This window comes from Phocoena phocoena, chromosome 7, assembly GCF_963924675.1.
Source record: "Phocoena phocoena chromosome 7, mPhoPho1.1, whole genome shotgun sequence".
NCBI classification, from domain to species: domain Eukaryota; kingdom Metazoa; phylum Chordata; class Mammalia; order Artiodactyla; family Phocoenidae; genus Phocoena; species Phocoena phocoena.
In genome coordinates this window covers 70,394,755-70,466,843 of record NC_089225.1, presented here as the reverse complement: position 1 = coordinate 70,466,843, position 72,089 = coordinate 70,394,755, and the positions used below count along the sequence as shown (strand labels likewise).

Sequence of the window (72,089 nt, the reverse complement as noted above, 5' to 3'; positions counted from 1 at the left end):
GTCCCAGGTATGCAAGACTGGTTCAACATTTGAAAATCAACTAATATAATCCATCACATCAAGAGGCTAAAAGAGAACAATCTAGTGATCATAACAATAGATGGAAAACTATACTCATTCATGATAAAATCCAATATTCATTCATGATAAAAACACTCAGTAAACTATGAATAGGGAGACATTCCCCAACTTGATAAAGAATATCTACCAAACAAGAACAACAACAAAACTACAGCTAACATCATACTTCATGGTGAGAAACTTGATGCTTTACCACTAAGATCAGATACAAGGTAAGGCTGTCCCTTCTCATCACTCCTTTTCAGCATCATACTGGAAGTTCTAGTGGATGCAACAAGATAAGAAAAAGAAATAAAAGATATACACATTGGGAAGGAAGAAATAAAACTGTGTTTGTTCACAGATGACATAATCATCTATGTAGCAAATCTGAGAGAATGAACAAAAACTCTTGAAACTAATAAGTTATTATAGCAAGGTTGCAGGATCCAAGGTTAATATACAAAAGTCAGTCATTTTCCTATATACTATCAATGAACAAGTGAAATTTGAAAGTTTCAAATGTACATAATATCATTTATATTAATATCAGGAAAAATACTTGGGTATAACGTAACAAAATATGTGCAAGACCCCTATGAAGAAAACTACAAAATCTGATGAACAAAATCAAAGAACTAAATAAATGGAGAGATATTCCATGTTCAGGGATAGGAAGACTCAATATTGTGATGATGTCAATTCTTCCCAACTTGATATTAGATTCAATGCAATGCCAATCAAAATCCCAGTAAGTTATTTTGTGGATATTGGCATACACTTTCTAAAGTTTGTATGGAGATGCAAAAGACCCAGAATAGCCAACACAACATTGAAGGAGAGCAATGTTAGAGGACAGGCTCTACCTGACTTCAAGACTTACATAAAGCTACAATAATCAAGACAGTGTACTGGCAAAACAACAGACAAATAGATCAGTGGAACAGAATAGAAAGCCAAGAAATAGACCTATGTAAATATAGTCAACTGATCTTTGACAAAAGAGCAAAGGCAATACAATGGCACAAAGATAGTCTTTTCAACTAATGATTTTGGGACAACTGAATACCCATGCAAAAAATTGAATCCAAACATAGACCTAACACCCTTCACATAAATTAACTGAAAATGGATCACAGACCTAAATGTAAAGTGCAAAACTACAAAACTCCTAAAAGATAATATGGAAGAAAATATAGGTGACCTTGGGTATAGCAATAACTTTTTAGATACAACACCAAAGGCATGGGACTACCCTGGCAGTCCAGTGGTTAAGACTCCGCACTTCCACTGCAGGGGGCACGGGTTCAATCCCTGGTCAGGGAACTAAGATCCTGCATGCCACACATGTGGCATGGCCAGGAAAAATAAAATAAAATTAAAAAAAAAAACAAAAAAACACCAAAGGCACAACCAATGAAAGAAAGAATTGATAAATTGTACATCATTAAAATTAAAAACTCCTCTGGGAAAGACAGTGTTAAGAGAATGAGAAGACAACCACAGGCTGGGAAAGAATATTTATAAAAGACATCTGATAAAGAAGGGTTAACCAAAATGTAAAAGAACTCTTAAAACTCAACAATAAGAAAATACTTTGACTGAAAAATGAGCCAAAGACCTTAACAGACACCTCACTGAGATCTACAGATGGCAAGTAAGCATATGAAAAGATGCTTCACACCGTAAGTCAGCAAGGAAATGTGATTAAAACAATGAGATAGGGCTTCCCTAGTGGCACAGTGGTTGAGAGTCCGCCTGCCGATGCAGGGGACACGGGTTCGTGCCCCGGTCCGGGAAGATCCCACATGCCGCGGAGCGGCTGGGTCCGTGAGCCATGGTCGTTGAGCCCGCGCGTCCGGAGCCTGTGCTCTGCAACGGGAGAGGCCACAACAGTGAGAGGCCCGCGTATAGCAAAAAACAAAAACAAAACAATGAGATATCACTACACTCCTATTAGAATGGCCAAAATCCAGAATACTGACAGCTTTAAATGTTGACAAGGATGTGGAATTTACTGGTGGGAATGCAAAATGGTACAGACACTTTGGAAGTCAGTTTGGTGGTTTCTTACAGAACTAAAACATACTCTTACAATATAATCCAGCAATCACACTCCTTGGTATTTACCCACAAAAGCTGAAAACTCACACAGAAACCTGCACAGATGTTTACAGCAGCTTTATTCATAATTGCCAAATCTGGAAGCAACCAAGATGCCTTTAGTAGGTGAATGGATAAATAAACTGTGGTATATCAAGACATTATTAGCATATTATTATTAGTAATAATATTAGTAATTAGTAATAATAGCATATTATTATTAGTAGCATATTATTCAGTGCTAAAAAGGAATGAGCTATCAAGCTATGAAAATGCATGGAGGAATCTTAAATGCGTATTACTAGGTGGAAGAAGACAGTCAGAAAAGGCTATATACTGTGTGATTCCAACTCTGTGACATTCTGGAAAAGTCAAAACTACGTAGACAGTAAAAAGATCAGTGGTTGCCAGAAATTGCTGGTGGTGCGGGGAGAGGGATTAAAAACAAAGTGATGTCATCTTAGATTATCACATACTCTATTAGCACACTTACTGCTGCCATTTCCCAGTATTTGATTTATGCTGTATGGTAACAAGTAGGACTTCAATGCATTCTTATACAGTTTCTTAAACTGGTCTCGTTTAAGAATTTTTAACATTTTCATGTCCTCAGAACTTGAATGAGATATACAGCAACTATTGCAATAATTAACATTATAATATTATAAATATTGAGTGCTTACATAGAATTATATAGAATTCACTTAGTGAAAAGGATTCAGGTTTTGTAATCAAAGATCTGAATCAGAATTTGAATTCTACTGTTTATTTATCATATGACTTTGGGCAAGTCACTTCTGGGCTATACTAATCACTCTTCTAATTTTTATGGAGATCAATTCTATGGGTGTTGCATTTTGTGAACTGCAGAGGGGTCTGGATAAGTAAGTTTCTGTTAATAGTACACATCTTCAGGACAGCTGTGTGCAGTGACAGTGAGGCAGCAATTTTCATGTGGTTGATCTGAGGCAAAACATCTGGTTAGAATCTTTTGCTATTTAACAGTAAGCCTGCCTATATTGTGATGTTGGTGGGTCTGCTCTGAAACTGTGTAAGCAGTAGTTTCAAGTCCCATTGGCCTATAACAAATTGACCACATGCACCATTGCAACTTAGGGACAGGAACTACATCTTACTCACCTTTTCACAAAGTATATATTCAAAAACTTAATGAATAAAGTCAATTTTCTGGACACCAGAAATTTCTAGGCATCCCTTGGTTTTAGAACACTGTGGGTGTTTACAGGGAAATAAAAGTTCCTTGGACTTCCTCGTGCTCTGGTAAAAACCCCAAACCTCCCAACACTTTTTACATACCATGAGAATTAGATCTGTATCCACTTGTCGGGGTAATTGCTTTGATCTGAAGTGACAATACAATTTCTCTCATGTCCCTGAAAGAGCCAAATGGTTACAACACAAACTAGGTCCCTAGGTTAAGCCCCAGGGTACCAGGATGACCAATGGCAGTGCTATCTCCTTTGGTATGAAGCCCAGACCTTGGAGACATCTCTAGGTCATAAAAACTGAGGTACATGGGGTTATCTGGCTCCTGGAGTTATTTTATACACATAAGGAAAAAGGACTCAGAGATATTTCTAAGGAGACTATTTCAGGAAGGGAGGGGGCAGCTGCTTCCCTTCCTCCTTATAAGCAGAGAAAAATCACTTTTTGTCATCACTCACCTGTGGAGTATCCAGCTACTTGTGTAAGACACTTGACCTGGCTCTCGTTGCAGTACCCTAGGGGGGCCAGTGTGCTTCTTATTTACTGTAACGTAATGAACACAAAATCTGTTTATGATCCAGAATACCTCATGTGCATATTTAGGATAAAATTAATAAAGATAAATATAAAAATCTTCAATGGTTTTGCCATGATTGTAAACTTATCTGCCAAGTTTTAACCAAGGCCACTGATGGTCAAGATGCCCCCTGAACTGTAGATGCCTCTCCCAATTCTTCCTCTTTAAACACACACACACACACATACACATACACACACACACACATATATACAGTTACTCATTTTGCTTAGGGAAAAACTTATGAGTACGGGGCAGGGCATAAGCAGAAACTTACAGTGAGTAAGAAGTGAAAGGGTAGAGGGACTAAAGCATAGCCGGGACTTGGGGAGGGCCGGAAGTCCCCAGTCCCAGAGGGCACATTGTGACAGATTGAAGGGGACACAGGAACCAGAGGTCAGAAGTCTTGGAGGTGAGGCTTCTTTGGTAACTTATCTGCTGAAGTTCTAGGAGTTATCCTAAGTGGGGGTGGGGTGTTCCAGAGGTTGAGAGGAAAGCGGGTGTGTGTCCCTTCAGGTCCAGGGAGGCTCCTCCCCCAACAGCAGCAGGTCCACTCAGAGAGAGACTGTTTTGTCAGGAAGAGCCAGGACAGAAAGCAGCCTTTTATGGTAGGTCCACATCTCCAGCTTTACCTCCAAGGTGGGGATGTGACCAGGAGCTCCATTTCCAGGCCTTGGAGGAGGGATGATGATCCAGAAGCTTCAAAGCATCATTTCTGACTCCATCATCCAAAGGTGAGAACACCAGCAACAGAGTCCAGGGTAGGAGTCTGAGTCATTTTCTTGGTTCAATCATTCAATGGATTAAAAAAAGAAAAAACCAGAAAAAACAAAACCCACCAAAAAGCAAGAAAATAAATATAAAACCAACCCCAAAGCTGACAGGCATCACTTCGATGACTCCAGTTTAAGAGGGGAAGTCTCCATTGTTAAAAGAGCCTTCACTCTCCCATTCTCCTCAGAGGTAATTCTTAGTGGGGATACTCAGAGGCTCCCAAAGAGTACCAGATGAGGCAGAGGCAGAGCAAAGTACCATGTAAGGGCTGGAGCCCTGGATCCCTCAGAGCTGCACTTAGAGCACATCAGCCTCCCTTTATTCAGCCAGAGGCTGAGGCAGCCCATCCTAGGTGCTTGTCAGTGTCGGGGATGATGCTGCAGGCTGTCCAGCTGATGCGGATTAGAGTCAGGACTGGGAAGAAAAAGATAATCCCAGAGCTGAGTACCAGGAGGACCGTGGGCTCCTTGTCTTCTACAGAGGTGTTATACCCGGCCCCAGTAATGTAGACAAGCAGGTTCAGCAGAGCTACAAGGAAGATGGTGATGCAGAGGGATGTGGGCAGCCTTGTACTGCCTCTGACTCCTGCTCTGGACCACACAGGACATCCACAGCCCCTTTCACACCAGTTGGGTTGGCAATGATCCTGTTGCTGAGGCAGGTGGCCACTTTCTACAGGGGCAGGGTCCAGGCATTCACCCAGCTGAGCAACATTAGGACGATTGATGCCCAGGGTTTGCCAATCAGCTGAGGCTATGGTGAGGAGATCGAAGAGCCTCCAGTGGATGGGGCTGGGGGTAGAAGTGGGGATCACTAGACTGCCACACAGTCAGGAGGGCAGAGACCTCAGCTCCAACCCAGACTCATGGGAGGGAAGACACTCCAGCCCTGGGGTTATGGTGAGGAAACTGCTCGCTGGCTTTGGGAACTGTAGTGGCTAAGGGAGCAGGTCCTAGAGCCAAATGGGCTTGAATATCCACTCTGCCACTTAACTAGTGCTGTGACCTTGGGCAATTCACCTCACCTTCCTGGATTTTAGTGTCCTACTCTGACAATTAGAGATAATAAGACTGCATTTTAACATGTAACTACATCCTAAGGTGTGGATTAAATGGAGCATGGTGAGCCCTAAATAAGTGTTGGGCATTCCTGTTATTATTACATCTCTGGGGTCCCTAAGAGAGGTGGAATTATCTACGTGATAAGATGCTTTATGGTTGATTCTCCCTCTGCCATTCTGCATCCTGCCCCTCCCAACTCTGCCAACACACACATACACACACATCTGGACTAGAGCCCTGGGAGGGCAGGACCAGGGCCGATGTCTCTCTGGCTTGTATGGAGGTGTATTTGTTGACTCATGACTCCTTTTAATTGTATAGAGAATTCTGCACACTATTAGTCCATTGGTATATTCAGCAATGGATTATTGCTATCAAAGCATTACCATCTTAATTGCAAAAGATATTGTGTAGCACTCTTGCAATCAGGGAGTCTCAGGGCTAGAAGGTACCTCAGAGATGACAGCCTCCTCCTGCCTCACTGATGAGGAAACATGTTCGTGGAAATTTAAGTGATTTTTTACCTGTCACTGCAAATTGTTTATTAAACACAAAGCCATGGACGGTAAAAAACATCCTTATTTTTTAAGTTTTTGGTGGGAATAGGATGGAGGCATTGAAGGTATAGGGACAGACGGAGACAGCAGAGCCACTGTGACTGAACTGAGGGTTGAGCTACACTTTCTTTGCCCTCAAAGAGCTACTTGGGGGAAGATTCTATAACATCTTGAATGGGAAATACAGGTCTAGAGTGATGGGCATACAGCTTACTCCTGATAAGAGACGTTTCAAAAGATGCAGGGATATTCAGGGTGGCTGAATTTCCCGTTAAAAGTTGGAAGTGTTAGAGGACAAAGGCAAAATGTCAAATAGCAATTTATTGTCCTTGGTTCAAGATATTCCCAATTATTAGACATACCAATAAAGATGTGCTCCCTGGGTAGTTTAGTTTCAACAGCCAATCATATCCCCATGCTCTTTTATTTAAGTGATGTGAACAAATCAATATATTTTGTAGTGTTCAATATTTCCTTTAGGTTGGCTTATATAGTCAATAGGATATTTTCTATCAAGGTTATGAATTGAGGGGACGAGAGGAGTGTTACACAGTTTGGATACATCAGAGGGATAGAGTGGAATGGACTTAGGCATATTCAGTTAGCAGCAGGAGTTCCAAAGAAGTTATGGGACTGAAGATAGGGCAGAAATGCAGGACAGATTAAGTCTCATAAGGAGAACAATTTGAGCAGGAGTGCTTAGTGCCCTTAATGCAGGAAAAATGGAAATGGTAAAGATCTCAAAACTCAACTTGGAGGATGACAACTGGTCCTAAGGCAATAGAAGAGGAGAGCAAGATAAATGCAAAGGAGGCCAAAGGAGCAGAGAGTAAGGTGAATAAGCAAACAGTGGTGTTATCACAGCTGATGCTAGATAAATTGCTTAAGAGGAAATGGTGGGAAAGTTGAGGGCAGTAAAACTCCAGGAGGAAAGAATGAACTCACAAGGAGACTTATCAAATGAAGAATCTGAGTAGTTCTGGAGACAAGCTAAAGATAGCCGGACAGGGTTGCAAAGATTTGGTCCTGCAACATAGAAATAGCAGACGTAGAATTTTTATATAATTTTTTGATTTTTTTGTATTTTCATTTTGAAATCTTTCAACCTATGGAAACTTGGCAAGAAGAGTACATCGAGTATACATATATTCTTTACCTAGATTTGCCTCTATCTACCTATCACATACACACTTTTTTTTCCCCCTGAACTGCTTAATATTATCTGTGAATTTTAAATGTTTTACATCACACTTCACGCCTAAATATTTCATCATCTATTTCCCAAGAACAAGGGCATGGCTACATGACTACAATTCACTTACCACTTTCAGGAAATGTAACACTGATATAATTCTATATCTAAAATTTGTGTATATTCAAATTTCCCCGGGTGTCCCCAAAATGTCCTTTATAGCCTTTTTTCCAATTCAGGATTCAACCAAGGAGCACACATTGCATTTATTTATGTCTCTTTTAGTCTCCTTTAATCTGTAGTAGTTCCCTAGCTTATTTTCTTTAAAAGGCTGCTATTTTTGAGTCCTGGGTTCAGTTGTTCTGCAGAATCTCTCTCAATGTGGACTTGTCTGTTTTCTCATGATAGGATTTAGGTTAAACGATTTCTTGTAGGAGTACCACATAAGTGGCACTGTAGACAATAAGCTTTTCAGTAAGTCATAATGCACTGAAGTCCTATAAGCCTGCTGTGATTCTGCTTTGCATCTTGAATATGTTTTATAACGAATGAATGGGATGGTTACTCAGTGAACTGGGGATGTGCTGACAGTTGAGCTATACGTCCACGACATAAATTGGATTCATCTCAAAATTCTACCTTACTCTGTACTACATGTAGTTCAGTAATCAGAGGGCTGGTTTCTGTTACTGAGATCTTGGAACCCACAATGCTTTTTGTAGAACTAGGGACAGTCTTAAAACAAAAATCTCACTTTTATTTGTTGTTCTAATTGCATGTTACCTAAGACATTCATTTGCTCATTGAGTTCTCACTTTCATTTGGAACTGACTTTGCTAGATACAGGATGAAAGGCTGGCTATGATACCTGTTAGATCATATGAATATGAATATTTGCATGCCCTTAGATTCAGGCGTGTTTCCAGAAGGATTTAAAGTAGCTTATAGAGATACATGTGATTTAACAACAACAAAAGGAGGTAAATGCAAAAATGCCAAGTGGGGTGAAAGAAAGATAATGCCAACATTGAGATTCATAATACAACGCAAAGCATAAGCTGTGTGATTTTAAGAGTTGACAATACCAAGTGTCAGCATGTTCCTACGTCAAGCAGAAAGGGGAAAGTGAAAATTAAAGATAGACGAGTTGGAGGGGATGATTGCTGGAGCAGGTCCCAAGCAGACCAGAAAAAAATGGGATAAAAACCATGAGGGTGGGAATAAGAAACTCAAAGACATACTCCTACACAAGGATGAAACAGCATCCTTGTGAAGTCAGTGTGGAACAGAAAGCCGACCTCGTCCTATCCTGGTGCTGAGGGACGTGGGAAGTGGAGAATGCCTCAAATATCCTGTGAAGTGCTATATCCTAAGACTGGGACATTCAATGTTCTTATGCTACTCTACCTCCTGACTAAAATTCATGGGCTGTGCTGTGCATGTTGCAGAATATCTAACTCCTCAGTGGTTTCTGGGAGTACTTTGAGCCTGGGAAATAGATTTGATTAAATAGGGCATCTTGGGCTCTTTATTTCACCTTGACTTTGAATTTAAGTAAAAACCTGTAAGTGTAAACCTATTTCCTCTTACCTTCTTTATGGTTTCATTCAACAAATGTGCCTCTTGTGTGTCACACAGCCTGCTTGTTCCTTCATTCCATTTTTTTTTTTTTTTTTGGCTTTTGTTTGTATTTTCTGGGGAAGGTACTGATGAGGAGCTCTGTTTCTAATCTGTTCTCTTGGGTAAAGTCTGCAGATTTAGACCAAGGGCATCTTGAGAATAAGTAGGAGCAGATCTCTTATTCAGAGATGAAATCTTTTTTTTCTATAATTATTTATTTTTAGCAGCGTTGGGTCTTCACTGCTGGGCGCAGGCTTTCTCTAGTTGTGGCGAGTGGGGTCTACTCTTCGTTGTAGTGGGCGGGCTTCTCATTGTGGTGGCTTCTCTTGTTGCAGAGCATGGGCTCTAGGTGTGCGGGCTTCAGTAGTTGCGGTGCACAGGCTCAGTAGTTGTGGCTTGTGGGCTCTAGAGCGCAGGCTCAGTAGCTGTGGCACACGGGCTTAGTTGCTCCGCAGCATGTGGGATCTTCCCGGACCAGGGCTCGAACCCGTGTCCCCTGCATTGGCAGGCGGATTCTTAACCACTGCACCACCAGGGAAGTCCCTGGAAATGAAATCTTGTTAAACTATTGTTTCCTCTTCTCTCCAGCACCAGTGGAAATTGTGAAGTAGCAAAGCCCCACATATATTTTTTGAGTAGGGCTAATAGAATTCTGGGCATTTTGGAAAATCACAATTTGAGAATCAAGAATGGGCTTTGGAGGACCATCTAAGGAAACACAGCCCTATTATTTTAGAGATAAAAAAAATTAAGGCCTCAAATAAACTTAATACAAGCACAAACCTAGCAAGAGGCAGACCTGGAATTAGTGGTCTTCTGGCTCCTAGATCAGTGGTCTTTCTGGTATGAAACACTGGTTACCAAATAAAGCTGGGCTAAGGGACTCAAATTTTACAACTGCAGACAGGCATTTCTGAGGGAACAAGAAGTTTAAATTTGCCTTTCTATGTGGTCTAGAATATAACATCAATATTTGCATTTAAAGTGCTTGTTTTCAGAGCACTTATATTCATCCTTCCGTTAAAATAGGCAACCATTGAACAACAAGGATTATCAGAACTCAACACAACAATGGGAGGAACTGGTGTGCCTGCTTTCATGTCTGGTTTTTTCTTTTGTGAACTAAGTGCTCTGATCTCCAAAGGAGTTTCCAAGCCAGAGATATGTCATGCCTGAAGATGGGAAACTAAGATAGATGTGTCTTTACATGTTTACATACAGGTACCACAAATTAGTACTTTCAAGACCAGATCCTTGGTGTTTTGGGGCATGAGGTGGGAGTGGGGGCTATAATACACCAGTCTGGCATCTTGGTTTTGTGGTCAGAGTATCGGAGGTAGAAGAGATCATTCTAATTATGCAGCTTAGATGAACTGTAACTCAGATTGTGGTTTTGCTCATGCTTTTAGAAAAAAGTAATCTGAACAATGTAATCATTGCATCTGCAACTCTCTGGTGGCTTGTATTCCATTCACATTCCTCCCTGCATGGTATACTATCAAGTCCCAGTTACTTCCATTTCTATTTCCCTTTAATCTCAATGATAAATAATCTTCCTGGGATCATATATCCTTCCTGGGGCCCTATCATTTCATTTAGGATTGTGTGGTGATACAGAACCTTCACTTTGATGTTGTAAGATAATTTTGCCATTTTCATGGCTATCAAGAAGCACACAAGAAGCTGACAGAGGAAAGCACAATTTCCAGTAGTTCAGATAAAGCAGCCTCACAGAAAAATCAGTGCCATTTACAAGACTTAAACAACTTTAACCAAATGGTTATGTTTAACCTAATAGATTTCTTTTAAAGGCTCCATTATAGTCATAGTACAAAGACCTGAAATTATTTAAGACACATTATACACATTACAACATATTCTATAATTTCTATACTAAATGCTAGTCTGTGACAAGGGAAGAAAACCAAAGAGGAATTGCTTCAGCACATTAACAATGAGCCTATTCTAATTAATTAATATGCAGCCATTTAATTAGCCTAGATTTTTCATTAAAATTCTGCATATAATCAAGTGCACAATCTCATACACTATCCAAATTTCATACACTTTTCCTAGTTTGGACCATAACAGTACTAGTCAGACAGTCAAAACCATTAACATAGGGAGGGAGCACTTCATTTTACAGATGAGGGGGCTGAAGCTCAGACAGATTACAGGACTTCAGCCAGGTCACAGAGCTAGCTAGCTCTTGTCTGCAGCGGACACCAGCTCTAAACCTGGGCTGTTCATTTTTAAAAAATTTTTTCTTTTTAATCACAATTCCTCCCCAGTTATAGATGCCTTCGTAATGGTAACTAGTTGTTTTAAGTGTCTGGGAGACAATGTGCTATTCTATAAAGAGCACAGGACTTGGTATTTGATGGGAGAGGGAGGGGCTCCTGTCTTAGCCCCACTTCCTGAGAACCCAGTGACTTAGATACCAATTACTCGCTCTCTATGGATCCAGTTTTCCTCATTTGTCAAACTGGGGTAAATATCTGACATGGATACGCAGACATGGTAGGTGGCCAACATGTGGTCCACCTGCAGTAAGGCTGAAATTGTCTGCATCCAGAAGTACAGGCTGCACTTGTGAGAGCAAGTAGTGAGTCTGTGCCTTGACAGGTAAATCAGATAAACAAGGGAGGCTAGAAGGTGAATAATCTTTATGGGTTTGCTTACTATGATGGGACCAGTTTTCTGTGGGAAAGAAACTGAGGGATGGCAGTACAGATCTGCTGGACGTAAGTTCAGATTTGAAGGAACAGAGTGGCTATTACCCTTTTATCTGTATAGTTGTCTTTGGAAAAATTTTTATATTCTTAGTATTGGAGAAAAAATTAGAATAATAACAAGGTTGTCATGTTTTAGTGTGAGATCAACTCCTTAGAAAAACCCACACTTATAAAGCAATGATTCAGATTATGGAATAATCATTTTAAAAAGCTCCAAATTTAAGTAATTTGATTTGAAAGTATGAAACCTTTCATACATAACTGCAAAAAATAAACTTGCAGGTACCATGTCAGTGTCTGAAGGTGGCAAAATAATTAACTTATGTCAGCCCCACTCCCCAGGCTGAGAACACTGGTCACCTGGCTGTCCTTGCCCCAGCTGGTTAGGGCAGAGGTTCCACGTCAGGAGATACAAAGACCAGAGGCTATTTTCTCCACTGTTTGTGAAGCAGAGGGGTGTCTCTGACACTCTGAGAGGGTCCACTGTGCCTTATCCCCCCTACCCCCCCTTTTTGGAGCAGTGGGTGAGAGATTTTGCCCAGGGGCAAGAGACAGTCCATAAGAATAGAGAGTTCTGACATTATTTGAAATAGAGTGAAGCTCAAGCCTAAGGTATTCTTTTTTTTTTTTTTTTTTTCTGCAGTACGCGGGCCTCTCACTGCTGTGGCCTCTCCCGCCGCGGAGCGCAGGCTCCGTCCGCGCAGGCTCAGCGGCCATGGCTCACGGGCCCAGCCGCTCCGCGGCATGTGGGATCCTCCCGGACCGGGGCACGAACCCACGTCCCCTGCATCGGCAGGCGGACTCTCAACCACCGCGCCACCAGGGAAGCCCCTAAGGTATTCTTGAAAACAATGGAGATTTTGGTGGTAAGCAATTAAGGGGAAGCTAGTAGCTCCATGAGAGCAACGAGCTAATCCATATGCCAGCTAGTTTACCAAAAAGAACCAGGAAAAGAGACAGCTGAAGAGTCCTCCCAGGAACCTCAAACACTGGCCTCAAAAACTAACCCTGCAAAGGGACCTAAATTTAATGGATCAGACTGTGGAACAATTTATATCCCACATAATGTAAATAATGTAAAATGGTGAAGCTGATTTGTGAAACAGTTTTGTGATTCTTCAAAAAGTTAACCATAGAGTTACCAAGTGACTCAGTAGTTCTGCTCCTAGGTATATAAACAGGTGAAATGAAAATAATAAAAAGAAATGAAGTACTGATACATGCTGCAGAATGAATGCTAAGTGAAAAGAAACCAGTCACAAAGCCCTCATATTATATGATTCTATTTTTATGCAATATGCAGACTAGGCAAATTTATAGAGACAGAAATATTAGTGGTTGCCTATGGTGTGGGGTGGGGCAGACTGGGAGTAATGGGGAGTGACTGGCAATGGGTTGAGTTTTGGGGTGATGAAAATGTTCTAAAATTGACTGTGGTGATGGTGTGCAACTCTGAATATACTAAAAACTGCTGACCTGTACACTTTAAATGGGTGAACTGCATAGTTTGTGAGTTATCTGTATCTCAATCTAGCTATTTAAATGAAATGTATAGCTCTTACTTGGATACTGACTCAGACATACTTAAAAAGCCACTTACAGCAATTTTGTGAACATTCCCTGAGATGTGCTTTTGTGATGTGTACACTTGTTTTTGCATTAACTTTTTAAATATAAATTTTATGGAAGTGTATCATGGAACTGGAAAACTCTAAATGCTAAGTGGTTAAAATGTAGAAATTTCACTACTTTAAGATAATACAGGAGCCTTGCATTCTTTTCTACTAGCAATGGGACTGTGGTTAAAAAGTTGTTATTTGACTCAGTATAAACAGGCATAACACTGACAGAGTAATACCAGCTCTTCTTATCTGCCAAGGCTGTCATGAAAATTGTATTTACAAGTATAGTAGATAAGACCTTACCCGAAAGATATGTGACCAGATGATGTGAATGTAGAATTTTTCAGATTTCAGGCAGGTCATATTATATAAAATCCTCAGTGGGGTCTGTGAAATACCACCATAATCAAATCATTTCTCTAAATTTCTCTATGAGAAATACTCTAAGAGGGATCAAACAAGACTACAGAGAACCTCATATCAGTTCAGGTCATATTTGGCCACCAAATGAATTCTGAACTTAACATCATCAACAAAACCTTTTGACTTTTTATATCTATCTATCTCCGAATTGCAGACAGGGGGACTTATGCTGTAAAAATTCAAGTCCCAGCTCTGCTATAGCACCTGTGAAGAAAATATCTAGCTACTCTATAGGGCTGATAAGTGAAATGAGATGATGTATATAGCAACTAAAACATGATGCAAATATAGCTTAATATTACCAGTCATTTAAAAAGTAGAGCCTGTTAATATTTAACATTTTATGAACAGAAATGACATTAAAATAGAATTCTGGAATAGCAACATACAATAAAAACAAACAAAAAAAGAACCACAAAACAAAAAAACACAAAGTGTAAAACCCTCTCTCTCTATTCTCCAAGGCTTAAAGAGCAGTTATCCAGCTGTAGTCTACTTTCCTAAATTTTCTCAGTTCCTTTTCTTCAGATTTTGACAACTGATGTATAATGTCTTTTCCCAAATCTGTGTTATTTGTATCCTGGACCTCTTCAGTGAAATTATTTTCTTCATCTGAATCAACACTTTCTTTTTCTTCTTCCATACTGACATCATCAGGAATTTCTTCAGCACTTTAACGATAACAGAATAAAATACAGCAATTACTATTAAAAAATATTCCTAAACAATAACTTTCCAATTTAAGGTATCTATGAAAAAATAATCATGAACAAAATAAATGAAAATTCTTGTTACTGAATACACTTTAAAAATTATGGATTATTATAAAAGAACAGGTAAATTTATAAAACATGAAATTTTGAAACCCTTAAAACATTACCACGAAAGATCTCTGATATTTAGTTTCAATGAAATTTATTTGGCTTAGTAATCCTATATTCTTTAACTACAGGTCAAAGCTGAAATAAAGAGAAATACAGGGAAAGAATATTCTAATCAAGGATAACACAAACCATCCTGTTTATCTAAACATATCTTATGAACTGCCTTACCTCTTAGTCTCCTTAGACAGCAGCAATGAATTTACAAACATGGAGCACAGGAAAGAAGCAGATGGCAGTACATGGGCTGGAGTGTGAAGAAGCTACAGTAAAACAGAAAAACAGGGTTTCATTTAAAAAGATGAAATGCCAAGGCTTTCATCAACAGTAGGCTCTCCCCACAGAAAAACCAAACCAAAGAACTCCCTACTTTTCTTTTGGGGCTCCCTGGTGGTGCAGTGGTTAAGAATCTGCCTGCCAACGCAGGGGGGCATGGGTTTGAGCCCTGGTCTGGGAAGATCCCACATGCCACAGAGCAACTAAACCCAGGCACCACAACTACTGAGCCCGCGTGCCACAACTACTGAAGCCCGTGCACCTAGAGCCTGTGCTCTGAAACGAGAAGCCACCTCAATGAGAAGCCTGCACACTGCAACAAAGAGTGGCCCCCGCTTGCCGCAACTAGAGAAAGCATGCACGCAACAACGAAGACCCAATGCAGCCAATAAATAAATAAAATTAATAATTAAAAAAATAGATTAAAAAAAGAACTCCCTACTTTTATGCAAATAACCCCTCCCCAAACCCATGTCAGGCTACAATAATCAGAAATTGTAAGTTTTAGGCCATTTAGTTCGGGAATTAAAGTTGCACAGTAAATAGATTGGTTCAACGTGGTGGAGTAGAAAGATGTGTGCTCACTCCCTCTTGTGAGAACACCAGAATCACAACTAACTGCTAAACAGTCATCGACAGGAAGGCACTGGAACTCACCAAAAAAGATACCCCACATCCAAAGACAAAGGAGAAGCTGCAAATGAGATGGTAGGAAGGGCGCAATCAAAATAAAATCAAATCCAGTAACTGCTGGGTGGATGACTACAAACTGGAGAACACTTATACCACAGAAGTCCACCCACAGGAAAAGGTTCTGAGCCCCATGTCAGGCTTCCCAACCTGGGGGTCCAGCAACAGGAGGAGGAATTCCTAGAAAATCAGACTTTGAAGGCTAGTGGGATTTGATTGCAGAACTTCCACAGAACTGGGGGAAACAGAGACTCCACTCTTGGAGGGCACACACAAAGTAGTGTGTACATCAGGACCCAGGGGAAGGACCAGTGGTTAGTCTCCTAACCCACTGGAGACTGAACCAGGCCTATCTGCTAGTGTTGGAGGGTCTCCTACATAGGTGGGGGGTGGCTGTGGCTCACCGTGGGTCCAAGGACACTGGCAGCAGAAGTTCTGGGAAGTACTCCTTGGTGTGAGCCCTCCCAGAGTCTGCCATTAGCCCCACCAAAGAGCCCGGGTACGCTCCAGTGCTGGGTCGCCTCAGGCCAAACAACCAACAAGCAAATTAAAGTTTTACCAAGCTCTGCCCACCATAGCAACACCCAGCTCCACCCACCATCATTCCCTCCCAGCAGGAAGCTTGCACAAGCCTCTTAGATAGCCTCATCCACCAGAGGGCAGATAGCAGAAGCAAGAACTACAATTCTGCAGCCTGTGAAACAAAAACCACATTCACAGAAAGATAGACAAAATTAAAAGACACAGGACTTTGTACCAGATGAAGGAACAAAACTCCAGAAAAACTAAATGAAGTGGAGATAGGCAACCTTCCAGAAAAAGAATTCAGAACAATGACGGTGAATATAATTAATGATAGTGAATATGATCCAGGACCTCAGAAAAAGAATACAGGCAAAGATCGAGAAGATGCAAGAAATGTTTAGCAAAGACCTAGAAAGACTAAAGAGCAAACACCTAGAAGAATTAAAGAACAAACAAACAGAGACGAACAATACAATAACTGAAATGAAAACTACACTAGAAGGAATCAATAGCAGAATAACTGAGGCAGAAGAACGGATAAGTGGCCTGGAAGACAGAATGGTGGAATTCACTACCAGGGAACAGAATAAAGAAGAAAGAATGAAAAGAAATGAAGACAGCCTAAGAGGGCTCTGGGACAACATTAAACGCAACAACATTCACATTATAGGGGTCCCAGAAGGAGAAAAGAGAGAGAAGGGACCCGAGAAAATACTTGAAGAGATCAGAGTTGAAAACTTCCCTAACATGGGAAAGGAAACAGCCACCCAAGTCCAGGAAGTGCAGAGTCCCAGGCAGGATAAACCCAAGGAGAAGCATACTAAGACACATAGTAATCAAACTGACAAAAATTAAAGACAAAGAAAAATTATTGAAAGCAACAAGGATAAAACGACAAATAACATACAAGGGAACTCCCATAAGGTTAACAGCTGATTTCTCAGCAGCAACTCTACAAGCCAGAAGGGAGTGGCATGATATATTTAAAGTGATGAAAAGGAAGAACCTACAACCAAGATTACTCTACCCAGCAAGGATCTCATTCAGATTCGATGGAGAAATCAAAAGTTTTACAGAAAAGCAAAAGCTAAGAGAATTCAGCACCACCAAACCAGCTCTACAACAAATGCTAAAGGAACTTCTCTAAGTGGGAAACACAAGGGAAGAAAAGGACCTACAGAAACAAACCTGTAACAATTAAGAAAATGGTCACAGGAACATACATATTGGTATTACCTTAAATGTGAATGGATTAAATGCTCTGACCAAAAGACACAGGCTTGCTGAATGGATACAAAAACAAGACCCATATATATGCTGTCTACAAGAGACCCACTTCAGACCTAGGGACACATACAGAGTGAAAGTGAAGGGGTTGGAAAATGATATTCCATGCAAATGGAAATCACAAGAAAGCTGGAGTAGCAATACTCATCAGATAAAATAGACTTTAAAATAAAGAATGTTACAAGAGACAAAGAAGGATACAACATAATGATCAAGGGATCAATCCAAGAAGAAGATATAACAATTATATATGCACCCAACATAGGAGCACCTCAATACATAAGGCAACTGCTAACGGCTATAAAAGAGGAAATCGACAGTAACACAGTAATAGTGGCGGATCGTAACACCTCACTTACACCAATGGACAGATCATCCAGACAGAAAATTAATAAGGAAACACAGCTTTAAATGACACAACAGACCAGAGAGATTTAATTGTTATTTATAAGACATGCCATCCAAAAACAGCAGATTACACCTTCTTCTCAAGTGCACATGGAACATTCTCCAGGATAGATTACATCTTGGGTCACAAATCAAGCCCCAGTAAATTTAAGAAAACTGAAATCATATCAAGCATCTTTTCTGACCACAACGCTATGAGATTAGAACTCAATTACAGGCAAAAAGACGTAAAAAACGCAAACACATGGAGGCTAAACAATACGTTACCAAGAGAACACTGAAGAAATCAAAGAGGAAATTAAAAAATACCTGGAGACAAATGACAATGAAAACATGACAATCCAAAACCTATGGGATGCAGCAAAAGCAGATCTAAGAGGGAAGTTTATAGCAATACAATCCTACCTCAAGAAACAAGAAAAATCTCAAATAAACAATCTAACCTTACACCTAAAGGAACTAGAGAAAGAAGAACAAACAAAACGCAAAGTTAGTAGAAGCTAATAAATCATAAAGATCAGAGCAGAAATAAATGAAATAGAAACAAAGAAAACAATAGCAGAGATCAATAAAACTAAAAGCTGGTTCTTTGAGAAGATAAAATTGATAAACCTTTAGCCAGACGCATCAAGAAAAAGAGGTTTTTAAAAATACCAATTCATGGGTCCCACTCCAGGGATTCTGATTTGATTGGTCTAGAGTGCAGCCAAGGCTTTTTCATAAAAAAAATTTTTCCTTATTTTTAAAAACTCCTTGCGAGATTCCAACATAGAGTGAAGTATGGCAGCTCACGTTCTGAGGGATGCTTATACTCGCATACACACACACAGCATCACTGTTGTCACTGGCTACACTGACTGTCCTCTGCAGAATCTCTTGAACCACAAGCAAAGCTGACCAGAAAAAAAAAAAAAAAAAAAAAGAAAGAAAGAAAAAGTAAAAGAGGGAGAGGACCCAAATCAATAAAATTAGAAATGAAAAAGGAGAAATTACAACAGACACTGCAGGAATACAAAGCATCATAAGAGACTACTACAAGCAAGTCTATGCCAATAAAATGGACAACCTGGAAGAAATGGACAAATTCTTAGAAAGGTATAACCTTCCAAGATTGAATCAGGAAGAAACAGAAAATATGAACAGACCAATCATAAGTAATGAAATTGAAACTGTGATTAAAAATCTTCCAAGAAACAAAAGTCCAGGACCAGATGGCTTCACAGGTAAATTCTATCACACATTTAGAGAGGAGCTAACACCCATCCTTCTCAAACTCTTCCAAAAAATTGCAGAGGAAGGAACACTCTCAAATTCATTCTATGAGGCCACCATCACCCTGATACCAAAACCAAAGATACTACAAAAAATGAAAATTACAGACCAATATCACTGATGAATATAGATGCAAAAATCCTTAACAAAATACTAGCAAACAGAATCCAACAACACATTAAAAGGATCATACAGCATGATCAAGTGGGATTTATCCCAGGGATGCAAGGATTCTTCAATATATGCAAATCAACCAATATGATATACCATATTAACAAACTGAAGAAGAAAAACCGTATGATCATCTCAATAGACGCAGAAAAAGCTTTTGACAAAATTCCACACCCATTTATGATAAAAACTCTCCAGAAAGTGGGCAGAGGGAACCTACCTCAACATAATAAAGGCCATATATGACAAACCCATAGCAAACATCATTCTCAAGGGTAAAAAACTGAAAGCATTTCTTCTAAGATCAGGGACAAAACAAGGTGTCCACTCTTGCTACTATTATTCAACATAGTTTTGGAAGTCCTAGCCACAGCAATCAGAGAAGAAAAAGAAATAAAAGGAATCAAAACTGGAAAAGAAGTAAAACTGTCACTGTCTGTAGATGACATGATACTATACATAGAGAATTCTAAAGATAACACCAGAAGACTACTAGAGGTAATCAATGAATCTGGTAAAGTTGCAGGATACAAAATTAATGCACAGAAATCTCTTGCATTCCTAGACACCAACAACGAAAGATCATAAAGAGAAATTAAGGAAACAATCCCATTCACCATTGCAACGAAAAGAATAAAATACTTAGGAATAAAACTACCTAAGGAGGTAAAAGACCTGTACTCAGAAAACTATAAGACACTGATGAAAGAAATCAAAGATGACACAAACAGATGGAGAGATATACCATGTTCTTGGATTGGAAGAATCAGTATTGTGAAAATGACAATACTACCCAATGCAATCTTCAGATTCAATGCAATCCCTATCAAATTACCAATGGCATTTTTTTACAGAACTAGAACAAAATACATGAAAATTTGTATGGAGACACAAAAGACCCCGAATAGCCAAAGCAGTCTTAAGGAAAAATAATGGAGCTGGAGGAATAAGACTCCCTGACTTCAGACTACACTATAAAGCTATAGTAATCAAGAAAATATGGTACTGGCACAAAAACAGAAATATAGATCAATGGAACAGGAAAGCCCAGAGATAAACCCACGCACCCATGGTCAACTAATCTATCACACAGGAGGCAAGGATATACAATGGAGAAAAGACAGCCTCTTCAATAAGTGTTGCTGGGAAAACTGGACAGCTACACGTAAAAGAATGAAATTAGAACACTCCCTAACACCATACACAAAAATAAACTCAAAACAGATTAGAGACCTAAGTATAAGACCGGACACTATAAAACTCTTCGAGGAAAACACAGGAAGAACACTCTTTGACATAATCACAGCAAGACCTTTTTTGATCCACCTCCTAGAGTAATGGAAATGAAACCAAAAATAAACAAATGGGACCTAATGAAACTTACAAGCTTTTGCAAAGGGAAGGAAACTACAAACAACACAAAAAGACAACCCTCAGAATGGGAGAAAATATTTGCAAACGAATCAATGGACAAAGGATTAATCTCCAAAATATATAAACAGCTCATTCAGCTCAATATTAAAAAAACAACCCAATGCAAAAATGGGCAGAAGACCTAAACAAACATTTCTCCAAAGAAAACATACAGATGGCCAAGAAGCACATGAAAAGCTGTTCAACATCAATAATTATTAGAGAAATGCAAATCAAAAGTACAATGAGGTATCACCTCACACCAGTTAGAATGGGCATCATAAGAAAATCTACAGACAATAAATGCTGGAGAGGGTGTGGAGAAAAGGGAACCCTCTTGCACTGTTGGTGGGAATGTAAATTGATACAGCCACTATGGAGAACAGCATGGAAGTTCCTTCAAAAACTAAACATTGAACTACCGTATAACCCAGCAATCCCACTACTGGGTATATACCCAGAGAAAACCATAATTCAAAAAGACACATGCACCCCAATGTGCACTGCAGCACTATTTACAAAAGCCAGGTCATGGAAGTAACCTAAATGCCCATCAACAGATGGATGGATAAAGAAGATGTGGTATAAAAATACAATGGAACATTACTCAGCCATAAAAAGGAACAAAACTGGATCACCTGTAGAGATGTGGATGGACCTAGAGACTGTCATACAGAGTGAAGTAAGTCAGAAAGAGAAAAACAAATATCGTATATTGACACATGTATGTGGAACCTAGAGGAATGCTACAGATGAACCGGTTTGCAGGGCAGAAATAGAGACACAGGTGTAGAGAACAAAGGTATGGAAACCAAGGGGGGAACGTGGCAGAGGGTGGTGGTGGTGGTGGTGGGATTAACTGGGAGATTGGGATTGACATGTATATACTAATATGTATAAAATAGATAACTAATAAGAACCTGCTGTATAAAAAAAATAAAATCCAAAAATTCAAAAAAAATTGCACAGTGTATAAATGACTATTTAAAAATTAGTTGTTACAGACTGACTGTATAAATAAACTCGAACTTAAGGAACTTTATTGCGTATAACCCATTTCATATTGGTATAAGCAATTAATTTACACTATTAATATTATAATAAACTTACGTTTCACACTAATAAGTAATTAATAATTACTTACCTCACTAATTGCAGGTATGTTTTCTGTTAAGGGTAGTTGTACCAGTTCATTCTCCAAAGCTTCATTTAACTTGTCATCCTGCTGTTGCTGCCTGTGCTTTCCCAATATGAAATAAAATGGGGTTGTTGGAAGAGTTTCTTCTGCTAATAGCTGTAAGGATTTAAGACAAAGGGAAATAAATTACTTCACTAAAGAAGAGGAACTGCCTTTGAGGCAATAAGAAGTATCACAGGGCTTCCCTGGTGGCGCAGTGGTTGAGAGTCCGCCTGACGATGCAGGGGACACGGGTTCGTGCCCCGGTCCGGGAAGATCCCACATGCTGCGGAGCGGCTGCGCCCGTGAGCTATGGCCACTGAGCTGGCACGTCCAGAGCCTGTGCTCCGCAACGGGAGAGGCCACAACAGTGAGGGGCCCACGTACCACAAAAAAAAAAAAAAAAGTATCACAGTCATAACATGTCCGATGGAAGGAACTATAGAAATTATCTAGTATGATTCTTTCATTTCACAGGTAAAGCAACTGAGGGCAGTCAATTTACTACATGAAAAGCTAACAGCAGACACTTCGATGACAGAACAAAATGTGCATCCACCACTACTTAGGCCCCCAATCCTACGAAAATGGAAGCAAACGGGTTTTCAAAAGAGCATAAATCCACAGTACTAAAGACACTGTGTGATGTGGAAAGTGAAAAGTAGTTTGAATGGTGGTAGAGAAATGAGAAAATTGGTAGAGAAATGAGAAATGAGAAAATTGGTAGAGAAATGAGAAAGCAGGATTCTAAGCTGGTGGTGAAGAAAGCTAAAAGCATCCCCATTTATACTGCAGAATCCCGCAAACACTCAAGAATTGGTACTAATAGTAACAGTACCTCCTCTGTAAAAGGCTAAAAAAAAAAAGAAAGAAACCAGTTAGCCTGGTTGAAGGTCTATTTAGAGAGCATTCAGGTTTCCAGATCTCCTCCTCAGCCCAAGCAGAGGGCTGGCAGTATGTTCCTTGAAGAGCGAAATAAAGTGTGTCTTTAGAAAGGATGGCTTGGTGTGTGGCGGGGCGGAGGTGCCCTCACAGCTGAAGGCAGTTGTGTTCCATAGAGGGTGCTTCTCAGAACACTGGCAGCCAGGTTGACATCTTTTAGGCAAGAATTCGGAAGAAATCTATCTGGACAATTTGACCAATCTAAGAGAAAAAGTCCTAAAAATAATGACTTGGAGATTTTCTCATAATAGCTCAGGCAGATAGTGGAGGCCAGAGGTCAAGTTCCACCTAGGTAGAAAACCTCCAAATGGCGATTTTGCTCACTTTTAAATAAGAGCAGACAGCCAAGAGTCATCAGACTTTGATGAAAATCTCCAAAACATATTGGAAATAAAAACCTAATGGAAATGAACCATGTTAAGAGAGAGAAAAAAATAGAGGATCAGACGAAAAGAGGAGGAAACCTCTCAGACAACAGGAAGAAAACAGGAGAAAAAATAAGAATATTAGAGAGCACCATTCTAGAAGGTCCAGCAGTAAATAATAGCAGTTCTAGAGAAAATGAAAGCAAAAGTATTAATTCTTCTCCTTAGACAGTTTTTTGATTAAAACCCTCGAAGGGGGCTCTACATTTAACTCAGAGGAAAAGTCAAAGTCTTTTCATTAAAGCCTGTTTTGACTGCTTTATTTAAAAAGGCAAACTGCACTCCACATTCCCTTTCCCACCATTCCTCCTCCCATAATTCTTATTGCCTTCTAAAATACTATATATTTTACTTACTTGATGTTTATTATCTGTGCCTTCCTGTTAGACTATAAACACCACTAGTTTAGAGACCTGACTCTTTTGCTCACTGATATATCCCAAATGTCTAGAACATACAGTAATGATCAACAAAAAAATGTTAAACGAATTCAATGAATTTTCAGAGAAAAATAAACAAGTCAGGATACAGATAAAGTATAAGACAGTATCTTCAAAGTTCTAAGACAAAATGATTTTCAACCTAGAACTCTACGCAACCAACCAATCCAATGGGAGAGAATAAAAGCATGTGCAAACATGCAAGGTCTTAAATTTACTTCCCATGCACCAATAGGATGTGCTTTACCAAAGCAAGGGAGTGACCAAAGAAGGAGAAAAACTACAGGATCTATTACAGTAGATGTGAATAAACCCCCAGAATGGTAGCAAATGTAGATCCTAAGATGATTACTGTGCAGCAGGTTTACAGGGCAATCAGTTCAGAAAGAAGGTCAGAGGCTCTTGAAAATATTTCTTCAAGACTCGAAAGAATACCTAATATGTCTGAAAATAATGAGAGAGGACTTACAGGGTAGAGATTAGGGGTGAATTAGGTGAGAAGTAAATAGGAAACTGAGCAAATGAAAAAAGAAGGCAACCATTAACTCCAGAGAAAAGAAGTTGGTCACAAAAGGAAAAACAACCTGTTTATTACTATGTGGCTCAGCTATGAATTGTGTTTACATGTTTAAGGATGAACAGTGACCTGACCAATTTATCTATACTGGGAAAATTAGGCGACAGAAAATATGCGGGGTATGTTATGTATATGGCGGGAGTGGTGTGAAAGAAACTTCAATAGATCAGAGTTAACAAATAATACCTAGATCTAAAAAATCCGGAATTAGCAATATAAACATGTTTCTTAGAGATATGGAGGTAAATAAAAACTTCAACTCAAAGAGTTGAGAGTATCTTTGTGGGTAACGGCAGTGGTGGTGATGTTCAAGTTTTCCCCAAGAAGTCTTGTAGAACTATTTGATTCTTTAAATCACAAGCATATATTACTGATGTTACAAATTGAGACTACATTTTCAAAGAGCACTATCACATCAAACGGAGCAAGTAGTTTCTAAGTATGTAATTTTAATTCCACTTTAGGGCAGGTAAAACATTCTTCTCATAGCTGAGTTCTAAAAGATAACTTTATCTTTGCAGGGAGGCACTGTGCATGATCTGCACCACGAGTGACTAGAACATACCTGTTTGCTTGTTGGTGTGAGTTTCTCTTCTGGAGACTGTGTACTGAATGTCAATAAACTCTGAAAAGAGAGGTCAATGAACGATGCAAAATATAAATTGTAGAGTGCAAATCTAAATGGTAAAGTTAGAAAATGATGTTGACTTTTCATCTTGATATAAATATATCTGCTCACAGAAAAGTAATACAAGATTGAAAACGTATTTAATAACTGCTGTGACAGTTGTAAGATTGTCCTCAAAGATCATTTTTAAGAATTGGTAATGAAATAAAATTCAACTGATGGGTCAAACTTAAGCCACTGATTTCTTTATGGTAAATCAAATACTAAAATTAAAAAAGAGCCATTCTAATAAATACAATTTAAAGTATTCTAGTTATCTTCTAGGTCATATCTTTTTTGGTGTCACGGAGTGAGTGAATGCAAGCAATACTTAACCCCAAAGGTGTGGGCTAATATACTCCCACCAGTAATTTGACTGTACAGAGCACATAAGATGATTTGGCAGGGGAGTGGGAGGGGAGAGGAGTAATCCTTTAATAAAACTATTCCACTTGCCCTGGGCTATTACTATCAAATAGTAAAGCAACTGAAAATCACACATAAGAGATGACCGCCTTTTCTGAGGTGGATGGTTACCTGTGATTTTGTTAGGAAGTAAAACTGCGATCTGTTCAGCCACTGGTAGGCTTCTGAGGTGAATGATTCAGGGACATCTCGTGGAACAAACACTCCCCACTGGACTTCCTCTCTGGAGATATTTTTTTGAATATACAATGGCCTTGGCTCACTAGGTCTAAACACAAACACTAGAGAAAAAAAAACAAACAGACAACAACATTTTGCCTGCAAAGGTTAGTTTCAGCCTCAGATTGGCAGACCACACTCATCCTGGGACTTACCCCATTGAATAAATTGATAAGGTCATGATTATTTTAGGCTTTGAGTCAACAAATACCTACTTGATGCTTACTATGTGCCAAGCCGGTTAGGAATGAGGGCTTTGAAGATGAAAAACAGAAACAAAAATTTCTGTTTCTGAGAGCAGGGTCAACTGCAGAAAACAGACACCAAAATACTATGGCAGTATTTTGTCTTAAGCACTAGAACAGAGATCTGTATAAAGAGCTTCAAGATCATAGAGGAATGATAAAAGCTCCTTGGGGGATTTAGGAATGCTTCAAAGAGGCAAAATGTCTCTTGGATTTTGAAGGCTGAGTAGCAAATGACATGTTGAAAAATGAGGGATGTGCTGGAGCTGGAACTCAAGAAAGGAAGGGCAGTGGTCAGGCAAATGGCTTCAAATGGACATCTGATTTGAAGGTAAGTTTAAATCAAATTATATTAAAGGTGTTAAAAAGAAAATTTAGGTAATAGACTTCTTCTGTCAAAGAATGGTCTGTACTTACAGTCTGAACCCATGGAAGACTGAGAGATTGCAGCAATATTCTCTGAATTGGGATCAGGTTCCATAACTCTCACATTTAATTTTGCACTCCACTCCACTGGGGGAAAAAAAGTGATTCACTTCTAAGAAGAGATTTACCAAAAGCTTTCTTAAGCTTGTTATTTAAACCAGGTACTCAATATTTATTGGGATAATCAATTCTATTATTTTTAGGAAGAGGGATTTTACCATTCCAGATAATACATGGAGAACACACTGACATAATCTGTGGAAGTCTGCGCTAAAACGAGGGGCAAGAAGCAGAAAAACAGTTAAAGCAGTGCAACTTCTGTCTGGTGCTTTCCCACTACTGCTAAATGTGGGCAAAATGTTAACCAGAATCACTGTAGAGAATATTTAAAAAAATGTTATCACACACATTATTACAAAGTAACCACAATGTCCTCCAAACATATACTCGAATGAGTAAAATGCCACAAAGTTCACATTTGTTAGGAGGATTGTGATAGGCTACATTCAAATTTAATGCTATCAGGAATACTGCAGGTTAATATGCATTATGAACTATCAGAAACTTTCCTCAAATTGTTATGAGGATGGATAATATGGAGGGCAACAAAGTCATACACTGAAGACAGTGGAAAAAGCTGAGGATAATGGAAGATGATTTGATGACAATTAGGCAGCTTATAAATACAGCTGACCCTTGAATAACATGGATTTGAACTATGAAGGTCCACATACATGTGGATTTTAAAATAGCAAGTACTACCAGTAACTGCTCAATCCAAGGTTGGCTGACTCCACAGAGGGCTGACTCTCTAAGTTATAAGTGAATTTTTGACTGTGCAGAGGGTCGTCAACCCTAATGCCCGCATTGCTCAAGGGTCAACTGTAATCAAAGTCTATTATTACAGGCATAGCACTCCAAAGTTTGGTGGTACAATGTACCACGTAAAAAATTATATATTCTCTGGGTAAAGATATGAAGATATCATCCAGAAGTCCTCAAATGCCAAAGACTAGTTAATGTCCACTTCCTGTGTGCTTTGTCATCACTTTATAGCAAAGAATATCTTACATGCACAACTGAGCAGATTCCAACAGCACAGAATGCCATTTTCAGTGGCACCAAGAAGATACTTGGAACAAGTCAATCTCCCAAAGCAAAGGTGCCTAGATTAAAACAAGGAAGTTAACAACAGTCAGTTCTAGCACACATAGTTACAAAGGACTGCAGACTTCCTGCACAGTACTAGCTTCGTGCAATGCAAATTTTTAGATAGACATGTATGTTTTTGTTCATAATTATTCTGCAGGGAAGAGGGTAAGGAGCACAACAGTAAAGGTTTATTTAGCTATTTTGTTTCTTTAGGAAAACAGATTTGATGACCAATTCTTTTCTCTAATATGCTGTACGGTACAATAATTGACACATATAGAGAAAATGTATGTGAAATGTACCAAGTTATTTAACAAAAACTCTTTTTTATGCTTCTTTGTCTCAAGAGGAAAATCTGCAATATGAATTCTGAAGAAAGTTTTACAAAGTAAATTCAGAATTAGACATGTTGGGAATTAGAAACAGCCATTTCCCATTCTGTCCTCAAATGCCCAAGTTACTGGAAATAAAATGGAAGATACTACTGTTACATTCTCTTGCCATTATTACAAACAATGAAGTTTGAGCATAACATCGCTTTTATGAAAATACTGAGAAAATAAACATTGTTTGGATCTACTGAGGCTTATATATATCTTCTATTATTGTGTAGTACAACCATGAAAACTAATGCACATGGTTCATAAACCCAGTATTTTTTTGTTTCCCAGTATTTTGGTTAGCTGCTGGCACCACTGACCCACAGGATACCTCTGGAGAAAGCATAAATTAATTACTAAAGTTTATGTAGAAAGACTTGTTTGAATTTTAAAAAAAAGAAACCTAGTACTTCATACTCCCCCAATTATTTACCTACCTTATTTTCCCAGCTCGTTGACAAAATGTACATTTAAGTTCCCATGTGTCCGAATCCCATATTGTAACTATTTCCTCAAAACTAACTGCTAGTAAAGAGCCATCTTCGGAGAAACAGCAGTTAGTTGCTTGGTATTTGTGATAACTACCCACAAAGTCACAGGTCCAGCCAACAGCTTTTTCTGTGAAAATACAGACCATAGAAATACTACAAATGCTAGATAATATTTTACGGAATTTATAAGAAATATGGATTAAGAAACAAACACAACAAAAAACCTCCTCTCCAAAATTTTAGTTACAAATCATTGACTGATTTGAAATTTGCGTCCCTTCCAAGAGACCTTGATCTTCCTCTAGTGGAACAGTAAAGGGACTACTGCAAAAGCCCTTTTTACTGTACCCTCACAGACTGGAATAACTAGTACACGATTAATCAAGAATGTCATAAAGTAAGTAAAGATTTGGGAGAAGAGGCATGTAAAAATGTAATCTCTAAGATCTTTTGAAATCGGGCAATATCCTATAGTATTAAACAAAGTAGAAAATGTCCTCCCAGAATGGATACAATTCATGAGATAAATATATCAATTCTTAAAACTGTGCACTACATACAGACATATTATATTTAAGTAACTTACTGTATATATCAGAATCATCTGTTAATATCCACACTTTGAAGTGACCATCTTTACTTGTTGTAACCAAGGTGGGGTTTTCAGATTTTTCTGCATTACAGAAACAGAGAGCTGTGATGTGGTCTTCATGTGGCATGTTAACCTTTGTATTGAGAACAAACCTAGTAGGAAGGAAACCAATTTATTTTTGTACCAGGGCAGTATGATACACTATCATGAGTATTAAGAATTCCTTACATATTGCACATTTTACAATAGCATCTTTAAGAATGAGCAACTGATATATTATCACCTAGCATGACAAACAATTGAGTGTTCTGTCACTAATGGCCACAGGATGCAAAGAGTTCTAACACATTACCTCTGGCCTCGTGTAATGTACATAACAGAGATGATTATAAATAGTGTCAGCTTACTGGTACAGAATGAGTATAAAATAGGGGTCATCAAAAAATGATACTTGAAAGGCTACTATACTAAACTGCAGGGAAATTGTGTAGAACACAGATACCTCACTCTTTTGAAAATAAGCAAAAAAGGAAATGGCTATGAAAGCCCTTATTTGTGGCAAGACGGCACAGAAAGAACATTACCTATTTCACTGCCCTGGTCAATACTTAATATTTAAAGTCATACAAACTACCTCTCAAAGCTTGTTTCTGGCTTGACAGGACACTGCCATGAATGAAAGACTATCTTGTGAAGATTCACAAGACAATGGGCACGAAAGCACTAAGCCCAGTTCTTGACAAGCAAGGACTTGATAAATTGCTATTACAGCCATGGTATGAGAAACTAGTGGGCTCCTTATCTAATCAAGACTACACCACACCACACCTCTACCACCTACCACTGCTATTTTCCCAAAGAAGGTAATATAACACAAAAGAGCTAAGGAACTAAGACCTTTGCATTCTAATCCTGGATTTGCCTGGAAGTAGGTATGTGTTCTTGGGGGTATCACTTCTCCATGTTTCCTTATTTATGCAATGAGGTGACTCATAATTTGGAGGACACCAATGCTTTCTCAGAGCAGAAAGCCTAAAGGCTGTATTAGAGGAATAACTCCTCCTTCATTTCTCTTAATATAAATTTAACAAAATGAAACATCGTAAAGACCAACAATTGAAACTAGAAAGTCAAATAATTTTCTGCTCTGAAATTAATGTCTATATAGATAGTATTACCCTTGTGTTTTCTTATTATATGTCCACAGTTTCATTTGCAATTCAAGCTCAGTTTCCTTTTCTTGACGTTGTTCCACCGTTGCAAGCCAATTACCATAGCAGCCAAATGCAGCCTTTGTTAGCTCAATTTGGATCAGACCATAATCATTGATATATTCTTGCTGTATAATATCTAACTGATGGGTTAAAAAAAAATCCAAAATTCTTATTAATGTAAATACATACATGTTAAAGCATTCAAGGAATGGTAATTAACCACATCATAGATACCTTCTGGAATCTACAGTAACAGATTTTTAGGTAAAGAGAAAAATGAACTAATCATTACTTACAGACATCAAAATTGCCATTGAAAACATGGAGCATATTATATAATACCAATTTGGTGGTGATGATTCTTCAATGACCTTAAATTTTAGTAACGACTATGCTCCATTTATATGATACAGCAGAACTTTAGGTTACAGTAATGCTTTTCTTTTGTTTCTAAGAACAAATAGCTCTACATAAAATCTCAAGGCTAGATTCCACATCACTAGAAACAAGGAAAGCAAAAATGAAACCTACAATTTTTAAGAAGTGAAAAAAGCACAACATTTTAAATAGGCCAGCATTTTCTTTATAATTGTTTCTTTTATTGTTTCCTCATCTATTTACTAAAAATGTATTAAGTGCTACTATTTCCAGGCACTGCACTAGAAATGTACAAAGATCAATAAGTTTCCTTTCTTTGAGTGGTTTAAAGGTGTTGGAGAGAAAGAGATAAAGTGTTACAGTGGCTGTGATAGAAATCTGTAAAGGGTACTGTGGGGCACTAAAGAAAAAGTGGAAATTCTGGATTGCATTTACCAGGATTATGGGAAGTGTTCCTCTTTAATCTACACTGAAGATTTTATCTTCAGCATGTACATATGATACTGTTTCACCACAAAGCAGAGACAGGTCTGTATTGTTAATCCATATTCTCATTGCCTATCCTTACGACTCAAAGGCACAGTTGTGTGCAACAGTTAATTTAGAGTGTAGTCTTAAACAGAATAAAATAGACAGAGCGCACACAACAGTGCCAACTGGCTTACATGCAAACTTCATCTGCAACTGTGGCCTCATTAGAATCATGCTATAAACAACTGATAATACTATGTTCAAATAACATAGGCAGAGGATCTTGTTTTAGAAGCTATACAATAAGTTACTTGACGCCAGTGGTGCTATGAAGATATTTCATTAGTTTTAAGGCTAGTTAACAGATCAAAAATCTTACATTATATAACTGTTTATCACTTTGGAGAGAATAAAACTGCAAGTGGCCAGGTTTCCCATTCAAAACCAAAGCTTTAGTTCTTGGGTCAATCATCAAACCGGTAAAGATATTTCTGTCTGCAAAAGAAGTGATGAACAATAGCTGAAATCAGACAAACATTCACTTTTGAAAATGTACACAATTTCACATCCACTGAGGTCTGCGATACCTTTCACTAGGCCTTGAATTACTGCGGATGCCTCAAGGTTTCGGTGAATGATTATCATCTCTGTGGGTAAAATAAATAAATAAATAAACAAACATCTAAACATAAATAGGTCAAACCTTCAAGGTTTAAAAACAAAAGTGCATTTATATCATTCTGAAATATACCAGAATACAAAACAATTGAGTATGTTCAATTTCTTGGAGTGTTACTGGAAAATTAGGAATATATTTTGTGATTTAACAGAAAAACTAGGGGTGGGGATGAGGGCTTTTTCTGTTGGAGTCTCTAAGTTTTCTACTGTGACTATGAATACATTAGAAGTGTTAATTCAGAAACTTATATGCCCCAAAAGAGACGGTTGTTTACTTTGAAATGAGTCACTGCACTAATGGATTGCTCAGTTATGCTCTCTTTTGAAGGGAAAGGAGGCAATGGGCAAGGGATTTACATCCAAGCTGAGGTGTAACAGGATGACCAAATGCGGGGGAGAAATCAGAAGACTGCTCCATTTCTGTCAGAATCCACAGGACTCCCACGCCGAGAAAATGGCTGTACCAAAGGAAAACCTCAGAGCGTTCTTTCGAGAATGCCATTGTATTATGAAAACCTCCTTTATTCCCCCAATCATTCCACATGAAAAGATTTTTAAATATAAGTGGCACAACAATAACCAAATACACTTAGCCCTACACTTTCATAAAAACAACGCTGGAAATGTTGTATTCAGGTGGCATCTTGGGGCAAGAGGGGTGGAGGAAAGAGGAGAAATGGAAGAGAAAAAAATGCTCGTTAAATCCTATGCTACTCTTAGTTTGAGGTCTCTTATTTTCCATCTCCTACAGATGCTACCTAATTTATGACATTACACAAACTGTATTTCCTCATGACAACAAATTGAGACTCACTGTTATCGGAGTGCGAAGTACAGAAGAGATCCCCTGCTGGAGACACTGAGATATGTTCAATAGTAGCTCCTAAACGGGGGAGGAACTCCTTATTCTTCTCTGCTGCCTCTCGCCATTCTACGAGGACAGACTCACGGCCACCACTCAGCAGACTGCTGCCTTCTCATCCACCCAAAGAAATGAAAAGGACAGTGTGTGGGGGAAAAAACAGGAAGATATAATCGATGTTTTGATTTTTCCTATGTTAGAGAAATAAACTATTTAAAAAAACACACAAACAAGTATCTTTATATCTTTTAATACACTTGCAAGACAAAAGATTTAAAGATCACTGGTTCAGGGATTTTTCCTTTCCAGTAACATGTGACTACTTTGTTGCTGACAAATTCTTCTGCCAGTAACTAGAAAAACTGGATGAAACAAACATCCTCCAGGCCCAGCTGGCTTCACTAGTAAACTTTTCCAAACATTTAAGGAAGAAATAAACCAGTTTTACACTCTTCCAGGTGACAAAAAAGAAAGAACACTTCCCAATTTGTTTTGAAGACCAGCATAATTCTGCATCAAAACTAACACATCATTAAGAAAACTACAAGCCAATTTCATAACAGATGAAAACTACCAAATGAAGTATCAGCAAGCTGAATCCAATGATATATTAAAAAGATAAGACATCACTGCAGGGTAAAACTTATTCTAAGCATGTGAGGTTATTTTAACATTTGGAAAATAAACCAATGTAATGAACTCTACTTACAGAAAAAAGGGAAATAGATCATCAGTATCTTAACAGTTGCAGAAAAAGTAAAAGATAGAATTCTAGACCCATGATAAAAACTCTCAGTAACCTAGGAATTGATGAGACCTTTAAAATTTCATCAAGAATACTTACAGATAATCTATAGCAAATATTTTAGTGGTAAAACACTGAAAACTTTCCCCCTGTGTTGGGAACACCAATACCACTTTTATCCAACATTAACTTGAGGTCCTAGAGCACTGAAATAAGAAAGGCTTAAGAATCAGAAAGAAGTAAACAATAAATTAGATGCTCACAGCAAGCATGACTGCACTCAAAGCAGAGCCAAAACAGTTTATACTGTTAACATTTGCCTTAACTTATAAACAGTTCTCAAAAACCCTATAATTTGTAGTTCATTTACACAGACAACTAATTTTCTTCTATTAACTCTCTCATACCTATACATTCACTGACAACCATGTACTATATTACTTCTCACAAATACTCACATGATTTAAAAAATAACATCAAGAATTCAACTCTCTAATAGCCAAGATGATCTGCAGTACTTCCTATATGAAAGCCATGGCTCACAAAAGAGGCACCTGGTATTCTCTTTTTTGAGTGCCAACTAATCTAACTATTCCTTTTTCCCCAAACCCCACCTGAGAAGGCCAATCCTGACTGTCCCAGGACTTAAGGGTAATAAGTAAGGCCATCACAAAAAGCTGTGACTAATAACTAGTGTGAGAGGAGGTGGACAAGATAGGTAAGGGCAACAAAATAGAGAAAAGTCCCAGTGACAATATACATCAACGGGTCTTGGCCTTTGGGCAGGGACCACAGCAGAGAAAAAGAAACTGATGAGGAAGGGCAGAAGAAACCACCTTAGGTCAGGAGAGAATAACAACACTGCCTGAAACATTACAGACATATGTACACACAATGCCACAAACATACTCATTTGTATTTTTGGTGGGGAGGAGGGTGAAGATAAGAGTAGCCGATGTCTTTTATCCATAGGGTTAACACCCTCTTCATTCTTCTGTTCTTCGTTCCCATATGTCACAGCTGTACTCCTGTTGTACTACTCTAAGTATGTCAGGTTGGGTCCCACCCCCATATACCAATCACTGATCCCCAAAATCAAAAGCACAAGTAGGCTGAAGATGCCTCCTGCTTCCTGAGGCTCCACTGAGTTAAACCCAAGTAAGCCTGTAGGAATCTAGAGCAAATGGTACTAAGACTTGTCCTGCCAGTCTCTGGGAAGACCTACAGGAAGAAGAACCACTACTTTCTCTGGGCACGTAAACTTCTGGAGCATCTAGCACCTCCCCTCCCCACCCCCTTAAGGACCAGTCAAAATGTACTGACAAAATTTTCACCACATATGTGTGGGGATGCTAACGGTAACCAAAGACAAAATGTACTTCTCCAAATTTCTGTTGAAGGTCATCCTATTTCCAGGGAGGTATTTTTACGCATTATAGCCATTCTCATGCAGCTTAAATGGAACAAAGATCTGAATTAACTTAAAATAGTGAATGTGGCCATCTTTCAGTTAAAAACAAACTTTCGAATTAGACCTAGGTCCAAATCCCACTTACGAGACACATGACCTTAGGCAAGTTAGTTCTCAACTACAAATTTCACTTCCATCATCTGTAAAATGAGAATAATGATGCCTGTTTTCAGAGTCAAGGATTAAATGAGATAATGGATATAAAGCATCAGCAGAGTCATTTGCTCCTGATAAACTGTAGCTATACTTATGGACAACAAGCACTTAGCTACGTGCACATACATTAAAAAAAGAAAAGGAATATAATTTAAATAGGTTTATATTAACAAGAGACTTTATGACAGGTGTACACTTTGATACTCTGAAGAGCTTTGAGAACTTAAGCATATGGCATTGTGCTGAGCAAAGCCCAAAACACAGGGGTGATATACAAGTGCTTAAAAAAATTCATCTGGCCCATGCAATTCGAAATCTTTCAAACTTTAAGTACAGTGAATTAAAATACTTGGTTCACGTACTTTAAAAGTTCATTTTAAGTCTTAAACCTGTACTTACCTGTCACTGAAAAAGCCAAATCCATAACCAAATCATGGTGCCAATGTAAACATGTGTATGTGTATTTCTTTTCATCATCAAAATTCCTCCTATTGGAGAAAACCAAAATTCTTAATTTGGCCAAAGGCATATGTTTATCAAGTTTACTGGTCTTAATGTGCAAAAAGTACTTTCTATTTCTAAACCAGTCACTTCTGCAAACAACAGGCCATCATAGTATTCTACTAGTTCAATATTCACTGTTACTCTCTCTTTTTTACTTAAAGGCTGACAAAAAGTTCTCTTCAATTAAATGATTAAGGACAAAATGGATTTACTCCTAGGGACAAGGGTTGAAGTCCTAAAATAGTAAGTCTATGCAATGAAGAGTACAGTAATAAAAGAAAGGAAGGATGCCAGCAAAGCATCATCTCTATTATCAGCTGTGGCTTTTCAGTTCTATCCTTTTCCCTGCACCCAGGTATACCTTTTCTGCAGGACTAATCTAAAATAAATAAATGATTGCCAAGCTCTTCAAGAGTTAACTGACCAAAGACGAATTTTGCCATCCCGGTGACCAGTTGCTATGCAGTCTTCCTTTGGGTGACATGCTACACATGTAAAATTGTTCTTAGCATGTTTCTTATTTCTTGATGATGATAAAGTAAACCTAGAAGAAAAATATTTTCCCTTGATTATTAAAGGCTTGGTAAGTGATGTAGTTAGGCAAAATGGCGGTCCCACCCTTATCAACCCAAACTGGTGAGCTCTCAGAATTCACTGAACATAAATGCATGATTTTTAAGAAAAATCATGACCAAGAATCAAGAATTTTTTTTGTAAACATTTATTAATACACAATATAAACTTCATGTGAATAACATTCTACCATAACTTGTCTATGGAGGCCACTGAGAGTGAAATAGAGGACAGTTCTTTTTATAGTTTTCTGCCTGGGCAAAGTTTGTTTGAATTTCTCGTTAAAGCTAAGTTTTTAGCATGAAGTATGGACAAGCCTGAGAAATTATATCTGAGACAACTGGTTAATGTGTCCAAAGATGTCAGGATCCTTATACTGCAAAGGAAAACAAATGTTAATCTTGGCAGGGTAAAAGGCGAGAGGGGACAGTGTCATTTGAAGAGTGACTACTCATGCTTAGCACTAGTTTCTTTAAATACATTATCTCATTCATCCTTACAACTCTATTAGGTAGAAATTATTGCCATTTCAAATACATGTTAATTTGAAGTGCAGTGAGGTTCGATGGACTAATCTGACTCATTTTAAACCCAGATTATACCAAAGCCTATATTCATTCCTACAGCCATAAAATGCCAATGTGGATCACCCAGGGAAAACTTTCCAAACCACATCCAATTTTGACATCAAGTATACACAGCAGAATCTAAGTGTGAAAGTGGTTTTGGGGGGAAGAGCTCCCTAGGATTTTGTGACTAATGATTTTAACCCACTGTGGGTTAAAACCTCTACCTCATCTTGTGGTTTCACAATTACTTGTAACATGAAACAGCTTTGGGTCACAGGTATAAGGATGAATAAAATTTTAATGAACTCTTGAGTAAATAAAATAAAGCCATCAAAAAGGAATTCTTACCTCGATGTTGTTTTCTTTTTGAAAAAATAAACCGACAAGTAAAAGTCTCGTACTGCAGCAACATACTCTCCCTGGTATTTCAAAGAGAAGATAACATTCACAAAAATAGTCAACACCCTTTACGAAGAAATATTATCATAAAAGTTAACATGGGAACAATAAACTTTTGGAGACTGAGAGTACATTAGTATGAAATGATATACTGGGTTGGCCAAAGAGTTCATTCGGGTTTTTCCGTAAGATGTTACAGAAAAACCCAAATGAACTCTTTGGCCAACCCATATTACAGTTTAACTATGGAAAGGATACTCTTACATTTACAATAATCATAGAAAATTAAAAGATGAAAGTAGGTCCTAAATCCTAAAACCAGACTCTCTAAGTATAATGATTAAACTTTTTTCTGTTAAGGCATAATTTATACACCACAGAATGCAATGTTTGACATGTGTATGACCATGTAACTACCATCACAATCAAGATTTAGGACATTTTCTTCGCCTCAGGAATGCTCCGTTGTTCCTCTTTCCAGTCATTCCCCAATGCTCCCACCCCTGTCAGCAACTATTGATTTCTATCACCGTAGATTACTTCTCTGCCTTTTCTATAACAGAATACAACCAGAATGGTAAATACGTTTCATGTCTGGACTGTAGCTCAACATCACCTTTTTGAGATTCACCCACGCTCTTATGTGTATCATCAGTTCCTTTTTATTGTGAAGCAGCATCCCAATGAATGCATATGTATCATAAATTGTTTACTCTCTTAGTGATGAACACTTGGGTTATTTCCATTTTGGAGCTATTATGAGTATTAATTATTCTTGTGCATGTCATTCTGTGGTCGTGTTTTCATTTCTCTACCTAGGAGTGGAACTGCTGGGCCCCATAAAGGCACACGTTTAACTTTGCCCCATATCTTTCCACCACTCAGTACTGTCATTCTTGAATTTTATCTGTTCTAGTGGACGTGAAGTGGTATCTCACTGTGGTTTTAATTTGTATTTAACTGACGACTATGATGCTAAAGAATAATGATGTTTATAATGTTCAAGTGTTTTCTCTACTCTAAGAAATTAAACCTTTTCAGAACAAAGCCAAAATAATGCTACAAAACTTAAGACTAAAGAAACAGCCTACCACAATGATATATAGGGGCTTCTGATGGTACTTGATTTTAATAACTTACGTGATTATTAACAAGGGATGGCTAAATAAGTCATGGTATGAACATCATACAGTCACTATTTCTGATGAACATTTAAGTACACACTCATGCTGCAGTGTTAAGTGAAGGAAAAAAAGATAAAACCCTCAGATAACTATTCAATTTGAGAAAAGTTATTTTATACATTTAGGAAAAAGTCTAGAAAAAATTCCTCAAATATTACCACTGGTGAGATTTAATTTCTTCATTATATTGTTCTGTTATTTTAAAATTTTCTATAAGGGCGTGTTATTTATAGACATGGAGGTCATATTTTCAAAAGACACATATCTATAATCAAAGCATTTAAGTGGCTTCTACATGGTACAGGCTAAGAAGTACAGTACAAATGCCAAAACATTGATTTCTTTTGGGACAATTATACAGTTTACAAGAGCAAAAAAACACAATCTACAAAATTAGGGTAGTCCTAAAAAAATCTATACTACAAACACATGCTAAAGTAGTAAGACAGATTTCTTAGTTAGTAACAAAAATATTGTAACTCAAGGCAATATTAAATCACTATAACATAAAATTCTCAGAGGAAAGACTGCAGGAAAGAGATTTTATGTACAAAAAAGAAAACCAACAAAGCAAATTTTACCTCATTTCCAAAGGCAATGCACTTGGGTGACTGGTTTATATAATCCAAAACAAAGGAGAGCTCCTTAACTTCTACTTCCTGACTTGATGATTTTGGTAGTTTCACTGAAACCAGCTGAAATACATCTAGCCAAAGGCAGCTATATTAATATAAAGCTTCTCTAGAGAAAGTGAAGATGTACATTTGTTCATATAAAACTGTTAATTAGTACTCCAAAGTTAATTTGATGCTAAGATCATAATTCTAGGCTATCTGAACAAGCTGTGCTCTTCATTTGAATATACAAGTTTTAACTGGAGGGCTAATTCCACAACTCATACACACACACACACACACACTTCATATATGTAGAAATAGAAAACAACTGGTTTTACTGGTGCATACTGCTTTCCAAAGTACTGAGATGAAAAAAAAGAAACAAAAAAACCCCAAAGTACTGAGATGAGCTTTAAGATGGAGAGGGAATATGATACATTGGTGAACTGAGCAGCCAAAAGCAACAAACCAACTGAGAGCTTTCAGAAATGCTATGGGCTTGCCACACATTCATAGAATAAATCTCCTTTTCTGTAGAACTGGCATGCTCTTCTCTTTGCATTCCACTTAAAAAATTTCTCCTTAAGGGGAAATAGCTATATTTCACTATGCTATTTCCTTATCCTCCTAGACTTTATAATACATTGTAATACACTGATCTACCATTTTTTGTTTTCCAGCCTGCTTATTATATACTCTGAACTCAATTCTTCTAGCCTTTTCAGTCATCTCAAACTTTACATGCCTAAATTCTGAACTCTTATTTTCCTTTCTGAACTTGGTCTTCCCCCACATTGCCCACTGGAGGAAATGGCACCACAATTTACCTAGTTGCTCAGACTTAATCCTTGAGTCACCTTTGACTTCTCTCTCATGCCCCACATCAAAACAGCAGCAAACTCTGCTGGCTCTATCTTCAAAAGACATCCAAGATTCAATAAATTCTCACCACCTCTGCCGCTACCACCTAGCCTAAAGCCATGATCCTGCTTCATATCCTAAGTGTTAGGAATAGTGATCTCTTAACAGCTCTTCCTACGCCCACCCTTGGACCCCTTCAGTCTCTTCTCAACACAGAAGTCAGTGTTCTATTACTACTAAGTCAGATCATGTCCCTCATTTGCTCAAAAACCTTCAATGGTTTTTTGTCTATTCAGAGTAAAAGTCAGAGTCCTTGTAATTGCGTACAATGCTCTACATTATCCATTCTACTTAGGCTCACTCCAATCCATCCTCCCTGCTATTCCTCAAACACGGCAGGAATGCTCTAGAATATGCTTCTCCAACACAGCTGCACAGCATATTCTTCTTTCTCCCAGGACCTCCCCTGATCACTTATTTAATATGTATTCTTCCAGTGTTGCCTATTCCCGTCCCCTGCCTTATTTTTCTCTAGAACACCTGTCATCTTATTGTATTATATGACTGATCTAGTAAGCTTAATGTCTGTTTAGTTCTCTGCAACCAGAACAGTATTTGGTACATGGTAAATGTTTAATTAGCTGGTGAATACATTAATTACAGTCAAGAAATGAAACCATATAAGATAACATGTAAATAAAAGGTTCATTTGTTTTTAAACCAGAGAAGCATATTTCAATATGATTTATACAAATTTCTATCAGAGACTCTGGTTTTGGACTGTGGAGCAAAGATGAAACAAATAAAGAAGGATATGTTAATATATATATTGAGATGCCAGTCACAGGGAATCTTTTTTAGCCTTATTCACATTTTTATATAGTAACTAGATTTTCACAGGCTGAGTGCCCACGATGTGCCAAGTACTGAAGAGTAACACTAGATTCCACCATGAATAGAATTCCGATTACATTACAGCATTTGAAGTTTCCAGTTAACTCCAAAAGGCTAATGACTTTAGATCTGCGTGAGACTTACTTTAGATCTACAGTTTTCTATACTGGCTTGCACATTAGACTCAACTGCGGGAATACTTAAATAAACAGACAGGCCCCACCACAGAGAATCTGACATTTTAAGTTCCTTGGAGTGATTGTAATGTGTAGTCAGTGTTAAGAATCACTTGTCCTACTGATATGGATAAAAACTTTCATTACTGTTATTGGCAACTACCCCTCTAACTGATGAATCATGCAGTGTGTATGGGGAGTGGCTACCAAACTAGAGTGATGAGCAGAACCATCTGGGGAGACACAAAAAATGCAGATTCCTAGACCAAATCTCAGACCTAGTGAATCAATTGTCAGGGAGTTTAGAAACATGAATTTTTAGTAAGCATTTAGACAGACATTAAGAATGCACAGGGCTTCCCTGGTGGTGCAGTGGTTAAGAATCCACCTGCTAATGCAGGGGATATGGGTTTGAGCCCTGGTCTAGGAAGATCCCACATGCTGCAGAGCAACTAAGCCCATGCGCCACAACTACTGAGCTTGCGCTCTAGAGCCCGTGAGCCACAACTACTGAGCCTGCATGCCACAACTACTGAAGCCCGTGCACCTAGAGCCCATGCACCAAACAAAAAGTAGCCCCTGATTGCCACAGCCAGAGAAAGCCTGTGCATAGCAACAAAGACCCAACACAGCCAAACATTAAAAAAAAAAAAAAAGGACCCAATGCAGCCAAAAAGAAATAAATTTACAAAAAATAAAAAACTCCCTATACTTTAAAATAGTCATCTGGTAAGGCAACTTAATTATTTTAAGAAATACACTGCCATTTCCAAAACATTTTTTGGAATGTCCCTTAGAGGTAGTTTATGGGCCACATCAGAAATCTAAACTTACAGCTTTTATTCTTTCATGTCACATTTTTTTGCGATACGCGGGCCTCTCACTGCTGTGGCCTCTCCCGTTGCGGAGCACAGGCTCCAGACGCGCAGGCCCAGCGGCCACGGCTCACGGGCCCAGCCGCTCTGGGGCATGTGGGATGCTCCTGGACCGGGGCACGAACCCGCGTCCCCTGCATAGGCAGGCGGACTCTCAATCACTGCACCACTAGGGAAGCCCTCATGTCACATTTTTGATAGATAAAAATATTACTCATTAACAGAGTTGGCACCAAACGACTTTTAGCTAAAAAAGATTTGGCTTCACAGTTTTAACTATTCTCAACTTACTTAAAAGTCCATGATATAACAATCTGTAAATTTGTTTTAGCAAAACAAACAACAAAACTCCTCAAATTCCAAACAAAAAAACCACTACCAGAACCCCCAACAAAAACCAAGCCAAAGCCCCCCCGCTCCCCCCCGAAAGGATTCACTTAGCTAATGAGCTGTGAGCCAGTCTAGCTGACTGCCCAGTAACCAGTTTAAAGCTGGCCTATACTTTGAATTCTGAATACAACTCTATTTTAAGCAGGACAACACAGCGGGGACTGGCATTCTTGAAGTCTGAGATTAGAAAAATTCTTTGGATATATCCTTCATGTCAATGTTAAATGTATTAAATTTACTGCTAAAGGACAATTATTTGTAACCACTGAAGATATTCTAGAAATCCTTAAATGCTCTGAAACATGGCAGTTTCAATGGAATAATGTTCCAATGATAATGAAAATATAATAATAATTTAGCCACACTATTAGTTCCTAATCACCTGATTTCTATACAATTTCCTCCAGATTCAAGATCAATGAATGGGTGTTCAGTGATGGGTAAAGTAATAGTGATGCTTAAGAATGACAGATTTAAGGTCAGTAGGAAGACACATATAGCTCAAAACAGCTTTAAAATTGGAGTTACCTGCCCACTATCACAGCCATTTATTAAGTAATCATTCCCTCATCAATATTTCAGAAATAATACAAAGCCTCCCCAAAATGAATGCAATAGTGATGAAACCAATTTAAAAGCCAACTCCAAAAACTTAACTTCACACTAAAACCAAAATGTTAAATCTGAGACACTGTAAAACGTAAAGAGCCACTCAATGCTATCTATAAATGTATAAAAAAATTAATTATACTATACCTGGTTTTTCTTTATTTATTGTAACAAAGACAGAATCCTCAGCACAGTCAAGAGTAAAAAGGGCATGAAGTTTACATCCAACTATGAAAGTCTGAAAGATAAAAAGCACCATATTGTTCATTCTGTGTACCCCGCTAAGTTCCATAACAGGCAGGATTTTTTTTTTTTATCCATTTTGCTCACTGCTATATTGCGAACATCAGAAGAAAACCCGGCCTACGGAGACACTCAATACATATTTGTTGAATAACCTTTTAAGTTAATACATATATAAATCTACCTGTTTCTTATCAATGGTTTTACAGTATTCTATTGAATGACTATCAAATTTTAACTGACCTCAAGATTATATTCAATTTTTTTTTTCTACCATGAACAATGTTTTAAGAACTACATATACCTGCCATTATTTCAACAAGAGATTCGTAAAGGTGAAACTGCTGGAGCAAAAGGTATTTATTCAGTTTCATTCTCATTGACTGTGTACAAAAATGTCTATTTCTCTACACTTTATCGCTATATTTTTTTCAATCTGCAATTTGGATAAAGTGACAGGGAAAAATCCTGTGTTGTCTATTAATTTACATTTAATTATTAACAAGGTTAAGCATCTTTTCATGTTTATTGGCTATTTGTTATTTCTTTTCTGTGTATTACATATTCTTACTTTATACCAATTTTTTTCCCGTTGGGTCATTCGTTCTTCCTTATTGGTTTTTGGTAATTTTTTGTATATTAGGGATAATAGCTCTTGTAAATATTTTCTTTCAGTTTCATTGCTCATTTTTTGGTTAAAAAGGTTTAAAATGTTATATAGTCAAATTTATCGTTTCTTTTATGGTGAGTGAATTTTATGATTTGTTTAGGAAGGCTATCTAAAAGGTTGGGCCTTAAGGAAGTATTCAATAAATAATATGTCTGTCATTAAATTATGTTGCCATTCCTCTTCATATAATGAAAATGAAGCTCAATCCACGTACCTTTATCAAAATGCCATCTGTATAGTCCCACAGTTTAATCATGCCATCAAAGGAACACGAATATAGCTAGAAGGGTAAAAATAGTACAAAACTGATTAAAAAAAAGAACTACATGAAGATATCAAGTAACTTAACTGCTAATACAGAAGGCATTGCCTGTTCATTAATTCATTATCAGCTTTAAAGAGGTGAAATCATTTATTTATAGTTTTTGCAAAATAAAAAATCTTATCACAGCTCTTTGTAGAAATCAGACCTATCAATTTCAAGTTTTAATTAAAATAAAGAAAAAAGTCAACCCTCTGTCTTCAAGAGGGAGATGGTAAGGTATTGAGTTATGAATAACAACACTTGAGAGCTTGTTGCTATTTTCCCAGAGCCCAGTCCTTTATCAGCAGAACAGCTTTTATCTTACATTGGTATCAAAGGAGTGTCTCTCAAATGATCTGAGAATGTTCTTTTTAAAAAGAAAAGTTTCCAACCCATCATGGACCAATATTTTTGTAAAATACAACTTAAGTTATTATGTACTTGGATGCTGTGGCAATGTCAAAGTGCCCTAAAGTTTTAGACACTCAATTTCTATACTTATCTCATTGCAGACCTGTAACCAACGGTTTGTGGCACTGGTCTGTGGGCCATACGTTGGTACCAACAGAATGCCTTTGTAGCATGTTTTTATTTTTGTCCCACAAGACTGAATTTTACTAAAGTCACACTGGAGTTTTTCGTTGCTGTTACTGTGAAAACACTTTACTTAAAATTTTGAGTTTTTTTCAAGAAAGATGGTAGAGTAGGAGGACGTGGAATTCACCTCCCACCACGAACACATCAAAAATACATCTACATGTGGAACAATTCTCACTGAAAACTAACTGGAAACTGTCAGAAAGAGTCCTATACAACCAAGGCTGTAAGAAAGATCCACATGGAATGAGGTAGGCAGGGAAAAGAAGCAATCAGGTTGGGACCTGTTCCACTGGGAAGGAACACAGAGGACAAAGGAGATTACATGGGCAGAGATCTGCCCTGTGGACTGAGTGAGTGGTTTGAGTCACATACTGGGTGCTCCAGTCCTAGGGTCTGACACAGTGAAGAGAAGTTCCCTTGGCTGAAGTGCTGCTGGGACTAACAGTAGGGCAGTGGGAAGCCTGTATTCCACTCAAGAGGAGAGCACACATGTGGGCTTGCTCCTGAGGAAGAGGGTAGATTGAAGACTGCCTTAGTGGCTGCCTGGTTTCCTGTGACCGCTCCAGTATACGCTCCAGCCCTGCTTACTTCATGACACAGCTCCACATTGGAGAGAGGCCTGCCGTGACTGGGGAGAGAGCTTGGCTGTGCAACACAGAAGCAACCTAGCACCTCCATCTCTAGCCCCACCTCTAACCAAGGTGACAGCTGCCAGCACACCCCGAGGAAAGATGTGACTTATAGTTCATGTCAAAGCCAGCTCTCTTACCAAAGGCACTGAGCACATGCAGACTGCACAGGGATGCTCCCACATAAGGATACCCCTTCAAGATTGGTATAATTAACCAGTTCACCTAAATTCATAGATACAGAGAAAGCTAAGCAAAATGAGAAGACAGAGGAACTGGTCTCAAAAAAAAGAGAGAAAGAAAACCCCTGAAAAAATTAATGAAACAGAAATAAACAATCTACCAGATAAAGAATTCAAGTCATTAATAATAAGAATGCTAACTGAATTAGGGAAAAGAATAGATGAACACAGTGAGAATTTAAACAAGGAACTAGAGGGAAAAACACACAAAAACACCCACTCAGAACTGAAGAATACAATAACTGGAATGAAAAACACACTAGAAGGAATTAACAGCAGACTAAGTGATTCAGAATGCACAAGTAATCTGGAAGAGAGAATAATGGAAATCACCCAAACAGAAGAACAAAAAGAGTAAAGAAAGAAGGAAAGAAGGAAAGAAAGAAAAAGAAAGCAAGAACAGCTCAGAGATCTCTGGGATAACATCAAGAGTACCAACATTCACAACATAGGGCACATTATAGGGGTCCCAGAAGGAGAAGAGAGAGAGAATGGGGTCTAAAATGTATTTGATGAAATTATGGCTGAAAATGTCCCAATCCTGAAGAAGGAAACAGATATCCAGGTATAGGAAGCACAGAGGGTCCCAAACAAGATGAACCCAAACAGAAAACCCTAAAGCCTCCACTGAAAAACTATTAGAATAAGTGAATTCAGTAAAGTTGCAGGATACAAGATTAATATACAGAAATCTGTTGCTTTTCTATACACTAATAATGAACTACCAGAAACAGAAGAAAAAACAATCCCATTTAAAATCACATCAAAAAGAATAAAATATCTACAAATAAACTTAACCAAGGCAGTGTAAGATCTATACTCTGAAAACTATAAAACACTGAGAAGAAAACCAAAGATGATACAATGAAATGGAAAGATACCCCATGTTCCTGGATTGGAAGAATTAATATTGTTAAAATGTCCAAACTACTCAAAGCAATCCACAGATTTAATGCAATCCCTATCAAAATACCTATGACATTTTCAACAGAACTGGGACAAATAATCTCAAAATTTGTATGGAACCACAAAAGACCCCAAATTATGAAAGCAATCTTGAGAAAAAAGAACAAAGCTGGAGATATCATGCTCCCTTACTTCAGACTATACTACAAAGCTATAGTAATCAAAACAGGATTATACTGGCACAAAAACACAACACAGATCAATGGAACAGAATAGAGAGCCCAGAAATAAATCCACATACTTATGGACAATTAATATACAACAAAGGAGGCAAGACAGTCATAGGAGAAAAGACAGTCTCTTCCATAAGTGGTGCTGGAAAAACTGGACAGCTACATATATAAGATTGAGATTAGAACATTTCCTCACACCATGTACAAAAATAAACTCAAAATGGATTAAAGATATAAATGTCAGACTGAAAACCATAAATCTCCTAGAAGAGATGACAGGCAGAACACCCTTTGACGTCAATCGTAGCAATACATATTTTTTGATCTGTCTCCTAAGGCAAAAGAAATAAAAGCAAAAATAAACATATGGGACCTAATTAAACTTAAAAGCTGTGTACAGCTAGGAAACCACAGACAAAACAGAAAGACAACATACTGAATGGAAGAAAATATTTGCAAATGCTATGACTGATAAGGGATTAATTTCTAAAATACATAAACAATCCATACAACTCGACATCAGAAAGATAAACAACCTAAAGAAAAAAAAAGATAAACAACCTGATTAAAAAATAGGCAGGAGAACTGAACATTTTTCCAAAGAAGATATACAGACGGCTAACAGGCACATGAAAAGATGCTCAACATCGCTATTAGAGAAATGCAAATCAAAATCACAATTAGATATCACCTCACACCTGTCAGAAGGGTTAGCATCAAAAAGTCTACAAATAACAAATGTTGGTGAAGATGTGGTGAAAAGGGAACCCTTGTACACTGCTGGTGCACCCACTACTGCAAAACAGTATGGAGGTTCCTCAAAAAACTAAAAACAGAACTACAATGTGATCCAGCAATTCAACTCCTGTGTATATACCTGAAAAAATAAAAATAGTAATTTGAAAGGATACATGTACCTCAATGTTCACAGTAGCATTATTTACAATAGCCAAGACATGTAAGCAACCTAAGTGTCCGCCAACAGATGAAGGGATAAAGATGTGATGTGATATATACACTCAGCCATAAAAAAGAATAAAATTCTGTCATTTGCAACAATATGGATGGACCTAGGAGTATTATGCTTAGTGAAATAAAACAAAGAGAAAGACAAACAAATACTGCATCTTATCACTTACATGTGGAATCTAAAAAATAAAACAAATGAATATATATAACAAAACAGAAACAGACTCACAGATACTGAAAACAAACTAGTGGATACCAGTGGGGAGAGAAAAGGGGGAGAGGTAAGATAGGGGTACAGGATTAAGAGATACAAACTACTACGTATAAAATAGATAAGCAACACGGATATATTGTATAGTGCATATAAATAATAGCCATTATTTTGTAATAACTTTAAATGGAGTTTAATCTCCACTACTGAAGAATCACTATACTGTACACCTGAAACTAATATAATATTGTGAATCAACTCTACTTCAATTTAAAAGTGGCAATTTTAAGATTTCTTCCAGGGAGGACATGGAATCACAGAATTGAAATAAAAAATGATGGAGTAAGAAAATATCTATTCAAGCAAAAGAATTATATTAGGTAAAAAATATACACCAGCATTATTACATATAACATGAATCATGAACACAGATCAGTAAAATATAACAAGGCAAACAGAATCACTATAAGACAATGGTTATACACAAATACTGTGAGTTCAGAGTCCACAGAATCTCTGGCACCCACCCCTTCACCTCAACCAAGCCTGTTGTTAAACCTGGTAATACAGACTTCACAAATTCCAACTTTAATTTTCTCTTCTGCTACAAAAAACATTCAAATGGTACACATAACCATAACCTCTTTTCTCAAGTCCTCAGAGGACAGCAAGGACAAAATGTGTGCTTGAACCCTGCAGAAGAGCTACTTAACTATGATTTTCAAGAGTAGCTCATTTAATTTTAGAAAGAAAAGATCAGTGTTAGTGTTACTTTATGCCCTATTTCTTTTATGACAACACAGTGAATGGCAATGCAAATCCATTCTTAAATTAAGCAGTAACTGTCAAGTTGGCTGAGACTAATCCAGAAAAGGGGAACTCGATCAAAAACTAGAGCAAGTTTTTTTTTTTTGCGGTACGCGGGCCTCTCACTGTTGTGGCCTCTCCCATCGCGGAGCACAGGCTCCGGACGCGCAGGCCCAGCGGCCATGGCTCACGGGCCCAGCTGCTCCGCGGCATGTGGGATCTTCCCAGACAGGGGCACAAACCCGTGTCCCCTGCATCGGCAGGCGGACTGTCAACCACTGCGCCACCAGGGAAGCCCCAGAGCAAGTATTTTTGAGATAACTCTAGCAGCTTTGCTGACACTTAAGAACAAATTAAAACAACCATTTTATTGTTGATTTCTGAAAAGCAAGGGCTGTTTTGTGGGGAGAGTGGGAAGGTCCAGGCTCCACTAGATCCCCAAGTTTGTTCTGAAATTAACTGGTTGATCCACTGACTGAAGAATCCCTTCTTCTTGTCTAGATACTGGCCCTAAGATTTGGTGACATCTGCATTAACACTAAAGAGCCTCGTCTGTAAAGAAATAGATCTACAAAATCAGTACCTCAAAGATGCATTCCAGAAACCAAAGAGTTCAGAGGTCAAATAAATTTGAGAAACATCCAAGACAATATACCCCTTCCGGATATTCACCATGCATATAAAGGACTTGAGAAGACCTATAATCAAGAAATTCATTTAACTGTGCCAAATCCTGAATTTCAGAAACTATACAAACAAGAACCCCTTCTTTCAAGTAACACCTATTAGCATCCTGTGAACAAATGATTCACAGAATACACCATGAACAATGTAGTTCTAGGCTGTGACCCTATTTTAATAATTAAAAATAAGTGAAAACTATACTAAATCAGAAAATCAAAATAGGTATTTCCCTGATCATCACCTAGAAAGCTTCTCAGCCAAATTCAATTCAAAATTTTCTTTCAACAATAAAGCCGATATTAAAATATTTGACTGTAAATTAACACCTGTAGATGGTTCTTGGGGTTGAGCTGGATTCCAGTCACCATATTTCTGTGCCCTTGCAATATATGTACACATTCTTCTGTAGCTGTGCTATAAACTTTAATAAAGTCTCCAGAGACACAGAAGACATACCTGGAAATAAGAGAGAAAAATAAGATTCACATACTGTATAGACAGCATAATCTTTTTATTGTCCATGAAAAACAAAACAAAAACCAAAGCTATAACATGCAACAGAGATTTCTTTCAGAATAATAGTTTAAGAACTGTATATTCAAATTGTGCTGCTTAAGCCTATGGGGACATCTGAGGTCGTTTAGTTCACGAATTCTGAAAGTAGATCAATGATGCCAAAGTCATACCTCTGACCTGTTCCAGGGGCAGAGGCTGTATGGAATCATCCTGCAAAAACAGCCAACCTAACCAAGCTGCCTGTTCACTAATGGATGCAGACACTGTGCTACGCCTTCACTATCAGCTATTATTCTGCGGTGGTTCTACTAACAGCAGTGTCTTCCCCTGTCCTCCAACTCTCCATCATTCATTGCACAGACACCAGCCTACAAATACGAAGTCAAATATTCTTTCTAGTCAGTGAGGTCTCTTAGATAGCAAAGTATAAAAACTTTATGACAGTTCTTTTTCTTACTCCCAAAAAGCTGACTTTGCTTTTCTGGATTTGTGGCTTTCTTCCATATATCAGAGGCTATTAAATTATTAACTGTGGTTAAACTGGGGTAATATTTGTTTAACTTTTTTCATAATAGATATAACCATAAGACAAAGCTCAGAACTGCAAATCTTCTAGCATCAAATAAAAAATGTTTGCTCTGTGCCTATTACATCTGACAGCATATGTGTCTAACATGGTGCTTTCTCATATACCATAGAATGTACAAACCACAGAATCCTTAGGCTGGACCTCTTCTCTGTGCTCCCAAAGTACCCAAGGCATGATTTGATCTGGGTACTTTCAAACTATGTTGAAATGTCTCATTTATGTAAATATCCATCTCCCTTATCTGGCCATATGCTCCTATAGGGCAGAGGCCCTATTTATCTTTGATTTTCAATGTCCAATCCAGTTTGTCAAACAGAATATGCCTGATCTTCAAAGGTTTTTTTTTTTTTTTTTTTTTGCGGTACGTGGGCCTCTCACTGTTGTGGCCTCTCCCGTTGCAGAGCACAGGCTCCGGACACGCAAGCTCAGCGGCCATGGCTCACAGGCCCAGCTGTTCTATGGCATGTGGGATCCTCCCGGACCAGGGCACGAACCTGTGTCCCCCGCATCGGCAGGTGGACCCTCAACCACTGCGCCAGCAGGGAAGCCCTCTTCAAAGGTTTTATAAACTATTTAGACAAAATGAACCAGTAAAAAAATTATTACAAAATAATCAAAGGGTAAATCTTCTAATGCTGACTGGGGTTGCTACTACCCTATTTTATCATTTTTAAGACACTTGATTTTCACATGGGATGCATCTTATAAGTGCTGTAACCAGGGGCCATCGTTGTGTTCAACTGTTTATAAGATCAACAAAGTACAAGCAACAAAGCAACCGAGGTACATGGATTCCCCTTTGGTTGGACCCTCCTCTCCATTCCCATGAGTACCCTAGTTCTTGCCATCTCCTGTCTGGACCACTCTTAAGGGCTTCCTACAGTCTCCAGGTGTGGGCCTTTGATTCAACCTTTCATACTCATACCAGACTAATTTTACAAACTTGAGCATATTACTTCCTTAAATAAAGATAAAATTAAATGAAACTCCTTCAGTGTTTTCTCACTGCCTTCAGGATATGATCCAAATTCCTATGTTTGACTCCAGTCTGACTGGAAATACTTTTTCACTTGAACAGTAGGTTAAGTGGTTCAAAACTCCAACGACCCCCTCGCTCTCCCCTGCTCCCCATTAGCATCAAGTCCTTTAGGCAGTGTTTCCTGGAGATGTTGGTGGGTGAGGGGGCACTACTGTTTGCCAAGAAAACTCCCCTAATTGATTCTGATATTCTTCCCCAGTGGAAAGCAATTTCCTCTCTCCTTGCTCCTCAGCAGGGAATGACTTTAACTGTTTGAATGCAAACCTCTAGAGAAAACACTCTCCACACTTGCACATTCTGCTATCTACTGAGAACACTTTCTTTCTGACTACTTCTTTAAGATTCAGCTCAGGGGTCTTTCCACCAGAAGTCTTCCCTCATCTTATTCCAGATCAGCACCAGTCCTAACATGCTTCTGCAAGGTGCGGGGCTTAACTCTATCCCAGCACTTTCTGCACGGTGTTATGAGAGAACTTCCCCTCCTTGAGGGGAGGAACTGTGTGTTTACTTACTTCAAATAATAACAGAACAGGGTGTGGTAGAAAAGGAGGCATTTTTAAAAAGTCAAACACAGATGGGTTCGAATGCCAGCTTTACTATGTACAAGGCTGAATAATGTTGAAGAATTTACCTAACCTTTTTAAACCTCGCTGTTCTCCACTCGCAGGGTTATTATTATAAGGATTAAATGAAACAATGCATGCAAGTGCAAGCTTGGCATATACAGCAAACACTCAATAAATGGTTCTGTAAAATGAGGATAACAATACCTACAACCATGCAGACAGGGGATGCATGTAAAGCACCACCACAACGCCTGTCACACAGGACTCAAATCATCTTTGTTGATCAAGTGGTGAAGTAAGAAATTAGGGATGTTTTCAGGCAGGAATCAGGATTTAAATGAGGTTCTGAAGGATGCATGATTTAAGGGCTGGTAAAGAAAAAGAAGAGCAACAAAAAACAGTAGGGAAATAACAACATGGTACCTACGAGAGACAGGGAATGTACCTATGTAAGTAGCAAAGTGTGCACAATGGGCACTAGCAGGAAACACAGCCCCATAAGCAGAGTTGAGCTAGATCAGGGAAGGCCCTGAAAGTCAGACATAAGAGCTATAGTTAAGGAAGGCAACAGAACCCTGTTACAGGGTTCTGAGCAAGACTAGGAATAAGAGTTACAGTAATGTAACAGCAGCAGTATCCAGAACGATCTGCAGGGGAAAATACCTAGAGTCAGGGACATCGATTCTGTGATAATTTAGAAATGTAAAAGGCAAGAATGACTCATTGTTTTAGTTTTCTATACCCTAGTAACCTACTGCTATAATACATAGCACCATATAACTGTGAGAGGCGATAGGGTGTGATGCAAACAGTGTCGGACTGGGAGTAATACTTGATAGGGGGATGCCAGGTCCTTTCGTGTACACCTCACCTCCTTGCTTGCCTCTCATAATAACACACTCAAGTAGGCAGAGTAGAGTTTTGTCCTAGTTCGAAGAGGACCTAGTGACCAAGAGAAAGCTGTTAAAATTCCACGATTCTGTTGTTTCATTTACTATTTCAGTTTTGATAAGCTCCTTGAGGTAAAATACAAAATTATTTTATTCCCCTTTGTATAAGTTAGCCAACCTTGTGGCAGCTTTTAGATAATATTCAAGTCCTTGGTGAATTCATTATAACCCTGTTAATTTGCCAGAATACTGGTTTAATTATTAGCTTCTATATATATGAAAAAAAATGTATCTCTAAATCTCGACCAAGTTCCCGTCCTGAATTTCTGCCTAAACACCTGCTACACCCACCTGGTTGTTTTAAAGGTACTTTAAACTCAACAGGCACATGTGAACCCTACATCTTCTCCTCGTTAATCCTAATTGCTAAATCACTCCAAAACTCTGTCTTTTCTCTTCATCTTCATCATTATCTTAATTCTGGCCAAAATCATTTCTTGCTTGGATGCCTGCATTAGTCTTCTAATACCTGGCCTATAATGTTCTAGACTCTTCTCCCACCACTTGCCTTCAGCCTATGCTGCAAGTATACTGACCTTCTTATGCACATGACACCCCTCCCCCGCCCCAATTTCAAGTTGCTCACTTTGCCTGGTTGCCCTCCCCCCAGTATCACGGAAGGGGCAAACTCCTGTTAGTTTTGCAAGATCCTACTGCTGAAGGGAAACTTTCACTGTGTAACTCCTCCTTCGGTGCCATCACTGCACCTTGAATATGCTAGCCTAGCCACCTCTCGCCTCTCCACCACATACTGTATAGTTTTATAGAGTTCTCAGATTAATATTATTGAGGAAACACAATCATGTGTCCCGCCCTCCCCTCCCCACCAACACCTTATCTGCAGAATTAAAAAATACACTCTCTTTGGACCAAACAACCAAGAACTGACTCTATGTTCCCTTTAGAACCTCATTTCCCACTAGCTCTCTTCATATACCATTCCTACAAGCTAACTGTACCACAGTCCTCATGCTTATACTGTGCCCCCTATCTGGAATGCCTTCCATCCATATCCCGTAGTCAAAATACCATCCATCCATCTACGTCTAGCCTAAACATCACTTCCTCATCAACCTTCTCCATCCTTCCAGTTTGAAGTACTCTTGTGTCTTATGGGATCCCAAAGTGCCACTGTATGAAACATCTGTTACTGATTATCTTCTTTTCCTCACTACACTGAAAGCTCTTGAAGGTAGGATCAATCCTGGAATTATCTTAGTTTTTGTCATCGCAGCTTGTTATAAATACATAGCTAATAAATACTTAAAAATGAATTGTAGGACGAATCAATTTTCACTAATCAAGTGAAATACAATGGATCCCAGTATAATGAATGAGATATACAAACAGTACACTGGAGGAAGAAACTGGATATAAGTCCAAAGTGGCAGAACTTTGGCAATCTTCCTCTGGTTCACAAGATAAGTATCAACAAAGCCCTCTTTATTGTAAAGACGAAGGATTTTTTTTTTTGCCTCTAAGGCATTTTATGAAAGCTCCTTCAAGTCATGCATGCATTCAATAACTATCTGCCATACACCCATAGCAAGACATTGCGGGGCATACAAACTTTCATAAGATACTACCTCTACTTTTCTAAGATAGAAAGGGTTTTTACTAAGTGTCTCTCTATCCCTAAGTGACTTGAAAACGTTTTTTTACATTGTGTCACTTCTAGATGATGTTGACAATAGAGCAATGATGGAGACAGCTGACGTATATTGAGCCATTAAGTGCTAGGCATTGTTTGACTCGCTCTATTTGTACTGTATTAAGGCATTTAATCCTCTCAACAACCCTACAAGATGGATTACTAAATATTATTCCCCTTTCATAGATGAGACAATTGAGGCAGAGTTTAAGAACCTTGCGAAGGGCACACAATGGATGAACTGGGTTTACTTAAGCTTTCCAGCTACACTGAGCTCCTGAGGAAGGGGACCAGGGCTTACACGTGTTTTTATCCCACACAGAATCTAATGGCAGTTTTTACGCAGAGCTCCAAAAAGGTTGCCAAAATGCCTTTTTAGGGGGTAGAAAAGTGTGGAGAAATCAGAATCTTTAATCATACAGTAATTCCAAGTCACGATTCGGTCCGAAAAGGGGATACTCCTCGTGGTCTTGCAAGAGCAGTGGCGTACAAATCCGTGCCCGGACCATTTTCCCAGCCGCCCCAACGCCGAGCCGATTCTAGATACGTGGGTTGGCCCGGGGGCCCCTCAATCTACCTGCAGGTCCGGGAACGGGGGAAGCGCGCCCCAGCCTGAGGTGCTACGGAACTAAGGGGTTCTGAGTCCTCTTACAGCACACGGGCACCAGCTCCCTCCCGCTGGCCCTGCGGTCTCCCGCACGCGCGACCCTTCCCCGAGCCCAGAACCGCCTGCTGGTTTGTCCAGACGCGCCCGACAGTTCTTTCTCTCCATCCCCCGGGGACTCACGCCCCTCAGCTGGGCCTGCAACGCGTGGCGGCTTCTTACTTAGAATCTGCAGAGAACACCGCTCTCCTGAAGTTCAGCTCGCTGCCGCCACAACGAACCACGCGGAGACTCTCCTCCTCCACCATCTTCGCGCAAGCGCAAGGGCTCGCTGTCGCCGGCCCCGCCCCGAGCTTCCCCGACGGAACCCGGTTGATAGGGCGTTTTCCCCAGCCCACAGACCCCATCCTCGCAGGGCTCCTCTAGGCCTCCGTCTCTATGGTAGTTCTCAATGGTAAGACCCAGCGCCTGAGCGGCCATCTTTGGTTTGGGCAACGTCAAATTAGGACGTGTGAAAAAACGAAAAAGCGAAACATAGAATGCATTTATATTAGATCCCTCTAAACTTTTATTTAGAAAAGATAAATTTCTCTCCGGACTTGTTAATCTGACTCTAAAGTTTCTTACGCCGGAAGGGAAAGGTGGCCCGAAGTGTGTCAGATGACTGCCAGTCCTTTCCCATATCCCGCCAGGCTTCACGTTTCTCTTAACTTTGATTCAGGAGCTGCGAGATGACGCCAGCGTTTTGCGCCAACAGCATTCCTGGTCGCGCAATTGAGTTCTTGGTTGGAAAGGTAGCGTTCTCTTTTTGCACAGCTGTTAGCTCCTCTCGTTAGCTGTCACTTTGTTCTGTTCCTCTGAGCAGAGCATACGTTCCTACAGAATCTTCACAGCTCCAAGAGGTTTGCTTTTTCCTTTGGACACCTGGCTCTTACTCCGGGATTCTGGTTTCTGTTTCTCTCCCTGGTTCATTGGACCTTCTTGGCCGATCTGACATTGCACTCTACGCTGGCCAAGTTCCAGGGCCGCTGCTCCCTGGTTTGCTACTGTTTTGTGCGTGTTGCCATGGTTTTAGCTTCCGTAATTAGTCGACCGAAGTCCTGAACTCTGAGAAAGTTTATGCCTCCATCTCCATTCCTTTTTATAAACTTATGTGTGTCATTTTCGTGGCCCCTGTATATTAGCGGGTGCTTATCTTCCTCCCTCCCTTCCTCCCTCCTTCCTTCCTTCCTTCCACCAATCCCCCCTGTGCTGGCTCTGTAACACTCCTAAGGGTAAAGAGCCAGTGACAGGTTAACTTTAACAAGAACAGGAGATCTGCCTTGATTGTGTAGAAAATTACCACATCCCTTCAGTGTTTCTGGAGGCAAATAATTACTGAGAGCCTTCTATATGTGAGACACAATGCAAGACAGACGTGACTGCTGCCCTGTTACCTTCTATGGGAGAGAGACAAAAATGTTTAACAAACGAGATGATCAGAGATTGTGTGCCGAAGAAAATAGAACAGTAATATAAGAGAGAATAGTTTTCTCTGAGGAGGTTTAGGCTTAACCTGATGAATATATATTTGTTAAGGTCGTGTAGGTTAAAAGATGATATTTTAACAATTCAATGTTAATACAAATTTGATATAAAATAATTCAATGCAGAAATAGAATGGTCTCGGTAGATCCTATACCCTATGAATATCTCTCCACCATTAAAAGTTTGGTGTATATGCTTCCTGATATTTTTCTAGGCATACATACACCTTAACATTATTCTCCAGTGCAATGCAAGGCACCATGTATTCTTTTTTCCCCTCTCTATATGCTTTCACTGCAGTGTATACATATTTTAATCTCCTTTTTGATAACTGCATAGTATTTCATAGAGCAAATGTGCCATAATTGATTGTCATACTCTCAAAGGTGGACATTTAGTCATTTCCATTTTTTAAAAAGTGGCATATAGTGCTACAGGACACATAAATTTGTGACAGTGTTGCTGTAGGAGAGCTTCCTAGAATAGGTATTGTGGGGTTAAAGGATATTTGCATTTTTAATTTTTTTATTTTTTGTGGTACACGGGCCTCTCACTGTTGTGTCATCTCCCGTTGCGGAGCACAGGCTCCGGACGCGCAGGCTCAGCGGCCATGGCTCCCGGGCCCAGCTGCTCCGTGGCATGTGGGATCTTCTCGGACCGGAGCACGAACCCGTGTCCCCTTGCATCGGCAAGTGGACTCTCAACCACTGCGCCACCAGGGAAGCCCTGCATTTTTTATTTTGAGAGTATGTTTTGTGGAATAGAGATACGTGTTACTGGGAAAACCAAGAGGAATAACTAATGGCAGCCAAAAAAAGGGAACTATTTAAAATTTTGGGAAAATCCATAAGAGGAGGGAGTATTATAAGAGAGTATGATTTCTTAAGAAGAAATCAGGAGGGAAAAGGATTGATGAAATGGTGTAAGGCAAATGAAGTTGCCTATACATACTTTATCAATGAACAACGATTGAAAGGTAGCAAGGGTGGGGAGTTCACTGTTTAAAGTTAAGAGTGTAATGTGGAGTCACTTTTTCAAGAATTGTTAAGTATAATGAATTCTGCTTCTTAAGTCTAATATTTCTTTTCATATACTGGCATTCGTATATCATACAACAGTCTTTGTTGATTGGCCTGCAAACACTAAAATAAAAGCAAAATTTTCTAAAGTGTTTGGAGGACTGGAAAGAAGTAATAGAATACTGAGGGTGATAGAGGTGGCTAGATACTCTCTGTACATGGTTTCAGATACTTCCCTAAGCATTTCGTAGAAGAGAGCAAGGGAAGTTTGGTTCATTTATTGAGTTGAGCATCTTTGACAGGTCTTCGGTTCTCTTCAGCTCTCCTCTTTTCTTTCTGCGTCCTCACCAGAATCATCTTTAAAAGTCCCTTCATGAAAGTACTGACTTTTCGTAGCACACACTTTAAAACTTTTCCAGCCTCTATCTTTATCCAGTTCCAAGGCTGCTTCCATATTTTTAGGTATTTGTTAGTTACAGCACCACCCCTTTCTTGGGACCAAAGTCTATTAGTCACAGTTCTCCAGAAAAACATAACCAATAGAATTTATTTATTTGTTTGTTTATTAAAAGGAATTGGTGCACTCAATTATGGAGGCTGAAAAGTCCTACAATGTGCAGTCTGCAAGTTGGACACCCTGGAAAGCCTGTGGTGTAATTCAGTCTGAGTCTGAAGGCCTGAGAACCAGGGGAGCTGATGGTGTAAATCCAGTCTAAGTACAGGAGAAGAATGACGTACCCGCTGAGCAGTCAGGTAGAGAAGCAACGAATTCTCTATTCCTCTTCCTTTTGTTCTACTTAGGCTATTAATGGGCCCTGAATGATGCCCACCCACACTGGGGAGAGCAATTTGCTTTACTGAGTCCTTATTGAGTCCACAGATTCCAATGCTAATCTCATCCGAAAATACCTTTACAGACAAACCTAGAAATAATGGTTAGCCAAATACCTGGGCACCCTGTGACCCAGTTAAGTTGACACATAAAATTAACTATCACACTGGGCAACTACTAATCTGTTCTCTGTCCCTATAGTTTGCCTTTTCCAGAAAGTTGTATAAATGGTATTATATAGTATGTAACCTTTTGAATCTAGCTTCTTTCACTTAGCATAATGTATTTGAAATTCATGTTGTATAGATCATTGGTTTTCTCATTTTTATTGCTGGGTGGTATTCTATTATATGGATATTCCGCAATTTGTTTATTTGTTGAAGGATGTTTAGTTTTTTCCCCAGTTTTGGAACTTATGAATAATACTGTTTAAACAGTAATTTGTAGGTTTTTGTGGGAACATAAGTTTTCATTTCTCTAGGATAAATACCAATAAGTGGGATTGCTGGGTCAAATAATACGTTTAAATTTTTAAGAGACTGCCAGACTGTTTTTCCAGTTTTGTACCATTTTGCATCCTAATCAGTAAATTTTGAAAGTTTTAGTTGCTTCATATCCTTGTCAGCACTTGGTGGTGTCAGTATTTTTAATTTTACCCACTGTAATAAGTTTATAGTGGGATTTCATTGTTTTAATTTTTATTTCACTAATGACTAACAGTGTTGGGCATCTTTTCATGTGTTCATTTCCTATCTGTATATCTTCTTTGGTGCAGTGTCTTCAAATATTTTATCCATTGTTTTCTTGGTTGGTTGTTTTCTTATTGTTGAGTTGGAGATTTCTTTATATATTTTGGACACAATTCCTTTGTCAGATATGTGAATTATAAATATTTTCTCCTAGATTGTGACTTGTCTTTTCATTCTTCTAATAGTGTTTTTCACAGAACTGAAGTCTTAAATTTTGATAAAGTACAGTTATCACTTTTTTTCTTTTATGGATCATGCTTTTGTTATTGTATCTAAAAACACTTTATGTATTCCAAGTTTATGAAAATATTCTATGTTTTACATGAACAGTTTTATACAGTTGACTCTTGAACAACACAGGTTTGAACTGTGGGTCCACTTATATGCAGATGTTTTTCAATAAATATGTTGGAAAATTGTTTTGGAGGTTTGTGACAATTTGAAAAAACTCACAGATGCACTGAATTGCCTAAAAATATCGAAAAAATTAAGAGAAAGTTAGGTATGTCAGGAATGCATAAAACGTATGTAGATATACATTTAATAAAAATATATGTTAATTGATTATTTTGTTATTGGTAAGGCTTCTGGTCAATGGTAAGCTAGGAAGGGAGAAGGAGGGTGTTCGTGAAGACTGGAAACATGGATAGTATTATTTTGTACAGATTGAGGGCGTAATATAATTGGAAAGTAACACTGCAAAAGAGAACTTACGGTTTTCTTTAGTAGTAATTTTTTTCTCAGATTATTAAAATGATAACTCAAAAATTAAAAATTGTTATTGAACTTTCAGATTTCAATCTGAGAGGCTAGGCAATAAGGCATAGCTTCATAAAGCTAAAAAAAGTTCCACAATTTAATGACAACTGTGCAAAATAAGCCATTAAGTAGACTTGCAAGTCCTACCAACATAAAAATCAACTCATACAAAACACTATACTTTTAAGTACCTGGCCTTAATAAATATTTTATGCTAGTTATATCCCCAAGGATATTCTAGCTATTCATACCAACCTTTTACTAAATTCTCCTTAATATATATAAAGCTGTAGTTAACGTTAGCTACACATAGGAACCACCTGGTGTGCTTTAGAAAATAATGAAACCTGGTCCGGTCCTATCTTCAGAAATTCTGACGTAATTGGTCTGCAATGTAACCTGGACATCAGTTTTTTGTTTTTTTTTTAAATTGTGGTGAAAAACACATAACAAATTTTTTTATTAGTGACATTTAGTACATTCACAATGTTGTGCAACCACCACGCTATCTAGTTCCAGGACATTTTCATCACCCCAAAGGAAATCGTTTACCATTAAGTATTTACTTCTCCCCCCATCCCCACAATTATTAGTGGATAGATATAAAACTTTGTGTGTTGATCTTGTATCCTGCAACTTTGCTGAATTCATTTACTAGCTCTAATAGTTTTCTGTTTTGTATTCTTTAGGGTTTTTTATATGTCAGATCATGTCAGCTGTGAATAGATACTACTTCTTCTTTTCCAATTTGGATGCCTTTTATTTCTTTCTTTTCTTTTTTGTTTTTTTGCCTAATTGATACGGGTAGAACTTCCAGTACACTGGTGAATAGCAGTGGTAAAAGCAGGCATACTCGTCTTATTCCTGATCTTGGGAGGAGAGTGTTCAATCTTTCACTATTAAGTATGATGTTAGCTGTGAATTTTTCATATGTCCCCTTTATCATGTTGAGGAAATTCCCTTCTCTTCCTAGTTTTCTGAGTGTTTTAATCGTGAAAGGATGTTGTATTTTGTCAAGTGACCTTTCTGTGTCAGTTGAGATGGTTGTATGGGATTTTTCACGTTGGCTGGACTGCAGTCATCTGAAGGCTTGACTTGACTGGACATCCAAAATGGCGCACTTATGGTCGGAAGTCGATGCTGACTGTTTGCTGCAAGCTTGCTTGGGGTTATCAACCAGGGCACCGAAACCTGGCGTCTCTGACATAGCAGTCTTAGGGTAGTTGGAATTTTTTTTTTTTTTTTTTTGGTACGCGGGCCTCTCACTGTTGTGGCCTCTCCCGTTGCGGAGCACAGGCTCAGCGGCCATGGCTTACGGGCCCAGCCGCTCCGCAGCATGTGGGATCTTCCCGGACCAGGGCACGAACCCGTGTCCCCTGCATCGGCAGGCGGACTCTCAACCACTGCGCCACCAGGGAAGCCCAGGGTAGTTGGAATTTTTACGTGGTGGCTGACATTCCTCAGAGAGTGTCTTGTGGTCTAGTGTCAAAAGTCATATAGGGTCCCTTCTGGTCTATCACAGTAGTCACAATTCTGGTCTAGCTTGTATGGAACTTGGAAATCATTACTTTCACACTCACAACAAGAAAAAAGAAAGAAAAAAAACAACTGAAAATTAACAATTCTTAGGTCCATCAAATAATTGAGGTCACAAGGAAAAGCACTGCCCCTGCTCCCCAAACTGGAGACAGGCAGATAGAATCACAGCATATCAGAGCAGATGCCCAAGTGCAGAGTGCCATTGCTGGAGCAGTACTTGGGAAAGAAAACTTAAGCTATAATTGACAAATTATTGGAGGCTCAGTGTGGACAACTTTGATAGTTAAAAATTCCAAGGGGGCCTAGCTGCATGAGTGTCCCCACACTTTCATATGTTTTATCTCCAGGAACCCTGCCAGGTTCTTACAGTGTAGATGGGAAGATATTTACCAAGGATGAACCTACATTGTCACATCATAATCACGCAAGGTCCTAGCTTACCTAAGGGTTCACTCTTAGTGTTGTACATGCTATGGGCTTGAACAAACATATAATGACATATATCCAGCATTATAATATCATACAGAATATTTTCACTGCCCTAAAAATCCTCTGTGCTCTGCCTATTCATTTTTCCTCTTCAACTCCCACTCCTGGAAACCACTGATTTTCTTATTGTCTCCATCCCTAGTTTTGCCTTTTCTAGGATGTTATATAGTTGCAATCATACAATATGTAGCCTTTTCAGATTGGCTTCTTTCACTTAGTGATATTCGTGTAAGTTTCCTTCATGTCTTTTCATAGCGTTATAGCTCATTTCTTTTTAGTGCTGAATAATAATATTCCATTATCTGGATATACCACAGTTTATTTATTCATTCAGTTGATGAGGATGTGACATCTTGTTTGCATTGAAGTTTTGGCAGTTATGAAGAAAGCTGCTATTACATCCATGTATAGGTTTCTGTGTAGATGTTAAGTTTTCAACTGCTTTGGGTAAATACCAGGGAGTGCTATTACTGGATTGTATGGTAAGGGTATGTTTAATTTTGTAAGAAACCTCCAAATTGTTTCGAAAGGGGCTATACTAATTTGCAACCCTACCAGCAATGTATGAGAATTCCTGTTGCTCCACATCCTTGCCAGAATTTTTTGTTGTCAGTGTTCTGGATTTTGGCCATTCTGATAGGTGTGTAATTTTATCTTTTTAATAACACATTTTGCTTCCTAATTCAACAAACATTGAATAGTTACTATAAGACAATGTCCTGGTTCCTGGGGATATAAAGATGAGTTAAGACATGGTACATGGTACATCAGAGAGGATCTTATATTGAGGAATATGGACACAAAAGTGATCTTGGTCTTCAAGGTATCATAATGCAATGTTTCCTGCATTGTGGGTTCCTAATTACCATTTACTGGTTGATGATTTATTAGTATGTAAATTATCTGGGAACAGACCCTATATTCCTAAAGTATTTAATAGTATTTGCATGCCAGACATCTGAGCTGATGATGACGACTTCAGAACTAGGTATGAAAACCATTATTTAAAAAAAACTACGACTGCAAAAATACAGATATACCACATGGTGGCACCAAAGGTGCATCATTATTTTTGTAGGTTTTGTGTTATATTGTACTTCAGTCTACCAGAAATTATAATTATCGTATTAGCACATTGAAAAATATTTTTAAATATCTAACTAATAATTAAACTTAGTAGAGTGTTATAGAATGAGAATTTCTTAGTATAGAAGCATTTAAAAAGATCTTTGCATCTTTACTTGTCTGTTTTTACAAAAGATGTCTTTAAGTTCTAGAACTCCTATATATTGTTTTGGAATCAGATTCCTCTTCCTTCACTGTCTTATCCCTCTATACTCTAAAAATTTCATGAGCATTAGAAGCTGTTCTTTGACATTTGGGTTTTGAGATGGGGGTCATTGGTGGCTCACAGATTATTATGTTGTGTAGAATGTGGACCTAATCAAATTCCAGCTGTTAATGGTATGTGTAGTTCTTTTGCAGACAGGCTTCTTAAGCATGTTGCCTAAGTTTAATTTCCATGTGTAAAGTCATACTTCAAGTATGTAAACTGAAACAGATGTTAGTACTCTGAGAATGCATTTGGTGCATGAAGGAACAGTTCCCTAGCCTCTTATTCCATCCCCATTTTATTTTGAAAGCCCTTTGAATAGAAAAGGGCCTCTGGAGAGCCATCTAGTATCTTTGACCCCATAGTGAGTAGCAGTTTATTACTGGGAAACAGTTGCCCAAATAAATGTTGGATTTTGCTTTAAAATCCTTCCTTGATAACCATATGATTTTCTTTCCTTCCCTATAAGCTTTGTTTATTCTTTAATTAGCAAGCTGTTCACTCTAATGATACAAGTTTTCTTAAAACCAAACTAAATCTCACTGATATTATCATTTAATAATAACAACTTTTATTTTCCTAAAGATTAGCAGTAATAAAGGCAGATTTTTATGTAACGCCTATGTACCTTCTCAGGTATCAGATATTTAAATACTATATTTGAAAGTATTCTAATATCTGATTTATGTTGATGATAGTTTATAGAGTTCTAACCACACAGAATTTGTGCTTCCAATAGTTTTCCCAAAAAAGGTAGAGTTATTATTAGTTATTAACTACTTTCTTTTTCTTTATATCTTCTTTCCCCCTCCCCCCTTTTTCTCTTTTCAAAGATATTTGTTAAGGGCCTACCTCAGGTTCTGTGCTATGCTCAGAAAGGATTAAGAAAGATCCTCATCTTAAGGAACTTTCAATGTAACTTAGGAAAGAAGCACAAATTAAAAATTTCTGACAGTGCAGGACAGCCAACCCATAATCTAGGGGAACTAAAGAAAACTTTATAGAAGAGAAGTTATCGGAGGTAAGTGTTGAATAATAGAGGGGAATTTCTCTAGGCAGTGAAGGGAACAACAAGTTTTTGAGGCAGCAGAATGGATTAGCACTAGTGTGATGGGTTTGTGGAACATAAGGACTCTAGTTTAATTTTCTTACAGATACATGGAAGGAGTAACTAGGTAGCGAGAAAGAATTGATAGAAAGGGAAATTCCCTGGCAGTCCAGTGGTTAAGACTCCATGCTTCCACTGCTGGGGGCCTGGGTTCAATCCTTGGCTGGGGAACTAAGACCCCACAAGCTGCATGGCGCTATCAAACAAAAATACAAAAAGAAAATGCCCAGCAAAAGTGCCCCCACTACCTTGTGCTCCGGCCTACCCCCCGCAAAAAAAAGAATTGAAAGAAAGGGTGAGACCAGATTTAGTTTTGTCTAAAGGTTTGGAAATATAAATACAAAATCTTTTTTTAATTAAAAATTAGAGATTATAGTTTTAAAGTTTTGATATATGTTTTGATTTATGAAAAAGTTTTGATTCATGTTATTTCAAGGTGATAATACATGACCTTTTTTCCTTCATAGTAAAAACTTAATAGGTATCATAACAGCTGATGTTCTTAAGTTAGTGAGTTACCTTCTACATGTATCAGTAGAATATATCAGTGACTAAAAATTTATGCAGTTCCATGTATATTCACATATTTTTGTCTTGTTAAATAAACATAAAAGTGTCCTTGAATTTGTCATTATATTTAACTGTTCAAGGCCATAGGTATTTAGCTTCTAGATTAAGAAGCAAAGCTTTAGTGAAAAATGTGTATTATGCATTTGTATAATTATAATACATATGTATAATTATAATGCTGTGTTGGTAATTAATTGATAATTTGGCCTTTATTAATGGTCAACTTAGATGGCTAAATGATAGCTCTAGTATATATTAAATGTAACAGAAATAACTTAATTATCTGTAGTATTTTCCTCACAAAACCAAATTCAAAATGCATGTGGAGAAACTTGCATTCAAAAAATATATTCTATGTTATTTTGTCTAGCTAGCTTTTAGAATCATTGGTGGAAGTGTTTCAGGAGCTCTGTTTTTTCGATACATAATGCTATTTTTCTATCTTATAAAAATAAATTTTCCTACTTCTGGTTTTAGTATTTGTTTTATTCTCATATATACATCTTTTGGTCCTGCCACTATAGTCTTAGTTACATGGAAAGAAATGATGTTATTGGTTGGAATATATGTTATTTGTTGGGATGTATGTGGATATTGGAAGTTTGCCCTGAAAGTATTTTATATATACTATTTTTCTATTGGATCAGAATAAAACATACTTCTAATTTAAGAGAGAAGCATTCATATTGCTCTCTTACATTTAATGACTGATATTGAGCTCACTCTTTTTCTTATCCTGAATTATAATTCTAAAATAAATAGATTCTAAGTGCTCTATTTTCCATCTTAAAGTTTCCATCAAACTATGGTTAGGGATTGAATAGAAAACTATTATGACATCTTTAAGTTTTCTAGTCTGTTTGAGAGGTCATAAATAATAGTAAAGCTTCAGTAATTTCACTTATGGAAGTCACTTGAAAAAATAATTGTCTAATAATTTAGTCATAAATAAATTATCTTATAAAGGGTTGTTATAAAGATTGTATTTTTATTTTAACATTAAAACAATTCTATTTTTAGGGTGAGGTGAATAGTTTTTTTTTGGTTTTTTTTTTGCAGTACGTGAGCCTCTCACTGTTGTGGCCTCTCCCGTTGTGGAGCACAGGCTCCGAACACACAGGCTCAGCGGCCATGGCTTACGGGCCCAGCCGCTCCGCGGCATGAGGGATCTTCCCGGACTGGGGCATGAATCTGTGTCCCCTGCATCGGCAGGCGGACGCTCAACCACTGCGCCACCCGGGAAGCCCTGAAGTGAATAGTTTTTAAAGGAATTAAGTGGTAGTTTTAATCTGAATTTTTCCATTTACTTAAGGTTTCCCACTCTGCCTCCAAATTAGAAGTAGAATCTAACTCTCATTTCCAGATCTTCTCAAAGTATTAAGGAGAAACTAAAGATAATTTCCTTGTTTCACTAACCCCTTACACAATATTATAAGATGAACAGTGCTAATTGAGCAATTAGACTTGCATTTCTGATTGACTAGGGCATATGTCTTGGCATTGAGTGGATATATAAAAAATCAATAAAATGTAAGGGTATTTCTATAATTCTGCGAGCAGAATCTATCCTGTGTCATTTTGTGAGTAATTTTCTGATGAAAAAGGAAATACTCATGACTTTCGGAAAGAAGTTTCACTAAATGAGAATAAATGCCATGAAGTGAAAATTTTATAAGCACAACTTCAAATAAGAGAATGGATTCATGCTGATTTTCAAGTGAAGGACTGTAGTCATAAAAATTAAACTTGTAAATACTCAGACCATGGACACCCTCAGTTATTTCACTTTCCTTTGACTGTTTCCAAGCTGGGCTTCTACAACCAAAGTCAAGAGGACCAGTTGAATAAACAATCCAGTTCATTACATCAAAACATCTGATAGGGCTTCCCTGGTGGCGCAGTGGTTGAGAGTCCGCCTGCCAATACAGGGGACACAGGTTCGTGCCCCGGTCTGGGAAGATCCCAAATGCCACAGAGTGGCTGGGCCCGTGAGCTATGGCCGCTGAGCCTGCGCGTCAGGAGCTTGTGCTCTGCAACAGGAGAGGCCACAACAGTGAGAAGCCCACGTACCGCAAAAAAAAAAAAAAAAAAAAAAATCTGATAGATTTACAAATATTCCTGGATAACTCAGGATAATGCGGTTAAATGATTGTGTCTGGATTTATATGGAGTGCCTTTCATCACTATATTCCACTGTGGGTCTACCTGAGGTCAAGGGAATAGTAGAGGTGGTGATTGTGTCTTGTATCGCTTCTATCCAGTGTTTAGAAAGATGATTTAAAGTAAGGCTAATGGTAAAAAGATAAATTAGTATATCTGAATCATAGTATTTTAATTTTTATTATATTCCAATATCTTTATTGATATAAAAATTCCTATTTATTTTTGAGATATAATTGACATATAACATTGTGTAAATTTGAGATGTACAGTGTGATTAGATACATTTATATTATATTCCAATTTAAAGAATGACTATTAAAAGTCACAATGGTCACTGAATTTTATACTCTGGGTTGCTTTCCTTTTTATGATTTATATCCTGTGTTCTTCAGACCAGTATTAAGAATTAATAACCACAGAATTTTTTTTAAAAAACAGCTTCTTTGAGGTATAATTGACAAATAAAGTGTACATATTTAAGGTATACAACTTGATGTTTTGATAGTCACACATGTTTTTTAAGAGTCAGATTTGAATGAAGTATGTCAAATCTATTTACATAGCAATGCTATGTACTTTCTTTTGACATCACACCATCTGAGAGGCAAAAAGCAAAACTGTGTACATGTCCAGGCACTATAGTTTATACAATGGGCAGCATGTGAATGTCTGTGAGATTGAATTAATTTTCCTTTAGCTTCAGCTTCAGCTATAGCCTCTTATTTCAGATAAGTATTACTATTATTTTTACTCAGATTTGTATTCACTTACCTTTGTCCTTCACTCAGAAAGAATATTGGCATTCTCACTTGAAATGAGTCCCTTGTGCTATAAATAATTGGCTAAATAATATAGCACATCTTTTTACAATCCCAGACATTAGAGTGGATTGCATCTTGATCTGTAAATTAAGCACATGAATCTGGGTCAAGGGTGGCCAGGTAAACAGAACCAGTCAACCCGATCTTGGTTTGAATAGCCTTAAGTAACACACTCTACTTTCACCATCCAAAATACTGTGTCCATCCTCAGTGAAAGATCTTTAAGCTGCCATAACAAGATTTGGAGTTTAAGTTGCTATTATTGGAAAGGCAACTATAATATTTTTCTTTTCCTAGAAAATGAAAAACAGAGAAACTCTCATTTCCTCACTATATGTCTTAAAGCAAAAGAAAATGGAGCCTGCCTTTGTTCAGTACAGTAGTGTCAGTAAAGAAGTGTAGTGTTGCTGTAGTATTCCTGCAAGTTAATTTATTTGTTGCTTTAGAAAGAGATTCTGTTTCCATTAAAATTATGTCTCTGGGTAGGTGATTCATAAGCAGAGGACCTGGAAATGGAATCAGTCTCTTGAGCCTGTTTACATTGTTAATCATGCACAGCTGCTGAGTTGATGGAGGATTTTGGACTTTTCAAAGGTAGAAAAAATCTTATACTTTTCAGTTAAAATGTTAGATAATGGTCACATTTAACCAATATCAAGTAACATAAGAGCTTAGAATACTGGAGAAGGTGGATATCCCTTTCCATGTGTGGTGAACCTCTTTTTAGGTATTTTGAACTTGGCTTTTAGCACATTTCAAAAACCTTTCCTTTGATACAAAACAGCTGTAGCTATGTTTTGAGTGATATAAACATTCCCCTCCACCTCATCCTTATTCTTACACTTTCCAGGCTCAAGGCAAAGGATTTAAAAACTTTTCAGTTTCTTCTTATCACGCATTTCCTAAAATTATTTGTGTTTTTAACTAAATAAAACTTTATAAGAACCTTTTACAGAGATGGAGTTTGAATGCTTACTTGAAGCAAATAACCTAAAAATGGTTGAAACACTGTACCATTTTCTTGAAAATTTAGCATAATCTTAAGACATCCTCCTATGGTATAGCCATTAACAAGCTTTCAAATGTGTTTTTTTGCTGGGGAAGAACTTGGCCAGCACAGACAAGACAAATTAATACATGTTCAATAGATATTTGGCTTGAAACAGGCAAACCAATTATAATTCTTTTCTCTTTGAGTTTACAGGAAGTGATCCAGTTTCTTCAACCCCTATAAATTATAGCTCCATCTTTCTCACTTTTGTGATGATGTGTCTATGGGCTCTTTGAATAATGTTAAGATCTTGCATCATCATTCATGAATTTCCCACACTTTAGAAGCTGTATTCACAAATTAATAGCTTTTTTTGGCATCTTGTATTGGAATAACATCATGTACAAGTGGCTTTTAATATATAAGTAATCCAGGCTAAACTAACTTTCAAGCGGTTTTCCTAGTTACATGGCTAGAGGTCAGAGCTGGGTCAATCATGTTTAATTACAGAACTTTTTTTGTACTGAAATTTTCTTCTAAGACCTCAAGGAGTGCATTTTCTTGTGGAGCTTAAGCAGGGGGACGAACTTGATTTTAGACTAAGGAGAAGTGCAAGGATAAGATTATAATTTGTGGCAGGAAATATGCACTAAAACTAATTTTTTAGATTTTAGCAATATATGCTTTTTTTTTAATATATGCTTTTTTGATGGTCTTGGATATTTCTGAACATAGTCAGCTATTAGTAGTGTCTGAGATGGAATTATCTCAGTGATGGAGTCTACCACCTCTTCATTTTATTTGTGAAATACATAGTTACCAAAAAACACAGTACTTTAGAAGAAATATATCTTAAAAAGCATTAAATCCATGTTTTTAGAAGCATAGCTTAAAAATTAAGGTGAGATTGAAATTAAAATTGGCAATTTCCAACACATTTTGATAATGGATTTTATTTATTACTTTGAACTTATTTCTTTAGTCATTCATTTATTAAAAGATATAATGTTAGCACTTGAAAATATGAAAATTGATTACTATTTGTGAATAACTTTGGTCTTAGCTGAAATAAGTTATCTGCATATTTCCTTTAATCATTTTATGATGTGGTTGCAAATACTCTAGAAAGAGCTAAGCTCTTCATATTCATTGCTTTGAAAATAAATTAAGAATTTCAAATGATGCAACAGATTAATTCATTAGTCCAAAAAATAGTTCCTAAAGGACCATAAATGTTGACTAAGTTTTGACAGTGGTTTTAAAAGTTATCAGAAAAACCTTGGGACAACAGAGATTTTTGACTGAAATGCACTATAATTCTATATTAGATTCATGCTTATGGATACCCAGATGGTTTTACATGCATTTTCCACTGTGAGCATGAAATAAATTGTGTGCAAGAGTTTGTCTTTTTTAATTTAGCACGGTATTACGTTATATACCTCTGCTTCATATTTTCACAAAGTTCTTTTGGGTCTCTATTTCCTGCATGCCTCCCCAGTGGCCAATAAGTACAATGTTCTATACAATGCAGTAAACTTAAATTCTGTGACACTAAGCTTTGTTAAAGGGTAATTTAATTGCAAATGGATATCCTATGTCATTGTTTTTGTGTGTGTGTGCTTCTTTTTATTGTCACTCAATTAATTTGCATATTTTCCAGTTAGTAATAAATATATTGATAAAAATGGCTAATATTTATAGAGAACCTCCTATATGCCAGCAAAGTACTTTTACTGGATTATCTGATTTATTTCTCACAGCTAACCTATAAAGTTAATAACCTATACAGTTACTGTCATTGTGTAGACAAGAAAACTGAGGTACACTGATATTAAATAATTCATCCAAAATTATATACTTAGCAAATGGCAGAACCAGTATTTGTATCCAGTCTGTCTCTAGAGCCCTTGCTTAGCCTCTCTTAATAGGAAAAAATTAGAAGGATGTAAATATGTGATAATGAAATTAGTGTGAACCACCTGTCTTCTTATGCACAAAACATAAACAAGAAAAGCAAGTGTATTTGGCTTAAAATAAAATATTTTGTAAAAAGCAGAACACCCAAGTTCCACATTTTTTTAAGAATTTCTTTTGAATAAAAAAGGCAATATGTGCATATAAATGAAAAACCAGACATTTAACCAAAGAAAAATACGAAGAATACCTATAGACAATCTGACACTATAACATAAATACTATATCTCTTTAGATACCTTACATGTATACATTTTGTATATTATTGATTTTTTACAAATATAGAACCTTGCCATGTATGTTTTATAATTTGCAGTGTTTTCTCCAACAATTCATTATGTCAGAACACCTCAGACTCATATGTATACTTGGATAACTTAGGATAATGTGGTTAATTGATTGTGTTACGCGGCTACATGCCACTGTGGAATTATCTTTTCTACATGAGATCAAGGGAATAGTACAGATGGTGATTGTATTTTATATGGCAGATAATTAGATGGATTTTTACCCTTAATATACCTCTATTGACTAATTAGGCTGTTTCAACTTTATTATAGCAAAAAGTGTGATTAATTACTAAAATGATATATATCTGAAAACATCTGAAAAAAGTTCAAAATATTATAATATACCTAAAGTGTTATAAAAAGTTATAATAAACGCATATACTATTTGGTGATATTTATTTTAGTCCAAAGAGTTCTTTTACCCAAATCATTGTGTCTACTAGCTTGCTTTCAGTCTTGCTTTTGAAACTGTATGCTAATTATAGAGCTTGTATCCATTAGACATAGCTGTGGAGAAGGAGAAAAAAGTGAATCATATTATCCATGAAGCCAATGATTCTCAACCTTGACTGTATACTGGTTTTACGTGGAGAGCTTTGAAAATGCTAATGACAGAGACTCTGATTTAATTATTCTGGGCTGTAGCCTGGACAACATGTTTTTAAAAGCTCTGCAGGTACTGATAATATTAAATATTGGTGAGATTGAGGAGCAACTGGAAATCTCATACAATGCAGGTGGGCAGGTATAATGGTACAACTGCTTTGGAAAACAGTTTATTTCTTATAAAGTTAAACATATAACTGCCACGTGACCCAGCAGTTCCACTTGTAGGTGTTTATTTAGAGAA

At 37.9% G+C, this 72,089-nt stretch overlaps 1 protein-coding gene across 2 annotated transcripts; it reads right to left on the bottom strand.

Annotated features, from left to right (window-relative positions):
- Positions 1-14,043: 14,043 nt before the first annotated feature.
- WDR75 (WD repeat domain 75) lies at positions 14,044-55,387 on the bottom strand. Of its 2 annotated transcripts, XM_065880564.1 has the most exons (21): positions 55,295-55,387; positions 49,484-49,613; positions 43,787-43,852; positions 42,807-42,897; positions 38,819-38,943; positions 37,003-37,073; positions 35,937-36,056; positions 35,408-35,496; positions 32,589-32,747; positions 31,684-31,743; positions 31,476-31,591; positions 30,212-30,387; positions 29,028-29,185; positions 28,388-28,568; positions 27,490-27,584; positions 26,410-26,505; positions 25,640-25,809; positions 25,001-25,060; positions 22,019-22,168; positions 15,004-15,095; positions 14,044-14,622 (listed from the first exon to the last, which is right to left on the bottom strand). In XM_065880564.1, the coding sequence occupies exons 1-21, from the start codon at positions 55,378-55,380 to the stop codon at positions 14,418-14,420; spliced, it is 2,496 nt and encodes an 831-aa protein (XP_065736636.1). In that variant the 5' UTR covers positions 55,381-55,387; the 3' UTR covers positions 14,044-14,417. The 2 variants fall into 2 exon arrangements, with proteins under 2 accessions (XP_065736636.1, XP_065736637.1); XM_065880565.1 differs by lacking the exons at positions 49,484-49,613; positions 55,295-55,387 and adding an exon at positions 49,129-49,152 and having other exon boundaries at positions 14,418-14,622.
- Positions 55,388-72,089: the final 16,702 nt, after the last annotated feature.

Bases quoted from the DNA above. Each gene is read 5' to 3' on its own strand.
- WDR75 (XM_065880564.1), bottom strand. From the start codon at position 55,380: ATGGTGGAGGAGGAGAGTCTCCGCGTGGTTCGTTGTGGCGGCAGCGAG. The intron at 49,614-55,294 runs GTAAGAAGCCGC...TCTTATTTCCAG, and splicing joins GTGTTCTCTGCAGATTCTAA to GTATGTCTTCTGTGTCTCTG. The intron at 15,096-22,018 runs GTAAGTAATTAT...GTTTTACTGTAG, and splicing joins ACATACCTGCAATTAGTGAG to CTTCTTCACACTCCAGCCCA.